This window comes from Syngnathus scovelli, unplaced genomic scaffold (assembly GCF_024217435.2).
Source record: "Syngnathus scovelli strain Florida unplaced genomic scaffold, RoL_Ssco_1.2 HiC_scaffold_23, whole genome shotgun sequence".
Taxonomy (NCBI): domain Eukaryota; kingdom Metazoa; phylum Chordata; class Actinopteri; order Syngnathiformes; family Syngnathidae; genus Syngnathus; species Syngnathus scovelli.
The window spans coordinates 3,642,339-3,713,818 of NW_026061323.1; the positions used below are offsets into that span (position 1 = coordinate 3,642,339).

The 71,480-nt window shown below is 48.9% G+C and overlaps 4 protein-coding genes and 4 long non-coding RNA genes across 13 annotated transcripts in view; all 8 read left to right on the top strand.

Moving 5' to 3' along the window:
• Positions 1-8,531: 8,531 nt before the first annotated feature.
• On the top strand, positions 8,532-10,215 carry LOC125992637 (janus kinase and microtubule-interacting protein 3-like). The gene is made up of 8 exons (XM_049761750.2): positions 8,532-8,605; positions 8,687-8,740; positions 8,861-8,926; positions 8,988-9,056; positions 9,134-9,211; positions 9,268-9,501; positions 9,581-9,706; positions 10,076-10,215. The coding sequence occupies exons 2-7, from the start codon at positions 8,708-8,710 to the stop codon at positions 9,695-9,697; spliced, it is 597 nt and encodes a 198-aa protein (XP_049617707.1). The 5' UTR covers positions 8,532-8,605; positions 8,687-8,707; the 3' UTR covers positions 9,698-9,706; positions 10,076-10,215.
• A 10,624-nt stretch (positions 10,216-20,839) lies between these two features.
• Positions 20,840-22,085, top strand: LOC137839871 (uncharacterized). Its single transcript, XR_011086281.1, has 3 exons — positions 20,840-20,971; positions 21,432-21,608; positions 21,784-22,085. It is a non-coding gene; the product is annotated as an uncharacterized lncRNA (long non-coding RNA).
• Positions 22,086-27,638: 5,553 nt separating this feature from the next.
• Positions 27,639-32,230, top strand: LOC125992633 (janus kinase and microtubule-interacting protein 3-like). Of its 2 annotated transcripts, none has more exons than XM_049761743.2 (13): positions 27,639-27,743; positions 27,887-28,000; positions 29,886-29,950; positions 30,160-30,222; positions 30,309-30,407; positions 30,509-30,607; positions 30,689-30,742; positions 30,863-30,928; positions 30,990-31,058; positions 31,136-31,213; positions 31,270-31,503; positions 31,583-31,708; positions 32,078-32,220. In XM_049761743.2, the coding sequence occupies exons 3-12, from the start codon at positions 29,891-29,893 to the stop codon at positions 31,697-31,699; spliced, it is 939 nt and encodes a 312-aa protein (XP_049617700.1). In that variant the 5' UTR covers positions 27,639-27,743; positions 27,887-28,000; positions 29,886-29,890; the 3' UTR covers positions 31,700-31,708; positions 32,078-32,220. The 2 variants fall into 2 exon arrangements, with proteins under 2 accessions (XP_049617700.1, XP_049617698.1); XM_049761741.2 differs by having other exon boundaries at positions 27,700-27,743; positions 27,890-28,000; positions 30,689-30,748; positions 32,078-32,230.
• A 1,316-nt stretch (positions 32,231-33,546) lies between these two features.
• LOC137839859 (uncharacterized) lies at positions 33,547-35,500 on the top strand. Its single transcript, XR_011086253.1, has 3 exons — positions 33,547-33,659; positions 33,805-33,882; positions 35,410-35,500. It is a non-coding gene; the product is annotated as an uncharacterized lncRNA (long non-coding RNA).
• Positions 35,501-40,681: 5,181 nt separating this feature from the next.
• On the top strand, positions 40,682-41,899 carry LOC137839854 (uncharacterized). Its single transcript, XR_011086249.1, has 3 exons — positions 40,682-40,813; positions 41,274-41,450; positions 41,630-41,899. It is a non-coding gene; the product is annotated as an uncharacterized lncRNA (long non-coding RNA).
• A 4,598-nt stretch (positions 41,900-46,497) lies between these two features.
• Positions 46,498-51,086, top strand: LOC125992638 (janus kinase and microtubule-interacting protein 3-like). 4 transcript variants are annotated; one of them, XM_068649704.1, is made up of 14 exons: positions 46,498-46,625; positions 47,236-47,340; positions 47,484-47,597; positions 48,701-48,765; positions 48,974-49,036; positions 49,123-49,221; positions 49,311-49,409; positions 49,491-49,550; positions 49,665-49,730; positions 49,792-49,860; positions 49,956-50,015; positions 50,072-50,305; positions 50,385-50,510; positions 50,880-51,086. In XM_068649704.1, exons 4-13 carry the CDS (start codon positions 48,706-48,708, stop codon positions 50,499-50,501), a joined length of 927 nt encoding a protein of 308 aa, XP_068505805.1. In that variant the 5' UTR covers positions 46,498-46,625; positions 47,236-47,340; positions 47,484-47,597; positions 48,701-48,705; the 3' UTR covers positions 50,502-50,510; positions 50,880-51,086. The 4 variants fall into 4 exon arrangements, with proteins under 4 accessions (XP_068505805.1, XP_068505806.1, XP_068505804.1 ...); XM_068649705.1 differs by having other exon boundaries at positions 46,581-46,625; positions 49,491-49,544; positions 50,880-51,030; XM_068649703.1 differs by lacking the exon at positions 46,498-46,625 and having other exon boundaries at positions 49,491-49,544; positions 49,938-50,015; positions 50,880-51,015.
• Positions 51,087-59,596: 8,510 nt separating this feature from the next.
• Positions 59,597-60,793, top strand: LOC125992658 (uncharacterized). The gene is made up of 3 exons (XR_011086279.1): positions 59,597-59,728; positions 60,189-60,365; positions 60,545-60,793. It is a non-coding gene; the product is annotated as an uncharacterized lncRNA (long non-coding RNA).
• Positions 60,794-66,398: 5,605 nt separating this feature from the next.
• LOC125992634 (janus kinase and microtubule-interacting protein 3-like) overlaps positions 66,399-71,480 on the top strand; it is a 7,974-nt gene continuing 2,892 nt past the window's right edge. The window contains exons 1-2 of one of the 2 annotated variants that reach the window (XM_049761744.2): positions 66,399-66,503; positions 66,647-66,760. The gene's annotated coding sequence lies outside the window, so the exon portion shown is untranslated. The remainder of the gene's footprint in view (positions 66,504-66,646; positions 66,761-71,480) is intronic. The other variant, XM_068649698.1, reaches the window with a different exon arrangement.

Below are 71,480 nucleotides of genomic sequence, written 5' to 3' on the forward strand. Positions count from 1 at the left end.
CGGCATAATGTTGTTCAGTGCGGCATGGTGTTGTTCAGTGCGGCATAATGTTGTTCAGTGCGGCATAATGTTGTTCAGTGCGGTATAATGTTGTTCAGTGCTGCATGGTGTTGTTCAGTGCTGCATGGTGTTGTTCAGTGCGGGATGGTGTTGTTCAGTGCGGCATGGTGTTGTTCAGTGCGGCATGGTGTTGTTCAGTGCGGCATGGTGTTGTTCAGTGCGGCATGGTGTTGTTCAGTGCGGCATGGTGTTGTTCAGTGCGGCATGGTGTTGTTCAGTGCGGCATGGTGTTGTTCAGTGCGGCATGGTGTAGTTCAGTGCGGCATGGTGTAGTTCAGTGCGGCATGGTGTTGTTCAGTGCGGCATGGTGTAGTTCAGTGCGGGATGGTGTTGTTCAGTGCGGCATGGTGTTGTTCAGTGCGGCATGGTGTTGTTCAGTGCGACATGATGTTGTTCAGTGCGGCATAATGTTGTTCAGTGCGGCATAATGTTGTTCAGTGCGGCATAATGTTGTTCAGTGCGGCATGGTGTTGTTTAGTGCGGCATGGTGTTGTTCAGTGCGGCATGGTGTTGTTCAGTGCGGCATGGTGTTGTTCAGTGCGGCATGGTGTTGTTCAGTGCGGCATGGTGTTGTTCAGTGCGGCATGGTGTTGTTCAGTGCGGCATGGTGTTGTTCAGTGCGGGATGGTGTTGTTCAGTGCGGCATGGTGTTCAGTGCGGCATAATGTTGTTCAGTGCGGCATAATGTTGTTCAGTGCGGCATGGTGTTGTTCAGTGCGGCATAATGTTGTTCAGTGCGGCATAATGTTGTTCAGTGCGGTATATTGTTGTTCAGTGGGGCATAATGTTGTTCAGTGCGGCATGGTGTTGTTCAGTGCGGGATGGTGTTGTTCAGTGCGACATGGTGTTGTTCAGTGCGGCATGGTGTTGTTCAGTGCGGCATTGTGTTGTTCAGTGCGGCATGGTGTTGTTCAGTGCGGCATTGTGTTGTTCAGTGCGGCATGGTGTTGTTCAGTGCGGCATGGTGTAGTTCAGTGCGGCATGGTGTAGTTCAGTGCGGCATGGTGTTGTTCAGTGCGGCATGGTGTTGTTCAGTGCGGCATGGTGTTGTTCAGTGCGGGATGGTGTTGTTCAGTGCGGGATGGTGTTGTTCAGTGCGGGATGGTGTTGTTCAGTTTGGCATGGTGTTGTTCAGTGCGGCATGGTGTTGTTCAGTGCGGCATGGTGTTGTTCAGTGCGGCATGGTGTTGTTCAGTGCGGCATGGTGTTGTTCAGTGCGGCGTCGTGTTGTTCAGTGCAGCATGGTGTTGTTCAGTGCGGAATGGTGTTGTTCAGTGCGGCATGGTGTTGTTCAGTGCGGCATGGTGTTGTTAAGTGCGGCATGGTGTTGTTCAGTGCGGCATAATGTTGTTCAGTGGGGCATGGTGTTGTTCAGTGCGGCATGGTGTTGTTCAGTGCGGCATGGTGTTGTTCAGTGCGGCATGGTGTTGTTCAGTGCGGCATGGTGCTGTTCAGTGCGGCATGGTGTTGTTCAGTGCGGCATGGTGTTGTTCAGTGCGGCATGGTGTTGTTCAGTGCGGCATGGTGTTGTTCAGTGCGGCATGGTGTTTTTCAGTGCGGCATAATGTTGTTCAGTGCGGCATAATGTTGTTCAGTGCGGCATAATGTTGTTCAGTGCGGCATAATGTTGTTCAGTGCGGCATAATGTTGTTCAGTGCGGGATGGTGTTGTTCAGTGCGGGATGGTGTTGTTCAGTGCGGCATGGTGTTGTTCAGTGCGGCATGGTGTTGTTCAGTGCGGCATGGTGTTGTTCAGTGCGGCATGGTGTTGTTCAGTGCGGCATGGTGTTGTTCAGTGCAGCATGGTGTTGTTCAGTGCGGCATGGTGTTGTTCAGTGCGGGATGGTGTTGTTCAGTGCGGCATGGTGTTCAGTGCGGCATAATGTTGTTCAGTGCGGCATAATGTTGTTCAGTGCGGCATGGTGTTGTTCAGTGCGGCATAATGTTGTTCAGTGCGGCATAATGTTGTTCAGTGCGGTATAATGTTGTTCAGTGCGGTATAATGTTGTTCAGTGCTGCATGGTGTTGTTCAGTGCGGGATGGTGTTGTTCAGTGCGGCATGGTGTTGTTCAGTGCGGCATGGTGTTGTTCAGTGCGGCATGGTGTTGTTCAGTGCGGCATGGTGTTGTTCAGTGCGGCATGGTGTTGTTCAGTGCGGCATGGTGTTGTTCAGTGCGGCATGGTGTTGTTCGGTGCGGCATGGTGTTGTTCAGTGCGGCATGGTGTTGTTCAGTGCGGCATGGTGTTGTTCAGTGCGGTATCGTGTTGTTCAGTGCGGTATCGTGTTGTTCAGTGCGGCATCGTGTTGTTCAGTCCGGTATCGTGTTGTTCAGTGCGGTATCGTGTTGTTCAGTGCGGTATCGTGTTGTTCAGTGCGGTATCGTGTTGTTCAGTGCGGTATCGTTGTGTTGTTCGTATTGTGTTGTGTTGTTCGTAATGTGTTGTGTTGTTTGTATTGTGTTGTTGGTATTGTGTTGTGTTGTTCGTATTTTGTTGTGTTGTTCATATTGTGTTGAGTTGTTCATATTGTGTTGAGTTGTTCGTATTGTGTTGTGTTGTTCGTATTGTGTTGCCTCTAACACTTAGCTTCTAACACTTAGCCTCTAGCACATAGAAGGTAAATAAATAGGAAGGAAGGACTCACCGGTGACGTCGTCGCCCACGTCCAAGCGTTGTACTTTGTATTTTCATCCTTCTGACAGTGGAAAACATATAGCCAACAAACACTGTGGAACCTAAACGAATGAAAGAAAACTATCATTTGGCCACAACCAACATTCACAGATACAACACAATGTGACGTGCGGTGTTGAGGTTAAAGGTTGAGTGAAGGGCCCTCGTTTTAAACTACTTTTTTGAAAAGGAGTGGGAACAAGTAAGACGTATTTAATTTATTTATTGGGAAGTAGTAAGACTTATTAAATTTATTTAATCTACTTTTCTTCCCAGGCAAAATTTGATGTGCTGCAATTCCAAATTTCCAAAGTGAATGAAGGAATGAAATCCTTTAAATTATGATTTTGTATAAATACTAGGCATAAACACAAAATCTACGGCACAAAATGGGCAGACTTTACTTGTTTGAAAAGGACTGGTTACAAGACAGACTTTTTTAATTTATTTAATGGGAAGAAGACTTATTTAGTTTAATTGATCTATTTTTGTTCCCTGGCAAAATTCGATTTGCTGCAATTCCAAATTTCCAAAGTGAATGAAGGAATGAAGTCGTTTAAATTATGATTTTGTATAAATACTAGGCATAGACACAAAATCTACGGCACAAAACGGGCAGACTTTACTTGTTTGAAGAGGACTGGTTGCAAGACAGACTTTTCTGATTTATTTAATGGGAAGAAGACTTATTTAGTTTATTTAATCTCTTTTTGTTGCCTGGCAAAATTGGATTTGCTGAAATTGTATTTTGCCAAATCTTGACTTGAGACCTGATAGGAAGTATTAAACGCTCAGTTAAATCGATACAAGTTGGTAATAAGAGCGAGTAATGTTGGTTGAAGCGATGAATGAAGGTTAAAAGCAATTTAAATTATGACTTTGTATAAATACTAGATATTAACAGAACATCTACTGCGCAAAATGGGCAGAGTTTACTTGTTTGAGAAGGAGTGGCTTATTTAAGTCTAAGATTTATTTAATCTGTTTGTTCCCAGGCAAAATTGGATGTGATGCAATTCCAAATTTCACCACATGATGGTGCCAAATTTTGACTTCATAGGACATATTCAACACTTAACTATTATGTTCAAGGTAATCAGATTTGTTTATTATTCTAATGGCCTTTTCAAAACTATTCTGGATTACTACTTTGGATCTATTCTACATTACTTGGCAACAACATACTCTGTAACAGATTAGGCAGTATAATCACATATGTTAACTTGAGAGTGCCCACACTCAATCTACTTATCGTGATGTGTTAAATCAATTACTGTTAGACATTATTATTCTGATAATCTACCAAATCTTTGAATTGAAGAATTTGTGATTTAATTAATAGCTTGTTGTTATGTTCAGGGTAATCAGACTTGTATATAATTCTAATGGCCTTCTTTTGAAAACTATTCTGAATTACAACTTTGGATCTTATATTACTTTGCAACAATATACTCGGTGACAGATTAGGCAGTATAATCACATTTGTTAACTTCAGTGCCCACACTGTATTTATTTATGGTTATTTGTTAAATCAAGTACTGTTAGACATGAAATAGGAAGTGTTTAACATAAATGTTATGGCTACTCACCGTTGTAGCTCGCTCCTGGTCAATGATACGAGCCTCTTCTTGCAGTGGAAAACTTGCAGCCAACAAACACCGTGGAACCTAAAGGAATGAAATTAAACATTAACATTTCGCCTGGACCAATATTCACACGTACAACGCAACGCGGCTACACTTCTGCTAGCGCCTCAGCTACACGTTGCTATTACAAACGTAAATCTCTTTAAACACAATGAGTGTTACTTACCGTGTACGCTGTAGACGGTCCAGTTGCAAGCAGAAAATAAAGATATTTCTGTTGATATTCGTCGTTGCTCAGTGGCTCACGGCCATCGCGCCAACAGATTTGAATTTTGGTGGAAGTTCAGCCAATTACGTCATATCCGCGGCACATGACTGCGACGTAATACCCGCTCATCTGAAACGGCAGTTAAAAGTAGAGTTACATCAAGTTTTCTTTTTTAATCAACGCAATCATTTACAACCGTTGACCAGAAAGAATCGTCGAAATTCGACGTTCCCCCCAAACGCCACACTCACTCGCTTTTCAGGGCAACAAAAGTACTTCTTTTTAAAAACGATGAGTTGTACTTACCGTGTACGCTCTGGACGGTCCAGTTGCAAGCAGAAAATAAAAATATTTCTCTCGTTAGTCGTATGTTACCATCCGCTGTGTCTTTGTCAACATCGCCATTTTCCTACTTCCTGTTGCGAGCCACGCCCACGGATTTAAATTCTGGCGGAAGAGCCCGCCCATTGGCGTCGTTTTCGCGTAGAGCAAATCCGATTGGTTGGGAAGGGGGCGCGGTTATGCAGCCGAGGGGTCCTGTGATCGGTGGGATGTAAAGTAGGCGTCGACGTCACGTCCGCGTCACGTGACCACGACGTGGCAGACGTCATATAGCAACCGCTGTTTTGTTTAGTAGACTTACAGTTGTTATGCATTGACATAATGGCGCACACTCCAAATAGATTTAAATAAATTAAATAATTCTTCTGCCCACTCCCTTTTAAACAAGTTAACTCTCCCCGCGGATTTGAATTCCTGGACTATGAACACTACGGCACTGGTCAAGAGGGCACAGAAGCGCTTGTACTTCCTGCGGAGGATGAGGAGAGCCCACCTGCCCCCACCCATCATGAGGACGTTCTACAGGAGCACCATAGAGAGCATTCTGACAAGCTGACTCTCTGTGTGGTGTGGAGGCTGCACCGCCTCCGATTGGAAGAACGTGAGGAGAGTGGTGAGGACAGCAGAGAGGTTCATAGGGGCTCCTCTTCCCTCCATTCAGGACATTTCATCTCAGCGCTGCATGTCCCGTCCCCGTAACATCATCAATGACCCATCACACCCCCACCATGGACTGTTCTCCCTGCTGCCCTCTGGGAAGAGGTTTCGCACAATCCGCTGCAGGTCCACCAGGTTCTGCAACAGCTTTTTCCCTGCTGTCATCATACTGTTGAACACTAGAACTGTTGAGCTCTAAACTGAACTCTGCATCACACATTCACAGAACTGTACTTTATGACACTACGGACCTCTATCTTGCACTATCTCGCACTACCAACTTTACTGAACTTGTGTAAACCCTTTAAATAGAAGTTTAATACATGGTTTAGCATTCCTCTGCACACTCTTGAATACTGTTTTGCCTACTTGCACTATTGCATAATTAGCACTGCAAGTTTGTCTAAGTCATGTCAGGTCAGCTGTCTGGAGAGAGAGAGAAGTCAGGACCTGCGGGCGGAGCACCACCGTGCCACCGCCGCCATGACGGAACTCAAAAGCAAACTCCATGAGGAGAAGCAGAAAGAGTTAGCCGTTACCAGGGAGACATTACTGCGGCAGCATGAAATGGAGCTGATGAGAGTGATCAAAATCAAAGATGGAGAGATCCAGCGACTGAATGCCTTGGTCCTCAGCCTGAGGGACGGCTCCATGGACAAGGTGATCCGCTCAATCCGTGTCTGACTATCCGCACGCCACGTCGGGCTCCGATGCGGCCGCTACCGTATTGTGTAGCTTGTCCCCAGTAAGCGTCGCGGCGCTCCGTTGCGGTCTCAACGGCCCGATGTGGCGCAATGTCTGCTCAGGTGAGGAGCGGGGGCGCTTTGCTGGCGGAAGTGGAGGAGACGCGGCGGTGTCGGGAGACCGAGCGGTGTCGCCTCCACCAGGAGCGCGGAAGAAGCCCTGGCAGCGGCCCAGCAGGCCTGGCAGTCCCGAGCGGCCCAGCTCCGATCGGCTCATCACCAGCATCGGGAGGAGCTGAGCCGAACCAAGAGGGACTGCGAGAGGGAGATCCGCCGACTGGTAGGACTGATCAGATGCGCGGTGCGTGGCTATGTTCCCAATTTCGTTGTATACCTGCAGTGCAATGACACCTAAGGCATTCTATTCTATTCTATTTCACAAGAAGAAAACGTCCGGTTGCTCGCTTCGCTTTTGTCACAGCAATGGTGTTCTAGTCGATTCAAGATAAAAATTGGCCGGTTGCTCTCTTTGTTTTTGTCACAATTCTGGCAAATGAGTTTGCCCGCCTGCCTGAGCGCTCCCCGTTTGTACATCCAGATGGATGAGATCAAGCTGAAAGACAGAGCGGTTAGTGTTTTGGATAAAGCCCTGGGGCCGGCCACGTCCACCGCCTTCAGCTGCAGACTCAGGCTGCCGAGCAGCAGATCGCTGCCCTGAGGGATTCCCAAAGGGCGGGCCTAAACTACCCTGGAAGTGGGGTCAACGGCGCTACTAGCAATCCTCTTCATAGCGTAAGCCACCTCATCACACACTTGCAGTACGCATGACTTAGTTCGTTGCTGGAGGAAGGTAGCACAAAAACAGTTTTGAACTTTGAACGAGTGGTTGTGTGTGTGTGTTGCGGGGCGTTTTCAGTCTCAGGAGGATCGGGACACGCGAAGGTTTCATCTGAAAATCGCTGAGCTCAGCGCAGTCATCAGGAAACTGGAGGATCGAAACGCCCTGCTTTCTGAAGAGCGCAATGAACTGGTAATTTATTGACGGCACGCTTGAAGGTTTGCGCTACGTTTGATGCGCGCCATCCAGCGAGGCACCCATTGCGCTTGCTTATTAGTTGAGCGGCGCGGCGAGTCGGTTGCCTGGTAGATGTCTTTTATTGGGAGCCAAAGCCACGATTCCGTTCAAACCGATGCAAAAGGAATGGATACGTTCTGGCCCGCGTGTTGTGCGTCTTTCGCATCCCGCACTTCATGCTTGCAGCTTAAGCGACTGAGAGAAACAGAAAGCCAGTTTCTGCCACTCCTGTACAAAAACAAACGCCTGAGCAGGAAGAATGAAGAACTCTCACTGGTGCTGTGTCGCCTTGAAAACAAAGTGCGCTTTGTCACCCAGGAGAACGAGGAGATGGCAAGCTTGGTAAGTCGACGCGGACAACGGCGGCGTGCCAACAGAGTCCACTGCATTTGTGTTCCACAGAGAAGGCCTAGTTCGCTCAATGACCTGGAGCGCGGTTGCGGCCAGCAGGACGGTGAAATGGAGTTCCTTCAAGTTGTGGAGCAGCGGCACATCATCGACGACTTGTCCAAGGTCTTCAGGCAGGTGACTCGGTGCACGTACGGCAGCGCCGCGCTCGCTCGCTGTCGCCAGGAAACCTTTTCCGTCCAAAGCTTGGCCGGCGGCCGCCATCCAAAAAATTGGCCCCTTAAATTCCGACCTTTCAAGCAGGAGCATTGTGCGCACGCGTTTGAACACGCTTTAGACTTGTTTTGCCGTTTTCAGCAGCTCAAAGCTCCCGTTTTGTCAGCGCCTTTGCCACTCGCTGTGCGCTGAAAACGACGGACTCGCCCGGCTGCTCAGCCCGTCAACCATGAGCCGCGAGCGCGACGTCATTGTCCGTAGGCAGCTAGTGGCAAAATGCACCCTGTTAGAGTTGCGCTCGCTCCAACTTATTTTGCAAGAACCACACGGGAGACAAGTAAGTTCTTTTGGACACCTGCAGGTGGAGAGTCCATCCGTTGTACGAATGAAGTCTGACTCTCGGCTCCCGCACGAGCATTTTTATTAAGAGAAACAGGGTGGGTGTAAGAGTGGATTGAATAGAGAAAGCCCTTGACCTCTAGTCAAAACATAGCAAGGGATGTTTTACGACTTTGTGTAGGAAGGGATAAGCGATAGGGATAAATAAGGGATAAATAATATTATTTATTACAGGTTGCAGTCAAAGTCAAAGCAACATAATCATACGATAAAGATAATCCGTCTTGAAGTTTCTGCAAGTCCGTTTCCCAGACGGCCTCAGCCCTTTGCAGATCTACTGCGAGGCCGACGGCGTGAGCGTACGTAAGGCGTCCCTCGCAACCCTAACCTTAACCTGAGGTCCCAGAACACCTTACATTGCTCCTTGCGCCTTTCCCCAGGACATCGTCATCAGTGATCTGATGAAGAAGCTGGACATCCTGGGCGATAACGCCGTAAGTGTATGTCGAACTCCTTATGTTCGCACTCCACGAGACTCGGCGGCTCAAATGTGACTTTTGGAAGGCTTTGCGCTGAAAGAACCTTGTTGACGCTGTGCCTTTGGGCTCTTGCAGAATCTCACCAACGAGGAGCAGGTGGTCGTGATTCACGCCAGGACCCTTCCCACCCTAGCCGAGAAGGTAACGCGCACGTCCACGCACGCTCTCGCATTCTGCTTATGTGACAGCAGCCTTTCCTCAGTGGTTAGAATACATCAAAGTGACCAAGTCAGCACTTCAACAGAAGATGTTGGACATTGAAAGTGAGAAGGTAGACAGACACGCGACATCAGCCAAGGGGAACTCGGGGCAATGTGCCCCAACAATTCTGACCTTGAGCTGTGCTAGGATATGTTCTGCAACCAGAAGGGCTACCTGGATGAAGAGTTGGACTTCAGGAAGCGTTCCATGGACCAGGCTCATAAGGTAAGCCGCCCTCAAATCTCCCGCCGGACTACTGATGGACGAGGATTGCGGCCCAGAGGATCATGGAGCTGGAGGCCATGTTGTACGAGGCGCTACCGCAGCGGGACTGCCCCGCCACGGACGGCGAAAAAGCCAGCCACGCTGGCGTGAATGACGTGCTGACGGCGGATCAGAGACAAGAGCTTAGGAGCGCCGTGGACCAATGGAAGCGAGCCCTGATGTGGGAGTTGAGGGAGCGCGACGCTTGCATCCTCCAAGAGAGAATGGATCTGCTGCACAGCGCGCAACAGGTAAGGGCCCAAAGCCAGCCCGGCACTTACTTGCACGCTTACTGGCTTTTGAAGGCTACTTTCCATTTGTCCGTCCTAGAGGAACAAAGAGCTGAAAGAATTCATCGAAGCTCAGAAGAGACAAATCAAACAATTGGAGGAGAAGTTTCTGTTTCTCTTTCTAGTCTTCTCCTTGGCCTTCATTCTGTGGCCCTAACACCAGCTGGTGAGTGAGCTCCAGCGGCACCGCACTCGACACCTCCGATACACTGCCAGCCGGTCTCAGACGTTGGCAGACGCTCCGATGCCGACGTATACCCCCCGCCACGGTGACAGAGGCACCGCGTCACACCGGCGCTCATCCAATCAGAAGGCAGGAAAGGCAAATTCACATGCAGGGCACTCTTGAACCAGAAGAGAGCGCCACAAAAAACGGTTGTTGCCCCAAACGCGCACTAAAAAGGGTCAGAATAACAAGAGTCCCACCGGCCAGCCGGGGCCACCCGTCCATCCATTTCTTCAGGGGGGGAAAAAATTGGAGTCACCGGTGAGTACATTTTGCATTTAGCTCTGCTTTTCTGCTTCTGTCTTCAAGTGTGTGGCATCCTGCGACCAAAGATTCAGCCAACCCCAAAGCGGTTGACCTCAACGTCCCACCACCATTCCTACCAGAGCAGGTGACGTGATGCTTTGGACATCCTTCCGTCTCAGATGCCCAAAAGTACTCTTTGCCACATCTGCGGCAATACGGTGTCTTTTCAAAGGTGCAAATAAATCCAGCGTGGGCGGAACACGCACGTCTTCGGTTTTTCCCGCTTTGTTTGTGTGACAGCTGTTGTGAAAATTTTACACAAATAAAGTTGTATAGTACAGGTTTGGCCAAGCCGCAACTCCCGAACCGCATGCGGCTCTTTTATGTTCATATCAACATTTGTGTGTGTGTGTGTAGGTGTGTGTGTGTGTGTGTGTGGGGGGGGGGGGGTTGTGCGTGTTGGCTTCACTTGAGTTCAATTTAGTATTTTCGTCAAAAGCGCATGTGGTGAAATTCCACAAAGTAGGATGGGCAAACACATTCCAGTAAACTATTAGTGTCAATTGGGCTCTCGAAATGGCAGGGAAAAGATGCACGGCAAAACGAAAATATGTAGATGAACACAGGACGTTTTTATCAGAGTGGGAAAGTTTCTATTTTTTGTTGAACGTGATGGCAAACCATTCTGCCTGATACGTCAGACCTCAGCGCATTTCAAAGATTCAAATCTTCAGCGCCATGCACTTCAGCTCACTCCATGCTAACATTGATCAGGCGTCGAACCCGCAACATCATGCTTAAGAGGTGGACATGCTAACCAGTGCGCCATTATGTCAACGCATAACAACTGTAAGAACTTCCGCCGGAATTCAAATCCGCGGGGAGAGTTAACTTGTTTAAAAGGGAGTGGGCAGAAGAATTATTTAATTTATTTAAATCTATTTGGAGTGTGCGCCATTATGTCAATGCATAACAACTGTAAGTCTACTAAACAAAACAGCGGTTGCTATATGACGTCTGCCACGTCGTGGTCACGTGACGCGGACGTGACGTCGACGCCTACTTTACATCCCACCGATCACAGGACCCCTCGGCTGCATAACCGCGCCCCCTTCCCAACCAATCGGATTTGCTATACGCGAAAACGACGCCAATGGGCGGGCTCTTCCGCCAGAATTTAAATCCGTGGGCGTGGCTCGCAACAGGAAGTAGGAAAATGGCGATGTTGACAAAGACACAGCGGATGGTAACATACGACTAACGAGAGAAATATTTTTATTTTCTGCTTGCAACTGGACCGTCCAGAGCGTACACGGTAAGTACAACTCATCGTTTTTAAAAAGAAGTACTTTTGTTGCCCTGAAAAGCGAGTGAGTGTGGCGTTTGGGGGGAACGTCGAATTTCGACGATTCTTTCTGGTCAACGGTTGTAAATGATTGCGTTGATTAAAAAAGAAAACTTGATGTAACTCTACTTTTAACTGCCGTTTCAGATAAGCGGGTATTACGTCGCAGTCATGTGCCGCGGATATGACGTAATTGGCTGAACTTCCACCAAAATTCAAATCTGTTGGCGCGATGGCCGTGAGCCACTGAGCAACGACGAATATCAACAGAAATATCTTTATTTTCTGCTTGCAACTGGACCGTCTACAGCGTACACGGTAAGTAACACTCATTGTGTTTAAAGAGATTTACGTTTGTAATAGCAACGTGTAGCTGAGGCGCTAGCAGAAGTGTAGCCGCGTTGCGTTGTACGTGTGAATATTGGTCCAGGCGAAATGTTAATGTTTAATTTCATTCCTTTAGGTTCCACGGTGTTTGTTGGCTGCAAGTTTTCCACTGCAAGAAGAGGCTCGTATCATTGACCAGGAGCGAGCTACAACGGTGAGTAGCCATAACATTTATGTTAAACACTTCCTATTTCATGTCTAACAGTACTTGATTTAACAAATAACCATAAATAAATACAGTGTGGGCACTGAAGTTAACATATGTGATTATACTGCCTAATCTGTCACCGAGTATATTGTTGCAAAGTAATATAAGATCCAAAGTTGTAATTCAGAATAGTTTTCAAAAGAAGGCCATTAGAATTATATACAAGTCTGATTACCCTGAACATAACAACAAGCTATTAATTAAATCACAAATTCTTCAATTCAAAGATTTGGTAGATTATCAGAATAATAATGTCTAACAGTAATTGATTTAACACATCACGATAAGTAGATTGAGTGTGGGCACTCTCAAGTTAACATATGTGATTATACTGCCTAATCTGTTACAGAGTATGTTGTTGCCAAGTAATGTAGAATAGATCCAAAGTAGTAATCCAGAATAGTTTTGAAAAGGCCATTAGAATAATAAACAAATCTGATTACCTTGAACATAATAGTTAAGTGTTGAATATGTCCTATGAAGTCAAAATTTGGCACCATCATGTGGTGAAATTTGGAATTGCATCACATCCAATTTTGCCTGGGAACAAACAGATTAAATAAATCTTAGACTTAAATAAGCCACTCCTTCTCAAACAAGTAAACTCTGCCCATTTTGCGCAGTAGATGTTCTGTTAATATCTAGTATTTATACAAAGTCATAATTTAAATTGCTTTTAACCTTCATTCATCGCTTCAACCAACATTACTCGCTCTTATTACCAACTTGTATCGATTTAACTGAGCGTTTAATACTTCCTATCAGGTCTCAAGTCAAGATTTGGCAAAATACAATTTCAGCAAATCCAATTTTGCCAGGCAACAAAAAGAGATTAAATAAACTAAATAAGTCTTCTTCCCATTAAATAAATCAGAAAAGTCTGTCTTGCAACCAGTCCTCTTCAAACAAGTAAAGTCTGCCCGTTTTGTGCCGTAGATTTTGTGTCTATGCCTAGTATTTATACAAAATCATAATTTAAACGACTTCATTCCTTCATTCACTTTGGAAATTTGGAATTGCAGCAAATCGAATTTTGCCAGGGAACAAAAATAGATCAATTAAACTAAATAAGTCTTCTTCCCATTAAATAAATTAAAAAAGTCTGTCTTGTAACCAGTCCTTTTCAAACAAGTAAAGTCTGCCCATTTTGTGCCGTAGATTTTGTGTTTATGCCTAGTATTTATACAAAATCATAATTTAAAGGATTTCATTCCTTCATTCACTTTGGAAATTTGGAATTGCAGCACGTCAAATTTTGCCTGGGAAGAAAAGTAGATTAAATAAATTTAATAAGTCTTACTACTTCCCAATAAATAAATTAAATACGTCTTACTTGTTCCCACTCCTTTTCAAAAAAGTAGTTTAAAACGAGGGCCCTTCACTCAACCTTTAACCTCAACACCGCACGTCACATTGTGTTGTATCTGTGAATGTTGGTTGTGGCCAAATGATAGTTTTCTTTCATTCGTTTAGGTTCCACGGTGTTTGTTGGCTATATGTTTTCCACTGTCAGAAGGATGAAAATACAAAGTACAACGCTTGGACGTGGGCGACGACGTCACCGGTGAGTCCTTCCTTCCTATTTATTTACCTTCTAGGTGCTAGGTGCCGCACTGAACAACATTATGCCGCACTGAACAACATTATGCCGCACTGAACAACACCATGCCGCACTGAACAACACCATGCCGCACTGAACAACATTATGCCGCACTGAACACCATGCCGCACTGAACAACACCATCCCGCACTGAACAACACCATCCCGCACTGAACAACACCATCCCGCACTGAACAACACCATGCCGCACTGAACAACACCATGCCGCACTGAACAACACCATGCCGCACTGAACAACACCATGCCGCACTGAACAACACCATGCCGCACTGAACAACACCATGCCGCACTGAACAACACCATGCCGCACTGAACAACACCATCCCGCACTGAACAACATTATGCCGCACTGAACAACATTATGCCGCACTGAACAACATTATGCCGCACTGAACAACATTATGCCGCACTGAACAACATTATGCCGCACTGAACAACATTATGCCGCACTGAAAAACACCATGCCGCACTGAACAACACCATGCCGCACTGAACAACACCATGCCGCACTGAACAACACCATGCCCCACTGAACAACATTACGCCGCACTGAACAACATTACGCCGCACTGAACAACACCATGCCGCACTTAACACCATGCCGCATTGAACAACACCATGCCGCACTGAACAACACCATGCCGCACTGAAAGACACCATTCCGCACTGAACAACACCATGCCGCACTGAACAACACGACGCCGCACTGAACAACACCATGCCGCACTGAACAACACCATGCCGCACTGAACAACACCATGCCGCACTGAACAACACCATGCCGCACTGAACAACACCATGCCGCACTGAACAACACCATGCCGCACTGAACAACACCATGCCGCACTGAACAACACCATGCCGCACTGAACAACACTATGCCGCACTAAACAACATTATGCCGCACTGAACAACACCATGCCGCACTGAACAACACCATGCCGCACTGAACAACACCATCCCGCACTGAACAACACCATCCCGCACTGAACACCATCCCGCACTGAACAACACCATGCCGCACTGAACAACACCATGCCGCACTGAACAACACCATGCCGCACTGAACAACACCATGCCGAACTGAACAACACCATGCCGCACTGAACAACACCATGCCGCACTGAACAACACCATCCCGCACTGAACAACACCATCCCGCACTGAACAACACCATCCCGCACTGAACAACACCATCCCGCACTGAACAACACCATGCCGCACTGAACAACACCATGCCGCACTGAACAACACCATGCCAAACTGAACAACACCATCCCGCACTGAACAACACCATCCCGCACTGAACGACACCATCCCGCACTGAACAACACCATCCCGCACTGAACAACACCATTCCGCACTGAACAACACCATGCCGCACTGAACTACACCATGCCGCACTGAACTACACCATGCCGCACTGAACAACATTATGCCCCACTGAACAACAATATACCGCACTGAACAACATTATGCCGCACTGAACAACATTATGCCGCACTGAACAACACCATGCCGCACTGAACAACATTATGCCGCACTGAACAACATTATGCCGCACTGAACACCATGCCGCACTGAACAACACCATCCCGCACTGAACAACACCATGCCGCACTGAACAACACCATGCCGCACTGAACAACACCATGCCGCACTGAACAACACCATGCCGCACTGAACAACACCATGCCGCACTGAACAACACCATGCCGCACTGAACAACACCATCCCGCACTAAACAACACCATGCCGCACTGAACAACATTATGCCGCACTGAACAACATTATGCCGCACTGAACAACATCATGTCGCACTGAACAACACCATGCCGCACTGAACAACACCATGCCGCACTGAACAACACCATCCCGCACTGAACAACACCATGCCGCACTGAACTACACCATGCCGCACTGAACAACACCATGCCGCACTGAACTACACCATGCCGCACTGAACAACACCATGCCGCACTGAACAACACCATGCCGCACTGAACAACACCATGCCGCACTGAACAACACCATGCCGCACTGAACAACACCATGCCGCACTGAACAACACCATGCCGCACTGAACAACACCATGCCGCACTGAACAACACCATCCCGCACTGAACAACACCATGCAGCACTGAACAACACCATGCAGCACTGAACAACATTATACCGCACTGAACAACATTATGCCGCACTGAACAACATTATGCCGCACTGAACAACACCATGCCGCACTGAACAACATTATGCCGCACTGAACAACATTATGCCGCACTGAACACCATGCCGCACTGAACAACACCATCCCGCACTGAACAACACCATCCCGCACTGAACAACACCATGCCGCACTGAACAACACCATGCCGCACTGAACAACACCATGCCGCACTGAACAACACCATGCCGCACTGAACAACACCATGCCGCACTGAACAACACCATGCCGCACTGAACAACACCATGCCGCACTGAACAACACCATCCCGCACTGAACAACATTATGCCGCACTGAACAACATTATGCCGCACTGAACAACATTATGCCGCACTGAACAACATTATGCCGCACTGAACAACATTATGCCGCACTGAAAAACACCATGCCGCACTGAACAACACCATGCCGCACTGAACAACACCATGCCGCACTGAACAACACCATGCCGCACTGAACAACACCATGCCGCACTGAACAACACCATGCCGCACTGAACAACACCATGCCGCACTGAACAGCACCATGCCGCACTGAACAACACCATGCCGCACTGAACAACACCATGCCGCACTGAACAACACCATGCCGCACTGAACAACACCATGCCCCACTGAACAACATTACGCCGCACTGAACAACACCATGCCGCACTTAACAACACCATGCCGCACTGAACAACACCATGCCGCACTGAACAACACCATTCCGCACTGAACAACACCATGCTGCACTGAACAACACGACGCCGCACTGAACAACACGACGCCGCACTGAACAACACCATGCCGCACTGAACAACACCATGCCGCACTGAACAACACCATGCCGCACTGAACAACACCATGCCGCACTGAACAACACCATGCCGCACTGAACAACACCATGCCGCACTGAACAACACCATCCCGCACTGAACAACACCATGCCGCACTGAACAACACCATGCCGCACTGAACAACATTATGCCACACTGAACAACATTATGCCGCACTGAACAACATAATGTCGCACTGAACAACACCATGTCGCACTGAACAACACCATGCCGCACTGAACAACACCATCCCGCACTGAACAACACCATGCCGCACTGAACTACACCATGCCGCACTGAACTACACCATGCCGCACTGAACTACACCATGCCGCACTGAACTACACCATGCCGCACTGAACAACACCATGCCGCACTGAACAACACCATGCCGCACTGAACAACACCATGCCGCACTGAACAACACCATGCCGCACTGAACAACACCATCCCGCACTGAACAACACCATGCCGCACTGAACAACATTATGCCCCACTGAACAACAATATACCGCACTGAACAACAATATACCGCACTGAACAACAATATACCGCACTGAACAACACCATGCCGCACTGAACAACACCATGCCGCACTGAACAACATTATGCCGCACTGAACAACATTATGCCGCACTGAACACCATGCCGAACTGAACAACACCATGCCGCACTGAACAACACCATGCCGCACTGAACAACACCATGCCGCACTGAACAACACCATGCCGCACTGAACAACACCATCCCGCACTGAACAACACCATGCCGCACTGAACAACACCATGCCGCACTGAACAACACCATGCCGCACTGAACAACACCATGCCGCACTGAACAACACCATGCCGCACTGAACAACACCATGCCGCACTGAACAACACCATGCCGCACTGAACAACACCATGCCGCACTGAACAACACCATGCTGCACTGAACAACACCATGCCGCACTGAACAACACCATGCCGCACTGAACAACACCATCCCGCACTGAACAACATTATGCCGCACTGAACAACATTATGCCGCACTGAACAACATTATGCCGCACTGAACAACATTATGCCGCACTGAACAACATCATGTCGCACTGAACAACACCATGCCGCACTGAACAACACCATGCCCCACTGAACAACATTACGCCGCACTGAACAATATTATGCCGCACTGAACAACACCATGCCGCACTGAACAACACCATGCCGCACTGAACAACACCATGCCGCACTGAACAACACCATCCCGCACTGAACAACACCATGCCGCACTGAACAACACCATGCCGCACTGAACAACACCATGCCGCACTGAACAACACCATGCCGCACTGAACAACACCATGCCGCACTGAACAACACCATGCCGCACTGAACAACACCATGCCGCACTGAACAACAACATGCCGCACTGAACAACAACATGCCGCACTGAACAACACCATCCCGCACTGAACAACACCATGCCGCACTGAACAACATTATGCCGCACTGAACAACATTATGCCGCACTGAATAACACCATGCCGCACAAACAGTTTTAGATAATATTACGTCGCAGTCATGCGACGCGGACATGACGTCAATAGGCGGAACTCATGGCAAAATTATAATCCGTGGGCGTGGCTTGCAACAGGAAGTAGGAAAGCGGCAATGCTGGCAAACAAGACACAGCGGTTAGTAACACGACGACTAACAAGACAAATATTTTTGTTTTCAGCTTGCAACTTGACCGTCTAGAGCGTACAAGGTAATTACAACTCATTGTTTTGAAAAATATGTTTTTTTGTTGGCCTGAAAAGCGAGGCAGTGTGGCATTTGGGAGGAACGTCGAACTCGGCGTCTGCTTCCAGCCACAGACGCCAAATTTCGACGATTACCGTATTTTCCGGACTATAAGTCGCTCCGGAGTATAAGTCGCACCAGCCATAAAATGCCCCAAAAAGTGAAAAAAAAGATATATAAGTCGCTCCGGAGTATAAGTCGCATTTTGGGGGCAATTTATTCGACAAAATCCCACACCAAAAACAGTCATGAACGAGCAACAACAGGCTAAACGATAGCAACAACAGGCTAAACGATAGGTATGCTAACGTGACAAACACAAACAAAGAGCTGAGAACGGGCCTGACGTAACATATAGAGTGATTAAGGACAACTATTACATGAATAACATGTTTATAAAACCATCAGTGTCACTCCAATTCATTAAATAGCAACAACAGGCTAAACGATAGGTATGCTAACGTGACAAACTCAAACAAAGAGCTGAGAACGGGCCTGACGTAACATATAGAGTGATTAAGGACAACTATTACATGAATAACATGTTTATAAAACCATCGGTGTCACTCCAATTCATTAAATAGCAACAACAGGCTAAACGATAGGTATGCTAACGTGACAAACTCAAACAAAGAGCTGAGAACGGGCCTGACGTAACATATAGAGTGATTAAGGACAACTATTACATGAATAACATGTTTATAAAACCATCGGTGTCACTCCAATTCATTAAATCCATCGATCGTTCTTTGTCAACAATGGGTGCGCACGGCTGAGGGCGCTTGCGCTTCAAAATATTCCACAGGCTCATATAACGATAGATAAACTATATTTTAAATAACTATAATACAAGCCAATAATATTATCAAACCATCCGTGCACTTTAATTCCATTAAATCCATCGATCAAATTCCTCGTCCTTTGTCAACATCGCCGCGCGTGCGCCCTGACGTCAGCCTCGTCTTTATTCCACAGATCTACTATATAACTATATTGTAGCGTTAACAAAGTACAAGGATAGACGTAGGTTTGGTAAACGGCTCTTTATTAAACAAAACAAACTTCCAAGCGTGTGGCGGCGTGGACTTCCAGACAGACCGGGCGTGCGTAATGGCCATGTCCGAGCCCCGCGCACCGTTCGCGGACAGCCACTCGGCCGAGCGTCGGCCCCCGACTCAGTAGAGACCGGGCGTGCGTAAAAGCCATAATAGTTTTTCAAACCTTCTATGTCATTCCAAATCCTTAATTCCTTCAAACTCGTTGTCCTCCGTGTCACTTAGAAATGGTCACCGCTAATGATGGTAGTCCTTGTGTGGGCACGTTTGTATGTAAACAACCGGCGCGCCGCGCTACTGACGTCACTTGAAATAGTAATCCATTGGTACATCACGGTTCTCCAAACTTTCTTTCTGCTGCTCGATTACTGTTTTCAGCTGCATATTTTACAACTTGAAGTTTGTAACCTGCAAAATATGAGTTTCTTTTTGGTGCCATTTTTCTTAAGCCCACCCAGTTGATGAGTCACGGCCAACGGTAAAATTTAGAGCGCCCTCATCCAGTTTCGTCTGAAAATATAATTTTTTTTGGTTGTTTTATCAAAGTCAAAGTCTGCTTTATCGTCGATATATTTTTTTTATATACTAAGACACACAAAGAGATTGAAATTACATTTCCACTATCCCTCGGTGAGATAGTACACATATGCATACAAGCATCACAAAAAAAAACCAAGAAGGCACTAACAATGAATAAATAAGAGTATTGAATAAATGATAAATAAACAAATAATAATAAATAATAATAATAAATATAAGAGGAGCAAAAATGGAGCAAGTGTACATACAGCAGACAGTGGACTTGGATATGGTGCTTTAAAGTGTTAATTGCTTTATTTGACGTTTTCTCTATTTTTTATGTTTTGAATATGTTCAAGATAAAGAAATAAAAGCATGTGAAGTGATCAACTATACTAAAAATAACATGGGAAGTGGTCAACTATACTTGTAAGTGATGTCTTAATGATCAAGTAAAAATTTGTGAAAAAAAAAACATATATAAGTCGCTCCTGAGTATAAGTCGCCCCCCCACCCAAACTATGAAAAAAACCGCGACTTATAGTCCGGAAATTACGGTATTTCGACTGGTCAACGTTTGTAAATTATTGCGTTGATTAAAAACTTTATTTAACTCTACTCTTAACTTTGCCGTTTCAGATATGCGGGTATTACACCGCGGAAATGACGTCAATAGGCTGAACTCTGGCCAAAATTCAAATCTGTGGGCGCAATGGCCTTGAGCGAGACAACGGATACAAACACGACGATTATCAACAGAAATATCTTTATTTTCTGCTTGCAAGTGGACCGTCTAGAGCGTACACGGTAAGTACAACTCATTGTGTTTAAAAAGATTTATGTTTGTGTAGTTTGCGTTGCGTTGTATCTGTGAATGTTGGTTGAGGCTAAATGTTAATGTTTAATTTCCTTCCTTTAGGTTCCACGGTGTTTGTTGGCTGTATGTTTTCCACTGCAAGAAGAGGCTCGTATCATTGACCAGCAGGAGCTACAATGGTGAGTACCCCTTTCGTCGTCCATTTATGTTAAACACTTCCTGTTTCATGTCTAACAGTACTCGATTTAACAAATAACCATAAATAAATACAGTGTGGGCAGTCAAGTTAACATATGTGATTATCCTGCCTAATATGTTTATCACAAATATGTCACTAATATGTTTATTTGTTTATCACAACACCTTTGGACCTTCAGCAATCGATTATTTCCCTTCATCTACATAGAGACAGAACGATGGTGTCTTAAACATCTCATTCATTTCACCAAATAACTTCACGCAGGTGGATAACGGCCGTCTCGGTCACGCTATGTTGCGCGATGCAGTTTTGAAGAACCAAATGCATTTATTCAATGAATAAGTCAAGCTAGATCTATGTTTATGATGTTGTACGTTACGGTACCGATTGAAGTTGAGTCCGAAGCCAGTGGAAAACAGCGCTGCGTTTGTGCTCTCCAGGTACAAATGTTGTGATCTCTGACTGACGACCGGGCGAGACTCGAGTAAGAGATGTCCAAACGAGCTCCGGCAGGGCGGGTCAAGGCGGAGCGAACGGACGCCTTTCAGGCCGCCAATGACGAGCTGAGAGCCAAACTGATGGACGTCCAGTTAGAACTTCAGCAGGAGAAGAACAAGGTGAAAACCTCAACAGACAGACACTGCCTTCCTCCCTGCCTGCTTCCCTGCCTGCCTCCCTGCCTGCCTCCCTGCCTGCCTGCCTCCCTGCTTGCCTCCCTCCCGCCCTCCCTCCCTCCCTCCCTCCCAGTTTCCCCGATGTAGATTTGACATGCGTGTGCCATGACTGTGTCAGCCTACGTCAACAAATGCACCGAGGACGTCAGCACCACTAAGAATATCATCACCCGGGGCAACCAACGACCCTGGATGACTGAGGAGGTACGTCAAACGCTACGAGAGCGGAACTCTGCCTTCAAGTCTGGCGACAAGGAGACACTGAGGACAGCGAGAGCCAACTTGAACCGTGCCATCAGGGTAGCGAAGCGAGACCACAGTCGAAAAATTCAGGATCGTTTCCACGACGCCAACAACACCAGGAGTATGTGGCAAGGCATACGGGCGATTACAGACTACAACTCACCCTCCCCCCCCCGGTGGGTGAAGTTGATTCTGACTTTCTAAATGGTCTAAATAACTTCTTTGGGAGGTTCGAGGCACTAAACGGCACTCCAGCAGTTAAAACTGTCCCCCATCAGGAAGAGGAGGTACTCTGCCTTGACTCCGCCGATGTGTTGAAGACCCTGAGGAGAGTCAACCCCCGTAAGGCCCCTGGCCCCGACAACATTCCTGGGCGTGTGTTCAGGGAATGTGCAAGGTCAGCTGGCTGGGGTCATCACAGACATTTTTAACACCTCGCTGGGCCAAGCCACAGTGCCAGCGTGCTTTAAGACTGCCTCCATCATTCCGGTGCCGAAGAAACCTCAAATCACCTCATTTAATGATTACCGGCCTGTTGCACTGACTCCGGTCATGATGAAGTGCTTCGAAAGGCTGCTTAAAGATCACATCGTTTCCAGACTCCCCCCATTATTTGACCCGTTCCAGTTTGCCGACCGGCAAAACCGCTCCACTCAGGACGCCATCTCCTCCGTTCTTCACCTGAGCCTGGCTCACCTGGAGGAGAAGAACACCCATGTTCGGATGCTGTTCCTGGACTTCAGCTCAGCGTTTAACACCATCATCCCACAGCATCTAGTAGGAAAATTGGAACACCTGGGCTTCAACACCCCCCTTCGCAACTGGCTGCTAGACTTCCTCACCAACAGACCTCAGTCAGTCCGGGTCGGACAGAACACCTCTGATGTCATCACCCTCAGCACAGGCTCCCCTCAGGGCTGCGTCCTGAGCCCCCTGCTGTTCACCCTGATGACACACGACTGCGTCCCCAGGTTCACCACCAATCACATCGTGAAGTTCGCAGACGACACAACGGTGGTGGGGCTCATCAGAGACAACAACGACCTGGACTACAGAGAGGAGGTGGAGCAGCTGGTGGGCTGGTGCAGAGACAACAGCCTGATCCTGAATGTGGAGAAGATGAAGGAGATCATCGTCGACTTCAGGAAAAACCAGCCTCACCACGCTCCACTGATCATCAACAGCTCAGCTGTGGAGGTGGTCAGCAGCACCAAATTCCTGGGGGTCCACATCACAGAAGACCTCACCTGGACTATGAACACTACGGCACTGATCAAGAGGGCACAGAAGCGCTTGTACTTCCTGCGGAGGATGAGGAGAGCCCACCTGCCCCCACCCATCATGAGGACGTTCTACAGGAGCACCATAGAGAGCATTCTGACAAGCTGACTCTCTGTGTGGTGTGGAGGCTGCACCGCCTCCGATTGGAAGAACGTGAGGAGAGTGGTGAGGACAGCAGAGAGGATCATAGGGGCTCCTCTTCCCTCCATTCAGGACATTTCATCTCAGCGCTGCATGTCCCGTGCCCGTAACATCATCAATGACCCATCACACCCCCACCATGGACTGTTCTCCCTGCTGCCCTCTGGGAAGAGGTTTCGCACAATCCGCTGCAGGTCCACCAGGTTCTGCAACAGCTTTTTCCCTGCTGTCATCAGACTGTTGAACATTAGAACTGTTGAGCTCTAAACTGAACTCTGCATCACACATTCACAGAACTGTACTTTATGACACTACGGACCTCTATCTTGCACTATCTCGCACTACCAACTTTACTGAACTTGTGTAAACCCTTTAAATAGAAGTTTAATACATGGTTTAGCATTCCTCTGCACACTCTTGAATACTGTTTTGCCTACTTGCACTATTGCATAATTAGCACTGCTGCACTTTATACTTATTTGTAATATATATATATATATACAGTATATGTATATATATATTTTCATAGGATATGTTACTTCTATTCAACTGCAATATCACTACTTTGTTGTAAGCCGTGTGCAACGAAATTTCGTTTTGTATGCACCATGTGCAGACAAGATGACAATAAAGTTTGTCTAAGTCATGTCAGGTCAGCTGTCTGGAGAGAGAGAGAAGTCAGGACCTGCGGGCGGAGCACCACCGTGCCACCGCCGCCATGACGGAACTCAAAAGCACACTCCATGAGGAGAAGCAGAAAGAGTTAGCCGTTACCAGGGAGACATTACTGCGGCAGCATGAAATGGAGCTGATGAGAGTGATCAAAATCAAAGATGGAGAGATCCAGCGACTGAATGCCTTGGTCCTCAGCCTGAGGGACGGCTCCATGGACAAGGTGATCCGCTCAATCCGTGTCTGACTATCCGCACGCCACGTCGGGCTCCGATGCGGCCGCTACCGTATTGTGTAGCTTGTCCCCAGTAAGCGTCGCGGCGCTCCGTTGCGGTCTCAACGGCCCGATGTGGCGCAATGTCTGCTCAGGTGAGGAGCGGGGGCGCTTTGCTGGCGGAAGTGGAGGAGACGCGGCGGTGTCGGGAGACCGAGCGGTGTCGCCTCCACCAGGAGCGCGGAAGAAGCCCTGGCAGCGGCCCAGCAGGCCTGGCAGTCCCGAGCGGCCCAGCTCCGATCGGCTCATCACCAGCATCGGGAGGAGCTGAGCCGAACCAAGAGAGACTGCGAGAGGGAGATCCGCCGACTGGTAGGACTGATCAGATGCGCGGTGCGTGGCTATGTTCCCAATTTCGTTGTATACCTGCAGTGCAATGACACCTAAGGCATTCTATTCTATTTCACAAGAAGAAAACGTCCGGTTGCTCGCTTCGCTTTTGTCACAGCAATGGTGTTCTAGTCGATTCAAGATAAAAATTGGCCGGTTGCTCTCTTTGTTTTTGTCACAATTCTGGCAAATGAGTTTGCCCGCCTGCCTGAGCGCTCCCCGTTTGTACATCCAGATGGATGAGATCAAGCTGAAAGACAGAGCGGTTAGTGTTTTGGATAAATCCCTGGGGCCGGCCACGTCCACCGCCTTCAGCTGCAGACTCAGGCTGCCGAGCAGCAGATCGCTGCCCTGAGGGATTCCCAAAGGGCGGGCCTAAACTACCCTGGAAGTGGGGTCAACGGCGCTACTAGCAATCCTCTTCATAGCGTAAGCCACCTCATCACACACTTGCAGTACGCATGACTTAGTTCGTTGCTGGAGGAAGGTAGCACAAAAACAGTTTTGAACTTTGAACGAGTGGTTGTGTGTGTGTGTTGCGGGGCGTTTTCAGTCTCAGGAGGATCGGGACACGCGAAGGTTTCATCTGAAAATCGCTGAGCTCAGCGCAGTCATCAGGAAACTGGAGGATCGAAACGCCCTGCTTTCTGAAGAGCGCAATGAACTGGTAATTTATTGACGGCACGCTTGAAGGTTTGCGCTACGTTTGATGCGCGCCATCCAGCGAGGCACCCATTGCGCTTGCTTATTAGTTGAGCGGCGCGGCGAGTCGGTTGCCTGGTAGATGTCTTTTATTGGGAGCCAAAGCCACGATTCCGTTCAAACCGATGCAAAAGGAATGGATACGTTCTGGCCCGCGTGTTGTGCGTCTTTCGCATCCCGCACTTCATGCTTGCAGCTTAAGCGACTGAGAGAAACAGAAAGCCAGTTTCTGCCACTCCTGGACAAAAACAAACGCCTGAGCAGGAAGAATGAAGAACTCTCACTGGTGCTGTGTCGCCTTGAAAACAAAGTGCGCTTTGTCACCCAGGAGAACGAGGAGATGGCAAGCTTGGTAAGTCGACGCGGACAACGGCGGCGTGCCAACAGAGTCCACTGCATTTGTGTTCCACAGAGAAGGCCTAGTTCGCTCAATGACCTGGAGCGCGGTTGCGGCCAGCAGGACGGTGAAATGGAGTTCCTTCAAGTTGTGGAGCAGCGGCACATCATCGACGACTTGTCCAAGGTCTTCAGGCAGGTGACTCGGTGCACGTACGGCAGCGCCGCGCTCGCTCGCTGTCGCCAGGAAACCTTTTCCGTCCAAAGCTTGGCCGGCGGCCGCCATCCAAAAAATTGGCCCCTTAAATTCCGACCTTTCAAGCAGGAGCATTGTGCGCACGCGTTTGAACACGCTTTAGACTTGTTTTGCCGTTTTCAGCAGCTCAAAGCTCCCGTTTTGTCAGCGCCTTTGCCACTCGCTGTGCGCTGAAAACGACGGACTCGCCCGGCTGCTCAGCCCGTCAACCATGAGCCGCGAGCGCGACGTCATTGTCCGTAGGCAGCTAGTGGCAAAATGCACCCTGTTAGAGTTGCGCTCGCTCCAACTTATTTTGCAAGAACCACACGGGAGACAAGTAAGTTCTTTTGGACACCTGCAGGTGGAGAGTCCATCCGTTGTACGAATGAAGTCTGACTCTCGGCTCCCGCACGAGCATTTTTATTAAGAGAAACAGGGTGGGTGTAAGAGTGGATTGAATAGAGAAAGCCCTTGACCTCTAGTCAAAACATAGCAAGGGATGTTTTACGACTTTGTGTAGGAAGGGATAAGCGATAGGGATAAATAAGGGATAAATAATATTATTTATTACAGGTTGCAGTCAAAGTCAAAGCAACATAATCATACGATAAAGATAATCTGGAAAACTTAGACTTAGACTCAACTTTATTAATCCCTTGGGATTACTCCTTCAGGGAAATTCTGTGTCCAGTAGCAGTAAAATACAAGATACACAAGAAAAACACAAGAGATCAAGATATACAGAAGATGCAGAAATACACACAGTGCAAGAGATAGCAATGAAATGTAAAAGAGGCCAAAAGATAAACTAGGCAAGAAAATCGAGGGAGGTAAAAACACTACACAGTAGTTGCCATAATATTGCGCATTGTATATTGACGTGAAGAATGTGTACAGTTATTACAAGCATCTCCATGTCCCTGTTCATGTCCATGTCACCTCCTCCCCAGTGAGGAGTTGAATAGCTTGATGGCTTGGGGGACAAAGGAGTTCTTCAGTCTGCTTGTCCTACAATTGGGGAGGAGCAGTCTCCCACTGATCCGGCTCCTCTGATTAGTGATGACAGAGTGCAGAGGGTGACTGACATTGCCTATAATGTCCAACAGTTTTTTCAGTGTCCTTGCCTCTGCCACCGTCTCCAATGAGTCCAGCTTCTTGCCGATCAGAGAGCCGGCTCGCCTGACCAGTTTGTCCAGTCTGGAGGTGTCCTTCTTGGATGTGCTGCTGCCCCAGCACACCACGGTGTGAAACAGGACACTGGCAACCACGGACTGGTAGAACATCTCCAAGAGTTTGTTGCAGATGTTAAAAGAACGTAGTCTCCTCAGGAAGTACATCCTGCTCTGTGTCTTCCCTGACACACCCTGTAGTTGTCACTTTTGGAAAAGACGAGCGTCCCTCCAATCATCGCCGGTGACGGGTTTTTCAGGCTCTGGAGACAGGAGCTCATGTCAGAAATGTCATCGTGAGTCGCGTTTGTTTCTGCGCCGGAGCCGTTCGTTCCCTTTGCATCCAAAGAATCTCAAAGGCGGATTATTTGTGTCGACAGGAGAGAGATTTGCTGCTACGATACCGACGTCGAGAATCTCTGAGGAGGAACAAAGCGTGAGGTCCTGCAAGGTGAGTCTGTTTGTTTGCGGCTGCTTGGTGTTGCGCAAGATGAAATGGCCTTTTTCTCGCTATCGTTCCTCTCGTCGATTCATCGTGAGGTGTCGCTTCAGTTTGTTCAGAGAGATGTTTGCTTCCGCGCCCGCAGGTCATCGAAACATTTTACGGCTACGACGAAGACGTGTTGGTGGACTCGGACGGATCGTCCTTGTCTTTTCACACCGACAGAACCCCCGACACGGAACCCGAAGAGGTAGCCCGCCATTTCTGCCAGCGTATTGGCGCCAAACATTCCTCTTCAGCCTGGAATCGGACTCGTCTTTGCGTCGCGGGTGCTTTGTCGCCGGTCTGACTGATTCTGGTACTAGTGCTGTGTTGCATTGGTGTGTGCATGAGGAGGCGGAGCTTCGCTACCGCCAGCTGACGCAAGAATATCAAGCGCTGCAACGAGCCTACGCTCTGCTAGCCCAGACCAGCGGAGGGGACTACGACGCCGAGAAGGAGATCAAGGTGGCGCCCCTTCCCGCAACCCCCGGCCGGGTCGCAGCCTCCCCGTTCTCACCCAGCCTCGGGTGTTCTCTGGTCTGAAAGGAGGAGGAGGAGCCTCCCTCCTCCTCCTTTCAGACCAGAGAAAAGCTGATGGTAGTGTCAAACGCACCTCTTTCAATAAGGTGCCCCCGGCTTCCCGGTAACGGGTTTGTCTTAGCCGGGTTCGGAGATTCGTCCGTAATCTAACCACCCGAGTTAAATTAACTCCACCGGAATCAATCTAATTTCTGTACGACGCCAATCCCTCTCAAGTCACCCTAAGCTCGAGCCGAGTAACTCAATTCGAGGCAAGACTTCGAAGTGACCGCATCGTATTGATGGCTCCCCGCTAATGTTTGAAGTTCTTATTATGTTACGGATATTTTTAGATGTCTTTGTTAAGACCTCAGGGATTCGTTTGTATAGCGCACCCTAGCACTAGTTTTGACGAAGTAAATGTCTATATGGGTCCGTTCTACTTGGTCGCTTAAGCAGCGAGCCGACCAACTTGTTTATTCGAAAGAGAATCGAATTAATAAAAGTGTGACAATAATAGCATTTAAGGAGAAAATTAATGCACTTTACGTTATTAATTCTAACTTCTTATATGTAGATCTAGCACTTAACTGTCGGCGTGCTTCACCCCACTTGATTGCTTTAAAAAGAATAACAACTTTCTTAAAACGAATAAAAATGTCTTACTCTATTTAGATTTGCCCAGTAATTAATTTGGAAGGCAAGTCTATTTTTCGATCGTGTCCTGTTTAACTTTTGACGCGGCCCGACAAAATTAAGAACTGGGCCGCGCCCGACGGACAATCGAAATACTTTTATCCTTCACCAACTCAAATGATCTATTTTAACCATCGTCGTTATTTTATTTAGAGGAAGTAAATTTTCAAACGAATTCACTTTTGACGAAATTCACTCTTCCCTTAAATATCTACGAAAGTTATTTAATTCTCTAACATGTTCGGAGTTACTTTTTACGCGGCCCGTCAAAAGGGGAAACGGGCCTGCGCCCTTCAAATAATTAAATTACTTTCAGTTCTACACCAAACCGATAATCCGATTCAAACACTTCCGTTAATTTATTCAGACGAAGCAAACTTTCAAACGGATTGAAATTCACTCGTGTCTCAAATAACTACGAAAGTTATTCAATTCTCTAAAATTGTCTGATGTTACTTTTATTTATTACGGTCCTATGTTATACCATAATAACCCCCCGCACATTAATCAAATTGTCAAATCAACCCCGAACCATCGATTGTACATTCAGTACAAATCAGCGCACAACAAAGTAGATGAATATACACAACACATTTATTGAAGAAACATGAAATAGAATTACAAATCTTAATCACTCCAGAAACCGAACAATTTCACCCACTGATACCCGTGTTAATAAAATCATTCAATCCCAGAACAATTCGATTGCAAAACACAGTTCATGAAAGAGGGAATCAATTTTTAGCCAAGCAAAGAAATCAAGAAGTAAAAATCACATTTGTGCTTCTCCAAACAATTTATGTCACGCCACTATTCTCATAGTGACGGGTCCCTTGATCGAATTGACTAACAATATTGCTTTAAGCTGTTACAGAATACATTTTTAGCCAAGCAAAGAAATCAAAAAGTAAAAATCACATTTGTGCGTCCATGCGTGACTCACAATCCGACACCGTGTTCCTGTTTTATTTCTATTTTAACTTGCTTAGCTTATTTTGGCCCCTTTTTTGGTCTCATGTTTTGGTCTGGCGCCATCTTTTGGAAAAATTTGGAATTTCAGCTCTGCCAATTTATTCCTGTGAACAATCCATATTTTACCATTTGCACCATCTCTTCCCCCCATGTTACATGACAGTAGAAATGGGTCACTATCAAAGCAGAGTAGCAGATCTGGAGTCAGCGCTGAAGCAACAAGGACAGGTAAGCTTATCAATGAGCACACCTTTTTCTCAGACAAAATAGCTACATTCTTCAGTCACTCATTCGTCTGTGACCCCCCCCCCCCCCCCCCCCTGAACGTGGCTGGGAAAATGCGGAGAAAAGCAAATGTCATTTTCCAGTCAACCAAAGAATTTGTGGATGAAAATGACACAACATTCCAAAGCTGTCCACGCGTTTGTCTCTTCTAGAATGTCAAGTGGGTGGAGGAGAAGCAGCTGCTGCGTCAGAGCAATCAGCAGTTGGCCGAAAAGGTGACGGAAAGAAAGGCGCTGGGCGGAGTCGCTTGGCGTCACACCCGTCCGGAAGCCCCGCAGATGAGGTCTGACTGTCTTTTCAGGTCAGGCGGATGGAGGCGGAAGAAGCGCGTCTGAAAGAGCACATCCAGGATATCCGAGACCAAAACGAACTGCTTGAGTTCCGCATCCTGGAGCTGGAGGTGGGAAGACTCGCACAAGCGTGTTGAGGCCAGAGATGTGACGGACGGACGGACGGACGGACGGACGGACGGACGGACGGATGCATGCCTCTGCCTTTCAGGAGAGGGAGTGGCGCTCCCCCGTCTTGAAGTTTCTGCAAGTCCGTTTCCCAGACGGCCTCAGCCCTTTGCAGATCTACTGCGAGGCCGACGGCGTGAGCGTACGTAAGGCGTCCCTCGCAACCCTAACCTTAACCTGAGGTCCCAGAACACCTTACATTGCTCCTTGCGCCTTTCCCCAGGACATCGTCATCAGTGATCTGATGAAGAAGCTGGACATCCTGGGCGATAACGCCGTAAGTGTATGTCGAACTCCTTATGTTCGCACTCCACGAGACTCGGCGGCTCAAATGTGACTTTTGGAAGGCTTTGCGCTGAAAGAACCTTGTTGACGCTGTGCCTTTGGGCTCTTGCAGAATCTCACCAACGAGGAGCAGGTGGTCGTGATTCACGCCAGGACCCTTCCCACCCTAGCCGAGAAGGTAACGCGCACGTCCACGCACGCTCTCGCATTCTGCTTATGTGACAGCAGCCTTTCCTCAGTGGTTAGAATACATCAAAGTGACCAAGTCAGCACTTCAACAGAAGATGTTGGACATTGAAAGTGAGAAGGTAGACAGACACGCGACATCAGCCAAGGGGAACTCGGGGCAATGTTCCCCAACAATTCTGACCTTGAGCTGTGCTAGGATATGTTCTGCAACCAGAAGGGCTACCTGGATGAAGAGTTGGACTTCAGGAAGCGTTCCATGGACCAGGCTCATAAGGTAAGCCGCCCTCAAATCTCCCGCCGGACTACTGATGGACGAGGATTGCGGCCCAGAGGATCATGGAGCTGGAGGCCATGTTGTACGAGGCGCTACCGCAGCGGGACTGCCCCGCCACGGACGGCGAAAAAGCCAGCCACGCTGGCGTGAATGACGTGCTGACGGCGGATCAGAGACAAGAGCTTAGGAGCGCCGTGGACCAATGGAAGCGAGCCCTGATGTGGGAGTTGAGGGAGCGCGACGCTTGCATCCTCCAAGAGAGAATGGATCTGCTGCACAGCGCGCAACAGGTAAGGGCCCAAAGCCAGCCCGGCACTTACTTGCACGCTTACTGGCTTTTGAAGGCTACATTCCATTTGTCCGTCCTAGAGGAACAAAGAGCTGAAAGAATTCATCGAAGCTCAGAAGAGACAAATCAAACAATTGGAGGAGAAGTTTCTGTTTCTCTTTCTAGTCTTCTCCTTGGCCTTCATTCTGTGGCCCTAACACCAGCTGGTGAGTGAGCTCCAGCGGCACCGCACTCGACACCTCCGATACACTGCCAGCCGGTCTCAGACGTTGGCAGACGCTCCGATGCCGACGTATACCCCCCGCCACGGTGACAGAGGCACCGCGTCACACCGGCGCTCATCCAATCAGAAGGCAGGAAAGGCAAATTCACATGCAGGGCACTCTTGAACCAGAAGAGAGCGCCACAAAAAACGGTTGTTGCCCCAAACGCGCACTAAAAAGGGTCAGAATAACAAGAGTCCCACCGGCCAGCCGGGGCCACCCGTCCATCCATTTCTTCAGGGGGGGAAAAAATTGGAGTCACCGGTGAGTACATTTTGCATTTAGCTCTGCTTTTCTGCTTCTGTCTTCAAGTGTGTGGCATCCTGCGACCAAAGATTCAGCCAACCCCAAAGCGGTTGACCTCAACGTCCCACCACCATTCCTACCAGAGCAGGTGACGTGATGCTTTGGACATCCTTCCGTCTCAGATGCCCAAAAGTACTCTTTGCCACATCTGCGGCAATACGGTGTCTTTTCAAAGGTGCAAATAAATCCAGCGTGGGCGGAACACGCACGTCTTCGGTTTTTCCCGCTTTGTTTGTGTGACAGCTGTTGTGAAAATTTTACACAAATAAAGTTGTATAGTACAGGTTTGGCCAAGCCGCAACTCCCGAACCGCATGCGGCTCTTTTATGTTCATATCAACATTTGTGTGTGTGTGTGTGTGGGGGGGGGGGGGGTTGTGCGTGTTGGCTTCACTTGAGTTCAATTTAGTATTTTCGTCAAAAGCGCATGTGGTGAAATTCCACAAAGTAGGATGGGCAAACACATTCCAGTAAACTATTAGTGTCAATTGGGCTCTCGAAATGGCAGGGAAAAGATGCACGGCAAAACGAAAATATGTAGATGAACACAGGACGTTTTTATCAGAGTGGGAAAGTTTCTATTTTTTGTTGAACGTGATGGCAAACCATTCTGCCTGATACGTCAGACCTCAGCGCATTTCAAAGATTCAAATCTTCAGCGCCATGCACTTCAGCTCACTCCATGCTAACATTGATCAGGCGTCGAACCCGCAACATCATGCTTAAGAGGTGGACATGCTAACCAGTGCGCCATTATGTCAACGCATAACAACTGTAAGAACTTCCGCCGGAATTCAAATCCGCGGGGAGAGTTAACTTGTTTAAAAGGGAGTGGGCAGAAGAATTATTTAATTTATTTAAATCTATTTGGAGTGTGCGCCATTATGTCAATGCATAACAACTGTAAGTCTACTAAACAAAACAGCGGTTGCTATATGACGTCTGCCACGTCGTGGTCACGTGACGCGGACGTGACGTCGACGCCTACTTTACATCCCACCGATCACAGGACCCCCTCGGCTGCATAACCGCGCCCCCTTCCCAACCAATCGGATTTGCTATACGCGAAAACGACACCAATGGGCGGGCTCTTCCGCCAGAATTTAAATCCGTGGGCGTGGCTCGCAACAGGAAGTAGGAAAATGGCGATGTTGACAAAGACACAGCGGATGGTAACATACGACTAACGAGAGAAATATTTTTATTTTCTGCTTGCAACTGGACCGTCCAGAGCGTACACGGTAAGTACAACTCATCGTTTTTAAAAAGAAGTACTTTTGTTGCCCTGAAAAGCGAGTGAGTGTGGCGTTTGGGGGGAACGTCGAATTTCGACGATTCTTTCTGGTCAACGGTTGTAAATGATTGCGTTGATTAAAAAAGAAAACTTGATGTAACTCTACTTTTAACTGCCGTTTCAGATAAGCGGGTATTACGTCGCAGTCATGTGCCGCGGATATGACGTAATTGGCTGAACTTCCACCAAAATTCAAATCTGTTGGCGCGATGGCCGTGAGCCACTGAGCAACGACGAATATCAACAGAAATATCTTTATTTTCTGCTTGCAACTGGACCGTCTACAGCGTACACGGTAAGTAACACTCATTGTGTTTAAAGAGATTTACGTTTGTAATAGCAACGTGTAGCTGAGGCGCTAGCAGAAGTGTAGCCGCGTTGCGTTGTACGTGTGAATATTGGTCCAGGCGAAATGTTAATGTTTAATTTCATTCCTTTAGGTTCCACGGTGTTTGTTGGCTGCAAGTTTTCCACTGCAAGAAGAGGCTCGTATCATTGACCAGGAGCGAGCTACAACGGTGAGTAGCCATAACATTTATGTTAAACACTTCCTATTTCATGTCTAACAGTACTTGATTTAACAAATAACCATAAATAAATACAGTGTGGGCACTGAAGTTAACATATGTGATTATACTGCCTAATCTGTCACCGAGTATATTGTTGCAAAGTAATATAAGATCCAAAGTTGTAATTCAGAATAGTTTTCAAAAGAAGGCCATTAGAATTATATACAAGTCTGATTACCCTGAACATAACAACAAGCTATTAATTAAATCACAAATTCTTCAATTCAAAGATTTGGTAGATTATCAGAATAATAATGTCTAACAGTAATTGATTTAACACATCACGATAAGTAGATTGAGTGTGGGCACTCTCAAGTTAACATATGTGATTATACTGCCTAATCTGTTACAGAGTATGTTGTTGCCAAGTAATGTAGAATAGATCCAAAGTAGTAATCCAGAATAGTTTTGAAAAGGCCATTAGAATAATAAACAAATCTGATTACCTTGAACATAATAGTTAAGTGTTGAATATGTCCTATGAAGTCAAAATTTGGCACCATCATGTGGTGAAATTTGGAATTGCATCACATCCAATTTTGCCTGGGAACAAACAGATTAAATAAATCTTAGACTTAAATAAGCCACTCCTTCTCAAACAAGTAAACTCTGCCCATTTTGCGCAGTAGATGTTCTGTTAATATCTAGTATTTATACAAAGTCATAATTTAAATTGCTTTTAACCTTCATTCATCGCTTCAACCAACATTACTCGCTCTTATTACCAACTTGTATCGATTTAACTGAGCGTTTAATACTTCCTATCAGGTCTCAAGTCAAGATTTGGCAAAATACAATTTCAGCAAATCCAATTTTGCCAGGCAACAAAAAGAGATTAAATAAACTAAATAAGTCTTCTTCCCATTAAATAAATCAGAAAAGTCTGTCTTGCAACCAGTCCTCTTCAAACAAGTAAAGTCTGCCCGTTTTGTGCCGTAGATTTTGTGTCTATGCCTAGTATTTATACAAAATCATAATTTAAACGACTTCATTCCTTCATTCACTTTGGAAATTTGGAATTGCAGCAAATCGAATTTTGCCAGGGAACAAAAATAGATCAATTAAACTAAATAAGTCTTCTTCCCATTAAATAAATTAAAAAAGTCTGTCTTGTAACCAGTCCTTTTCAAACAAGTAAAGTCTGCCCATTTTGTGCCGTAGATTTTGTGTTTATGCCTAGTATTTATACAAAATCATAATTTAAAGGATTTCATTCCTTCATTCACTTTGGAAATTTGGAATTGCAGCACATCAAATTTTGCCTGGGAAGAAAAGTAGATTAAATAAATTTAATAAGTCTTACTACTTCCCAATAAATAAATTAAATACGTCTTACTTGTTCCCACTCCTTTTCAAAAAAGTAGTTTAAAACGAGGGCCCTTCACTCAACCTTTAACCTCAACACCGCACGTCACATTGTGTTGTATCTGTGAATGTTGGTTGTGGCCAAATGATAGTTTTCTTTCATTCGTTTAGGTTCCACGGTGTTTGTTGGCTATATGTTTTCCACTGTCAGAAGGATGAAAATACAAAGTACAACGCTTGGACGTGGGCGACGACGTCACCGGTGAGTCCTTCCTTCCTATTTATTTACCTTCTAGGTGCTAGGTGCCGCACTGAACAACATTATGCCGCACTGAACAACATTATGCCGCACTGAACAACACCATGCCGCACTGAACAACACCATGCCGCACTGAACAACATTATGCCGCACTGAACACCATGCCGCACTGAACAACACCATCCCGCACTGAACAACACCATCCCGCACTGAACAACACCATCCCGCACTGAACAACACCATCCCGCACTGAACAACACCATGCCGCACTGAACAACACCATGCCGCACTGAACAACACCATGCCGCACTGAACAACACCATGCCGCACTGAACAACACCATGCCGCACTGAACAACACCATGCCGCACTGAACAACACCATCCCGCACTGAACAACATTATGCCGCACTGAACAACATTATGCCGCACTGAACAACATTATGCCGCACTGAACAACATTATGCCGCACTGAACAACATTATGCCGCACTGAACAACACCATGCCGCACTGAACAACACCATGCCGCACTGAACAACACCATGCCGCACTGAACAACACCATGCCCCACTGAACAACATTACGCCGCACTGAACAACATTACGCCGCACTGAACAACACCATGCCGCACTGAACAACACCATGCCGCACTGAACAACACCATGCCGCACTGAACAACACCATGCCGCACTGAACAACACCATTCCGCACTGAACAACACCATGCTGCACTGAACAACACGACGCCGCACTGAACAACACCATGCCGCACTGAACAACACCATGCCGCACTGAACAACACCATGCCGCACTGAACAACACCATGCTGCACTGAACAACACCATGCCGCACTGAACAACACCATGCCGCACTGAACAACACCATGCCGCACTGAACAACACCATGCCGCACTGAACAACACTATGCCGCACTAAACAACATTATGCCGCACTGAACAACACCATGCCGCACTGAACAACACCATGCCGCACTGAACAACACCATCCCGCACTGAACAACACCATCCCGCACTGAACAACACCATGCCGCACTGAACAACACCATGCCGAACAACACCATGCCGCACTGAACAACACCATGCCGCACTGAACAACACCATGCCGCACTGAACAACACCATCCCGCACTGAACAACACCATCCCGCACTGAACAACACCATCCCGCACTGAACAACACCATCCCGCACTGAACAACACCATGCCGCACTGAACAACACCATGCCGCACTGAACAACACCATGCCAAACTGAACAACACCATCCCGCACTGAACAACACCATCCCGCACTGAACGACACCATCCCGCACTGAACGACACCATCCCGCACTGAACAACACCATTCCGCACTGAACAACACCATGCCGCACTGAACTACACCATGCCGCACTGAACTACACCATGCCGCACTGAACAACATTATGCCCCACTGAACAACAATATACCGCACTGAACAACATTATGCCGCACTGAACAACATTATGCCGCACTGAACAACACCATGCCGCACTGAACAACATTATGCCGCACTGAACAACATTATGCCGCACTGAACACCATGCCGCACTGAACAACACCATCCCGCACTGAACAACACCATGCCGCACTGAACAACACCATGCCGCACTGAACAACACCATGCCGCACTGAACAACACCATGCCGCACTGAACAACACCATCCCGCACTGAACAACACCATCCCGCACTAAACAACACCATGCCGCACTGAACAACATTATGCCGCACTGAACAACATTATGCCGCACTGAACAACATCATGTCGCACTGAACAACACCATGCCGCACTGAACAACACCATGCCGCACTGAACAACACCATCCCGCACTGAACAACACCATGCCGCACTGAACTACACCATGCCGCACTGAACAACACCATGCCGCACTGAACTACACCATGCCGCACTGAACAACACCATGCCGCACTGAACAACACCATGCCGCACTGAACAACACCATGCCGCACTGAACAACACCATGCCGCACTGAACAACACCATGCCGCACTGAACAACACCATGCCGCACTGAACAACACCATCCCGCACTGAACAACACCATGCAGCACTGAACAACACCATGCAGCACTGAACAACACCATGCAGCACTGAACAACACCATGCAGCACTGAACAACATTATACCGCACTGAACAACATTATGCCGCACTGAACAACATTATGCCGCACTGAACAACACCATGCCGCACTGAACAACATTATGCCGCACTGAACAACATTATGCCGCACTGAACACCATGCCGCACTGAACAACACCATCCCGCACTGAACAACACCATCCCGCACTGAACAACACCATCCCGCACTGAACAACACCATGCCGCACTGAACAACACCATGCCGCACCGAACAACACCATGCCGCACCGAACAACACCATGCCGCACTGAACAACACCATGCCGCACTGAACAACACCATGCCGCACTGAACAACACCATGCCGCACTGAACAACACCATCCCGCACTGAACAACATTATGCCGCACTGAACAACATTATGCCGCACTGAACAACATTATGCCGCACTGAACAACATTATGCCGCACTGAACAACATTATGCCGCACTGAAAAACACCATGCCGCACTGAACAACACCATGCCGCACTGAACAACACCATGCCGCACTGAACAACACCATGCCGCACTGAACAACACCATGCCGCACTGAACAACACCATGCCGCACTGAACAACACCATGCCGCACTGAACAGCACCATGCCGCACTAAACAACACCATGCCGCACTGAACAACACCATGCCGCACTGAACAACACCATGCCGCACTGAACAACACCATGCCCCACTGAACAACATTACGCCGCACTGAACAACACCATGCCGCACTTAACAACACCATGCCGCACTGAACAACACCATGCCGCACTGAACAACACCATGCCGCACTGAACAACACCATGCTGCACTGAACAACACGACGCCGCACTGAACAACACGACGCCGCACTGAACAACACCATGCCGCACTGAACAACACCATGCCGCACTGAACAACACCATGCCGCACTGAACAACACCATGCCGCACTGAACAACACCATGCCGCACTGAACAACACCATGCCGCACTGAACAACACCATCCCGCACTGAACAACACCATGCCGCACTGAACAACACCATGCCGCACTGAACAACATTATGCCGCACTGAACAACATTATGCCGCACTGAACAACATCATGTCGCACTGAACAACACCATGTCGCACTGAACAACACCATGCCGCACTGAACAACACCATCCCGCACTGAACAACACCATGCCGCACTGAACTACACCATGCCGCACTGAACTACACCATGCCGCACTGAACTACACCATGCCGCACTGAACAACACCATGCCGCACTGAACAACACCATGCCGCACTGAACAACACCATGCCGCACTGAACAACACCATGCCGCACTGAACAACACCATGCCGCACTGAACAACACCATCCCGCACTGAACAACACCATGCCGCACTGAACAACATTATGCCCCACTGAACAACAATATACCGCACTGAACAACAATATACCGCACTGAACAACAATATACCGCACTGAACAACACCATGCCGCACTGAACAACACCATGCCGCACTGAACAACATTATGCCGCACTGAACAACATTATGCCGCACTGAACAACATTATGCCGCACTGAACACCATGCCGAACTGAACAACACCATGCCGCACTGAACAACACCATGCCGCACTGAACAACACCATGCCGCACTGAACAACACCATGCCGCACTGAACAACACCATGCCGCACTGAACAACACCATGCCGCACTGAACAACACCATGCCGCACTGAACAACACCATGCCGCACTGAACAACACCATGCCGCACTGAACAACACCATGCCGCACTGAACAACACCATGCCGCACTGAACAACACCATGCCGCACTGAACAACACCATGCCGCACTGAACAACACCATGCCGCACTGAACAACACCATGCCGCACTGAACAACACCATCCCGCACTGAACAACATTATGCCGCACTGAACAACATTATGCCGCACTGAACAACATTATGCCGCACTGAACAACATCATGTCGCACTGAACAACACCATGCCGCACTGAACAACACCATGCCCCACTGAACAACATTACGCCGCACTGAACAATATTATGCCGCACTGAACAACACCATGCCGCACTGAACAACACCATGCCGCACTGAACAACACCATGCCGCACTGAACAACACCATGCCGCACTGAACAACACCATGCCGCACTGAACAACACCATGCCGCACTGAACAACACCATGCCGCACTGAACAACACCATGCCGCACTGAACAACAACATGCCGCACTGAACAACATGCCGCACTGAACAACAACATGCCGCACTGAACAACACGACGCCGCACTGAACAACACTACGCCGCACAGAACAACACGACGCCGCACAGAATAACACAATACCGCACAGAACAACACCATGCCGCACAAACAGTTTTAGATAATATTACGTCGCAGTCATGCGACGCGGACATGACGTCAATAGGCGGAACTCATGGCAAAATTATAATCCGTGGGCGTGGCTTGCAACAGGAAGTAGGAAAGCGGCAATGCTGGCAAACAAGACACAGCGGTTAGTAACACGACGACTAACAAGACAAATATTTTTGTTTTCAGCTTGCAACTTGACCGTCTAGAGCGTACAAGGTAATTACAACTCATTGTTTTGAAAAATATGTTTTTTTGTTGGCCTGAAAAGCGAGGCAGTGTGGCATTTGGGAGGAACGTCGAACTCGGCGTCTGCTTCCAGCCACAGACGCCAAATTTCGACGATTATTTCGACTGGTCAACGTTTGTAAATTATTGCGTTGATTAAAAACTTTATTTAACTCTACTCTTAACTTTGCCGTTTCAGATATGCGGGTATTACACCGCGGAAATGACGTCAATAGGCTGAACTCTGGCCAAAATTCAAATCTGTGGGCGCAATGGCCTTGAGCGAGACAACGGATACAAACACGACGATTATCAACAGAAATATCTTTATTTTCTGCTTGCAAGTGGACCGTCTAGAGCGTACACGGTAAGTACAACTCATTGTGTTTAAAAAGATTTATGTTTGTGTAGTTTGCGTTGCGTTGTATCTGTGAATGTTGGTTGAGGCTAAATGTTAATGTTTAATTTCCTTCCTTTAGGTTCCACGGTGTTTGTTGGCTGTATGTTTTCCACTGCAAGAAGAGGCTCGTATCATTGACCAGCAGGAGCTACAATGGTGAGTACCCCTTTCGTCGTCCATTTATGTTAAACACTTCCTGTTTCATGTCTAACAGTACTCGATTTAACAAATAACCATAAATAAATACAGTGTGGGCAGTCAAGTTAACATATGTGATTATCCTGCCTAATATGTTTATCACAAATATGTCACTAATATGTTTATTTGTTTATCACAACACCTTTGGACCTTCAGCAATCGATTATTTCCCTTCATCTACATAGAGACAGAACGATGGTGTCTTAAACATCTCATTCATTTCACCAAATAACTTCACGCAGGTGGATAACGGCCGTCTCGGTCACGCTATGTTGCGCGATGCAGTTTTGAAGAACCAAATGCATTTATTCAATGAATAAGTCAAGCTAGATCTATGTTTATGATGTTGTACGTTACGGTACCGATTGAAGTTGAGTCCGAAGCCAGTGGAAAACAGCGCTGCGTTTGTGCTCTCCAGGTACAAATGTTGTGATCTCTGACTGACGACCGGGCGAGACTCGAGTAAGAGATGTCCAAACGAGCTCCGGCAGGGCGGGTCAAGGCGGAGCGAACGGACGCCTTTCAGGCCGCCAATGACGAGCTGAGAGCCAAACTGATGGACGTCCAGTTAGAACTTCAGCAGGAGAAGAACAAGGTGAAAACCTCAACAGACAGACACTGCCTTCCTCCCTGCCTGCTTCCCTGCCTGCCTCCCTGCCTGCCTCCCTGCCTGCCTGCCTCCCTGCTTGCCTCCCTCCCGCCCTCCCTCCCTCCCTCCCTCCCTCCCAGTTTCCCCGATGTAGATTTGACATGCGTGTGCCATGACTGTGTCAGCCTACGTCAACAAATGCACCGAGGACGTCAGCACCACTAAGAATATCATCACCCGGGGCAACCAACGACCCTGGATGACTGAGGAGGTACGTCAAACGCTACGAGCGCGGAACTCTGCCTTCAAGTCTGGCGACAAGGAGACACTGAGGACAGCGAGAGCCAACTTGAACCGTGCCATCAGGGTAGCGAAGCGAGACCACAGTCGAAAAATTCAGGATCGTTTCCACGACGCCAACAACACCAGGAGTATGTGGCAAGGCATACGGGCGATTACAGACTACAACTCACCCTCCCCCCCCGGTGGGTGCAGTTGATTCTGACTTTCTAAATGGTCTAAATAACTTCTTTGGGAGGTTCGAGGCACTAAACGGCACTCCAGCAGTTAAAACTGTCCCCCATCAGGAAGAGGAGGTACTCTGCCTTGACTCCGCCGATGTGTTGAAGACCCTGAGGAGAGTCAACCCCCGTAAGGCCCCTGGCCCCGACAACATTCCTGGGCGTGTGTTCAGGGAATGTGCAAGTCAGCTGGCTGGGGTCATCACAGACATTTTTAACACCTCGCTGGGCCAAGCCACAGTGCCAGCGTGCTTTAAGACTGCCTCCATCATTCCGGTGCCGAAGAAACCTCAAATCACCTCATTTAATGATTACCGGCCTGTTGCACTGACTCCGGTCATGATGAAGTGCTTCGAAAGGCTGCTTAAAGATCACATCGTTTCCAGACTCCCCCCATTATTTGACCCGTTCCAGTTTGCCGACCGGCAAAACCGCTCCACTCAGGACGCCATCTCCTCCGTTCTTCACCTGAGCCTGGCTCACCTGGAGGAGAAGAACACCCATGTTCGGATGCTGTTCCTGGACTTCAGCTCAGCGTTTAACACCATCATCCCACAGCATCTAGTAGGAAAATTGGAACACCTGGGCTTCAACACCCCCCTTCGCAACTGGCTGCTAGACTTCCTCACCAACAGACCTCAGTCAGTCCGGGTCGGACAGAACACCTCTGATGTCATCACCCTCAGCACAGGCTCCCCTCAGGGCTGCGTCCTGAGCCCCCTGCTGTTCACCCTGATGACACACGACTGCGTCCCCAGGTTCACCACCAATCACATCGTGAAGTTCGCAGACGACACAACGGTGGTGGGGCTCATCAGAGACAACAACGACCTGGACTACAGAGAGGAGGTGGAGCAGCTGGTGGGCTGGTGCAGAGACAACAGCCTGATCCTGAATGTGGAGAAGATGAAGGAGATCATCGTCGACTTCAGGAAAAACCAGCCTCACCACGCTCCACTGATCATCAACAGCTCAGCTGTGGAGGTGGTCAGCAGCACCAAATTCCTGGGGGTCCACATCACAGAAGACCTCACCTGGACTATGAACACTACGGCACTGATCAAGAGGGCACAGAAGCGCTTGTACTTCCTGCGGAGGATGAGGAGAGCCCACCTGCCCCCACCCATCATGAGGACGTTCTACAGGAGCACCATAGAGAGCATTCTGACAAGCTGACTCTCTGTGTGGTGTGGAGGCTGCACCGCCTCCGATTGGAAGAACGTGAGGAGAGTGGTGAGGACAGCAGAGAGGATCATAGGGGCTCCTCTTCCCTCCATTCAGGACATTTCATCTCAGCGCTGCATGTCCCGTGCCCGTAACATCATCAATGACCCATCACACCCCCACCATGGACTGTTCTCCCTGCTGCCCTCTGGGAAGAGGTTTCGCACAATCCGCTGCAGGTCCACCAGGTTCTGCAACAGCTTTTTCCCTGCTGTCATCAGACTGTTGAACATTAGAACTGTTGAGCTCTAAACTGAACTCTGCATCACACATTCACAGAACTGTACTTTATGACACTACGGACCTCTATCTTGCACTATCTCGCACTACCAACTTTACTGAACTTGTGTAAACCCTTTAAATAGAAGTTTAATACATGGTTTAGCATTCCTCTGCACACTCTTGAGTACTGTTTTGCCTACTTGCACTATTGCATAATTAGCACTGCTGCACTTTATACTTATTTGTAATATATATATATATATATATACAGTATATGTATATATATATTTTCATAGGATATGTTACTTCTATTCAACTGCAATATCACTACTTTGTTGTAAGCCGTGTGCAACGAAATTTCGTTTTGTATGCACCATGTGCAGACAAGATGACAATAAAGTTTGTCTAAGTCATGTCAGGTCAGCTGTCTGGAGAGAGAGAGAAGTCAGGACCTGCGGGCGGAGCACCACCGTGCCACCGCCGCCATGACGGAACTCAAAAGCACACTCCATGAGGAGAAGCAGAAAGAGTTAGCCGTTACCAGGGAGACATTACTGCGGCAGCATGAAATGGAGCTGATGAGAGTGATCAAAATCAAAGATGGAGAGATCCAGCGACTGAATGCCTTGGTCCTCAGCCTGAGGGACGGCTCCATGAACAAGGTGATCCGCTCAATCCGTGTCTGACTATCCGCACGCCACGTCGGGCTCCGATGCGGCCGCTACCGTATTGTGTAGCTTGTCCCCAGTAAGCGTCGCGGCGCTCCGTTGCGGTCTCAACGGCCCGATGTGGCGCAATGTCTGCTCAGTTGAGGAGCGGGGGCGCTTTGCTGGCGGAAGTGGAGGAGACGCGGCGGTGTCGGGAGACCGAGCGGTGTCGCCTCCACCAGGAGCGCGGAAGAAGCCCTGGCAGCGGCCCAGCAGGCCTGGCAGTCCCGAGCGGCCCAGCTCCGATCGGCTCATCACCAGCATCGGGAGGAGCTGAGCCGAACTAAGAGAGACTGCGAGAGGGAGATCCGCCGACTGGTAGGACTGATCAGATGCGCGGTGCGTGGCTATGTTCCCAATTTCGTTGTATACCTGCAGTGCAATGACACCTAAGGCATTCTATTCTATTCTATTTCACAAGAAGAAAACGTCCGGTTGCTCGCTTCGCTTTTGTCACAGCAATGGTGTTCTAGTCGATTCAAGATAAAAATTGGCCGGTTGCTCTCTTTGTTTTTGTCACAATTCTGGCAAATGAGTTTGCCCGCCTGCCTGAGCGCTCCCCGTTTGTACATCCAGATGGATGAGATCAAGCTGAAAGACAGAGCGGTTAGTGTTTTGGATAAATCCCTGGGGCCGGCCACGTCCACCGCCTTCAGCTGCAGACTCAGGCTGCCGAGCAGCAGATCGCTGCCCTGAGGGATTCCCAAAGGGCGGGCCTAAACTACCCTGGAAGTGGGGTCAACGGCGCTACTAGCAATCCTCTTCATAGCGTAAGCCACCTCATCACACACTTGCAGTACGCATGACTTCGTTGCTGGAGGAAGGTAGCACAAAAACAGTTTTGAACTTTGAACGAGTGGTTGTGTGTGTGTGTTGCGGGGCGTTTTCAGTCTCAGGAGGATCGGGACACGCGAAGGTTTCATCTGAAAATCGCTGAGCTCAGCGCAGTCATCAGGAAACTGGAGGATCGAAACGCCCTGCTTTCTGAAGAGCGCAATGAACTGGTAATTTATTGACGGCACGCTTGAAGGTTTGCGCTACGTTTGATGCGCGCCATCCAGCGAGGCACCCATTGCGCTTGCTTATTAGTTGAGCGGCGCGGCGAGTCGGTTGCCTGGTAGATGTCTTTTATTGGGAGCCAAAGCCACGATTCCGTTCAAACCGATGCAAAAGGAATGGATACGTTCTGGCCCGCGTGTTGTGCGTCTTTCGCATCCCGCACTTCATGCTTGCAGCTTAAGCGACTGAGAGAAACAGAAAGCCAGTTTCTGCCACTCCTGGACAAAAACAAACGCCTGAGCAGGAAGAATGAAGAACTCTCACTGGTGCTGTGTCGCCTTGAAAACAAAGTGCGCTTTGTCACCCAGGAGAACGAGGAGATGGCAAGCTTGGTAAGTCGACGCGGACAACGGCGGCGTGCCAACAGAGTCCACTGCATTTGTGTTCCACAGAGAAGGCCTAGTTCGCTCAATGACCTGGAGCGCGGTTGCGGCCAGCAGGACGGTGAAATGGAGTTCCTTCAAGTTGTGGAGCAGCGGCACATCATCGACGACTTGTCCAAGGTCTTCAGGCAGGTGACTCGGTGCACGTACGGCAGCGCCGCGCTCGCTCGCTGTCGCCAGGAAACCTTTTCCGTCCAAAGCTTGGCCGGCGGCCGCCATCCAAAAAATTGGCCCCTTAAATTCCGACCTTTCAAGCAGGAGCATTGTGCGCACGCGTTTGAACACGCTTTAGACTTGTTTTGCCGTTTTCAGCAGCTCAAAGCTCCCGTTTTGTCAGCGCCTTTGCCACTCGCTGTGCGCTGAAAACGACGGACTCGCCCGGCTGCTCAGCCCGTCAACCATGAGCCGCGAGCGCGACGTCATTGTCCGTAGGTAGCTAGTGGCAAAATGCACCCTGTTAGAGTTGCGCTCGCTCCAACTTATTTTGCAAGAACCACACGGGAGACAAGTAAGTTCTTTTGGACACCTGCAGGTGGAGAGTCCATCCGTTGTACGAATGAAGTCTGACTCTCGGCTCCCGCACGAGCATTTTTATTAAGAGAAACAGGGTGGGTGTAAGAGTGGATTGAATAGAGAAAGCCCTTGACCTCTAGTCAAAACATAGCAAGGGATGTTTTACGACTTTGTGTAGGAAGGGATAAGCGATAGGGATAAATAAGGGATAAATAATATTATTTATTACAGGTTGCAGTCAAAGTCAAAGCAACATAATCATACGATAAAGATAATCTGGAAAACCCTGACACACCCTGTAGTTGTCACTTTTGGAAAAGACGAGCGTCCCTCCAATCATCGCCGGTGACGGGTTTTTCAGGCTCTGGAGACAGGAGCTCATGTCAGAAATGTCATCGTGAGTCGCGTTTGTTTCTGCGCCGGAGCCGTTCGTTCCCTTTGCATCCAAAGAATCTCAAAGGCGGATTATTTGTGTCGACAGGAGAGAGATTTGCTGCTACGATACCGACGTCGAGAATCTCTGAGGAGGAACAAAGCGTGAGGTCCTGCAAGGTGAGTCTGTTTGTTTGCGGCTGCTTGGTGTTGCGCAAGATGAAATGGCCTTTTTCTCGCTATCGTTCCTCTCGTCGATTCATCGTGAGGTGTCGCTTCAGTTTGTTCAGAGAGATGCTCAGTGGCCTAAGAGGAGAGTGTCCGCCCTGAGATTGGGAGGTGGTGGGTTCAAACCCCTGCCGAGTCATACCAGTGACTATAACAATGGTACCCATTTCTTCCCTGCTTGGCACTCAGTGTAAGGGGTTGAAATGGGGCCCCCCTGCTGCTCACGATCAACCAGCTCAGTGGCCTAGTAGTAGAGTGTCCGCCCTGAGACTGGAAGGTTGTGGGTTCAAACCCCGGCCGGGTCATACCAAAGACTATAAAAATGGGACCCATTGCCTCCCTGCTTGGCACTCAGCATTAAGGGTTGGAATTGGGGGGTTAGATCACCAAATGATTCCCGAGCGCGGCACCGCTGCTGCTCACTGCTCCCCTCTCCCCCAGGGGATGGATTAAAATCACATGGGGATGGGTTAAATGCAGAGGACAAATTTCAGCACACCCAGATGTGTGTGTGACGATGATCATTGGGACTTTAACTTTATGTTTGCTTCCGCGCCCGCAGGTCATCGAAACATTTTACGGCTACGACGAAGACGTGTTGGTGGACTCGGACGGATCGTCCTTGTCTTTTCACACCGACAGAACCCCCGACACGGAACCCGAAGAGGTAGCCCGCCATTTCTGCCAGCGTATTGGCGCCAAACATTCCTCTTCAGCCTGGAATCGGACTCGTCTTTGCGTCGCGGGTGCTTTGTCGCCGGTCTGACTGATTCTGGTACTAGTGCTGTGTTGCATTGGTGTGTGCATGAGGAGGCGGAGCTTCGCTACCGCCAGCTGACGCAAGAATATCAAGCGCTGCAACGAGCCTACGCTCTGCTAGCCCAGACCAGCGGAGGGGACTACGACGCCGAGAAGGAGATCAAGGTGGCGCCCCTTCCCGCAACCCCCGGCCGGGTCGCAGCCTCCCCGTTCTCACCCAGCCTCGGGTGTTCTCTGGTCTGAAAGGAGGAGGAGGAGCCTCCCTCCTCCTCCTTTCAGACCAGAGAAAAGCTGATGGTAGTGTCAAACGCACCTCTTTCAATAATCACTCTTCCCTTAAATATCTACGAAAGTTATTTAATTCTCTAACATGTTCGGAGTTACTTTTTACGCGGCCCGTCAAAAGGGGAAACGGGCCTGCGCCCTTCAAATAATTAAATTACTTTCAGTTCTACACCAAACCGATAATCCGATTCAAACACTTCCGTTAATTTATTCAGACGAAGCAAACTTTCAAACGGATTGAAATTCACTCGTGTCTCAAATAACTACGAAAGTTATTCAATTCTCTAAAATTGTCTGATGTTACTTTTATTTATTACGGTCCTATGTTATACCATAATAACCCCCCGCACATTAATCAAATTGTCAAATCAACCCCGAACCATCGATTGTACATTCAGTACAAATCAGCGCACAACAAAGTAGATGAATATACACAACACATTTATTGAAGAAACATGAAATAGAATTACAAATCTTAATCACTCCAGAAACCGAACAATTTCACCCACTGATACCCGTGTTAATAAAATCATTCAATCCCAGAACAATTCGATTGCAAAACACAGTTCATGAAAGAGGGAATCAATTTTTAGCCAAGCAAAGAAATCAAGAAGTAAAAATCACATTTGTGCTTCTCCAAACAATTTATGTCACGCCACTATTCTCATAGTGACGGGTCCCTTGATCGAATTGACTAACAATATTGCTTTAAGCTGTTACAGAATACATTTTTAGCCAAGCAAAGAAATCAAAAAGTAAAAATCACATTTGTGCGTCCATGCGTGACTCACAATCCGACACCGTGTTCCTGTTTTATTTCTATTTTAACTTGCTTAGCTTATTTTGGCCCCTTTTTTGGTCTCATGTTTTGGTCTGGCGCCATCTTTTGGACAAATTTGGAATTTCAGCTCTGCCAATTTATTCCTGTGAACAATCCATATTTTACCATTTGCACCATCTCTTCCCCCCATGTTACATGACAGTAGAAATGGGTCACTATCAAAGCAGAGTAGCAGATCTGGAGTCAGCGCTGAAGCAACAAGGACAGGTAAGCTTATCAATGAGCACACCTTTTTCTCAGACAAAATAGCTACATTCTTCAGTCACTCATTCGTCTGGCATTACTGGACCAACCCCCCCTGAACGTGGCTGGGAAAATGTGGAGAAAAGCAAATGTCATTTTCCAGTCAACCAAAGAATTTGTGGATGAAAATGACACAACATTCCAAAGCTGTCCACGCGTTTGTCTCTTCTAGAATGTCAAGTGGGTGGAGGAGAAGCAGCTGCTGCGTCAGAGCAATCAGCAGTTGGCCGAAAAGGTGACGGAAAGAAAGGCGCTGGGCGGAGTCGCTTGGCGTCACACCCGTCCGGAAGCCCCGCAGATGAGGTCTGACTGTCTTTTCAGGTCAGGCGGATGGAGGCGGAAGAAGCGCGTCTGAAAGAGCACATCCAGGATATCCGAGACCAAAACGAACTGCTTGAGTTCCGCATCCTGGAGCTGGAGGTGGGAAGACTCGCACAAGCGTGTTGAGGCCAGAGATGTGACGGACGGACGGACGGACGGACGGACGGATGCATGCCTCTGCCTTTCAGGAGAGGGAGTGGCGCTCCCCCGTCTTGAAGTTTCTGCAAGTCCGTTTCCCAGACGGCCTCAGCCCTTTGCAGATCTACTGCGAGGCCGACGGCGTGAGCGTACGTAAGGCGTCCCTCGCAACCCTAACCTTAACCTGAGGTCCCAGAACACCTTACATTGCTCCTTGCGCCTTTCCCCAGGACATCGTCATCAGTGATCTGATGAAGAAGCTGGACATCCTGGGCGATAACGCCGTAAGTGTATGTCGAACTCCTTATGTTCGCACTCCACGAGACTCGGCGGCTCAAATGTGACTTTTGGAAGGCTTTGCGCTGAAAGAACCTTGTTGACGCTGTGCCTTTGGGCTCTTGCAGAATCTCACCAACGAGGAGCAGGTGGTCGTGATTCACGCCAGGACCCTTCCCACCCTAGCCGAGAAGGTAACGCGCACGTCCACGCACGCTCTCGCATTCTGCTTATGTGACAGCAGCCTTTCCTAAGTGGTTAGAATACATCAAAGTGACCAAGTCAGCACTTCAACAGAAGATGTTGGACATTGAAAGTGAGAAGGTAGACAGACACGCGACATCAGCCAAGGGGAACTCGGGGCAATGTTCCCCAACAATTCTGACCTTGAGCTGTGCTAGGATATGTTCTGCAACCAGAAGGGCTACCTGGATGAAGAGTTGGACTTCAGGAAGCGTTCCATGGACCAGGCTCATAAGGTAAGCCGCCCTCAAATCTCCCGCCGGACTACTGATGGACGAGGATTGCGGCCCAGAGGATCATGGAGCTGGAGGCCATGTTGTACGAGGCGCTACCGCAGCGGGACTGCCCCGCCACGGACGGCGAAAAAGCCAGCCACGCTGGCGTGAATGACGTGCTGACGGCGGATCAGAGACAAGAGCTTAGGAGCGCCGTGGACCAATGGAAGCGAGCCCTGATGTGGGAGTTGAGGGAGCGCGACGCTTGCATCCTCCAAGAGAGAATGGATCTGCTGCACAGCGCGCAACAGGTAAGGGCCCAAAGCCAGCCCGGCACTTACTTGCACGCTTACTGGCTTTTGAAGGCTACTTTCCATTTGTCCGTCCTAGAGGAACAAAGAGCTGAAAGAATTCATCGAAGCTCAGAAGAGACAAATCAAACAATTGGAGGAGAAGTTTCTGTTTCTCTTTCTAGTCTTCTCCTTGGCCTTCATTCTGTGGCCCTAACACCAGCTGGTGAGTGAGCTCCAGCGGCACCGCACTCGACACCTCCGATACACTGCCAGCCGGTCTCAGACGTTGGCAGACGCTCCGATGCCGACGTATACCCCCCGCCACGGTGACAGAGGCACCGCGTCACACCGGCGCTCATCCAATCAGAAGGCAGGAAAGGCAAATTCACATGCAGGGCACTCTTGAACCAGAAGAGAGCGCCACAAAAAACGGTTGTTGCCCCAAACGCGCACTAAAAAGGGTCAGAATAACAAGAGTCCCACCGGCCAGCCGGGGCCACCCGTCCATCCATTTCTTCAGGGGGGGAAAAAATTGGAGTCACCGGTGAGTACATTTTGCATTTAGCTCTGCTTTTCTGCTTCTGTCTTCAAGTGTGTGGCATCCTGCGACCAAAGATTCAGCCAACCCCAAAGCGGTTGACCTCAACGTCCCACCACCATTCCTACCAGAGCAGGTGACGTGATGCTTTGGACATCCTTCCGTCTCAGATGCCCAAAAGTACTCTTTGCCACATCTGCGGCAATACGGTGTCTTTTCAAAGGTGCAAATAAATCCAGCGTGGGCGGAACACGCACGTCTTCGGTTTTTCCCGCTTTGTTTGTGTGACAGCTGTTGTGAAAATTTTACACAAATAAAGTTGTATAGTACAGGTTTGGCCAAGCCGCAACTCCCGAACCGCATGCGGCTCTTTTATGTTCATATCAACATTTGTGTGTGTGTGTGTAGGTGTGTGTGTGTGTGTGTGGGGGGGGGGGGGTTGTGCGTGTTGGCTTCACTTGAGTTCAATTTAGTATTTTCGTCAAAAGCGCATGTGGTGAAATTCCACAAAGTAGGATGGGCAAACACATTCCAGTAAACTATTAGTGTCAATTGGGCTCTCGAAATGGCAGGGAAAAGATGCACGGCAAAACGAAAATATGTAGATGAACACAGGACGTTTTTATCAGAGTGGGAAAGTTTCTATTTTTTGTTGAACGTGATGGCAAACCATTCTGCCTGATACGTCAGACCTCAGCGCATTTCAAAGATTCAAATCTTCAGCGCCATGCACTTCAGCTCACTCCATGCTAACATTGATCAGGCGTCGAACCCGCAACATCATGCTTAAGAGGTGGACATGCTAACCAGTGCGCCATTATGTCAACGCATAACAACTGTAAGAACTTCCGCCGGAATTCAAATCCGCGGGGAGAGTTAACTTGTTTAAAAGGGAGTGGGCAGAAGAATTATTTAATTTATTTAAATCTATTTGGAGTGTGCGCCATTATGTCAATGCATAACAACTGTAAGTCTACTAAACAAAACAGCGGTTGCTATATGACGTCTGCCACGTCGTGGTCACGTGACGCGGACGTGACGTCGACGCCTACTTTACATCCCACCGATCACAGGACCCCTCGGCTGCATAACCGCGCCCCCTTCCCAACCAATCGGATTTGCTATACGCGAAAACGACGCCAATGGGCGGGCTCTTCCGCCAGAATTTAAATCCGTGGGCGTGGCTCGCAACAGGAAGTAGGAAAATGGCGATGTTGACAAAGACACAGCGGATGGTAACATACGACTAACGAGAGAAATATTTTTATTTTCTGCTTGCAACTGGACCGTCCAGAGCGTACACGGTAAGTACAACTCATCGTTTTTAAAAAGAAGTACTTTTGTTGCCCTGAAAAGCGAGTGAGTGTGGCGTTTGGGGGGAACGTCGAATTTCGACGATTCTTTCTGGTCAACGGTTGTAAATGATTGCGTTGATTAAAAAAGAAAACTTGATGTAACTCTACTTTTAACTGCCGTTTCAGATAAGCGGGTATTACGTCGCAGTCATGTGCCGCGGATATGACGTAATTGGCTGAACTTCCACCAAAATTCAAATCTGTTGGCGCGATGGCCGTGAGCCACTGAGCAACGACGAATATCAACAGAAATATCTTTATTTTCTGCTTGCAACTGGACCGTCTACAGCGTACACGGTAAGTAACACTCATTGTGTTTAAAGAGATTTACGTTTGTAATAGCAACGTGTAGCTGAGGCGCTAGCAGAAGTGTAGCCGCGTTGCGTTGTACGTGTGAATATTGGTCCAGGCGAAATGTTAATGTTTAATTTCATTCCTTTAGGTTCCACGGTGTTTGTTGGCTGCAAGTTTTCCACTGCAAGAAGAGGCTCGTATCATTGACCAGGAGCGAGCTACAACGGTGAGTAGCCATAACATTTATGTTAAACACTTCCTATTTCATGTCTAACAGTACTTGATTTAACAAATAACCATAAATAAATACAGTGTGGGCACTGAAGTTAACATATGTGATTATACTGCCTAATCTGTCACCGAGTATATTGTTGCAAAGTAATATAAGATCCAAAGTTGTAATTCAGAATAGTTTTCAAAAGAAGGCCATTAGAATTATATACAAGTCTGATTACCCTGAACATAACAACAAGCTATTAATTAAATCACAAATTCTTCAATTCAAAGATTTGGTAGATTATCAGAATAATAATGTCTAACAGTAATTGATTTAACACATCACGATAAGTAGATTGAGTGTGGGCACTCTCAAGTTAACATATGTGATTATACTGCCTAATCTGTTACAGAGTATGTTGTTGCCAAGTAATGTAGAATAGATCCAAAGTAGTAATCCAGAATAGTTTTGAAAAGGCCATTAGAATAATAAACAAATCTGATTACCTTGAACATAATAGTTAAGTGTTGAATATGTCCTATGAAGTCAAAATTTGGCACCATCATGTGGTGAAATTTGGAATTGCATCACATCCAATTTTGCCTGGGAACAAACAGATTAAATAAATCTTAGACTTAAATAAGCCACTCCTTCTCAAACAAGTAAACTCTGCCCATTTTGCGCAGTAGATGTTCTGTTAATATCTAGTATTTATACAAAGTCATAATTTAAATTGCTTTTAACCTTCATTCATCGCTTCAACCAACATTACTCGCTCTTATTACCAACTTGTATCGATTTAACTGAGCGTTTAATACTTCCTATCAGGTCTCAAGTCAAGATTTGGCAAAATACAATTTCAGCAAATCCAATTTTGCCAGGCAACAAAAAGAGATTAAATAAACTAAATAAGTCTTCTTCCCATTAAATAAATCAGAAAAGTCTGTCTTGCAACCAGTCCTCTTCAAACAAGTAAAGTCTGCCCGTTTTGTGCCGTAGATTTTGTGTCTATGCCTAGTATTTATACAAAATCATAATTTAAACGACTTCATTCCTTCATTCACTTTGGAAATTTGGAATTGCAGCAAATCGAATTTTGCCAGGGAACAAAAATAGATCAATTAAACTAAATAAGTCTTCTTCCCATTAAATAAATTAAAAAAGTCTGTCTTGTAACCAGTCCTTTTCAAACAAGTAAAGTCTGCCCATTTTGTGCCGTAGATTTTGTGTTTATGCCTAGTATTTATACAAAATCATAATTTAAAGGATTTCATTCCTTCATTCACTTTGGAAATTTGGAATTGCAGCACGTCAAATTTTGCCTGGGAAGAAAAGTAGATTAAATAAATTTAATAAGTCTTACTACTTCCCAATAAATAAATTAAATACGTCTTACTTGTTCCCACTCCTTTTCAAAAAAGTAGTTTAAAACGAGGGCCCTTCACTCAACCTTTAACCTCAACACCGCACGTCACATTGTGTTGTATCTGTGAATGTTGGTTGTGGCCAAATGATAGTTTTCTTTCATTCGTTTAGGTTCCACGGTGTTTGTTGGCTATATGTTTTCCACTGTCAGAAGGATGAAAATACAAAGTACAACGCTTGGACGTGGGCGACGACGTCACCGGTGAGTCCTTCCTTCCTATTTATTTACCTTCTAGGTGCTAGGTGCCGCACTGAACAACATTATGCCGCACTGAACAACATTATGCCGCACTGAACAACACCATGCCGCACTGAACAACACCATGCCGCACTGAACAACATTATGCCGCACTGAACACCATGCCGCACTGAACAACACCATCCCGCACTGAACAACACCATCCCGCACTGAACAACACCATCCCGCACTGAACAACACCATGCCGCACTGAACAACACCATGCCGCACTGAACAACACCATGCCGCACTGAACAACACCATGCCGCACTGAACAACACCATGCCGCACTGAACAACACCATGCCGCACTGAACAACACCATGCCGCACTGAACAACACCATCCCGCACTGAACAACATTATGCCGCACTGAACAACATTATGCCGCACTGAACAACATTATGCCGCACTGAACAACATTATGCCGCACTGAACAACATTATGCCGCACTGAACAACATTATGACGCACTGAAAAACACCATGCCGCACTGAACAACACCATGCCGCACTGAACAACACCATGCCGCACTGAACAACACCATGCCCCACTGAACAACATTACGCCGCACTGAACAACATTACGCCGCACTGAACAACACCATGCCGCACTTAACACCATGCCGCATTGAACAACACCATGCCGCACTGAACAACACCATGCCGCACTGAAAGACACCATTCCGCACTGAACAACACCATGCCGCACTGAACAACACGACGCCGCACTGAACAACACCATGCCGCACTGAACAACACCATGCCGCACTGAACAACACCATGCCGCACTGAACAACACCATGCCGCACTGAACAACACCATGCCGCACTGAACAACACCATGCCGCACTGAACAACACCATGCCGCACTGAACAACACCATGCCGCACTGAACAACACTATGCCGCACTAAACAACATTATGCCGCACTGAACAACACCATGCCGCACTGAACAACACCATGCCGCACTGAACAACACCATCCCGCACTGAACAACACCATCCCGCACTGAACACCATCCCGCACTGAACAACACCATGCCGCACTGAACAACACCATGCCGCACTGAACAACACCATGCCGAACAACACCATGCCGCACTGAACAACACCATGCCGCACTGAACAACACCATGCCGCACTGAACAACACCATCCCGCACTGAACAACACCATCCCGCACTGAACAACACCATCCCGCACTGAACAACACCATCCCGCACTGAACAACACCATGCCGCACTGAACAACACCATGCCGCACTGAACAACACCATGCCAAACTGAACAACACCATCCCGCACTGAACAACACCATCCCGCACTGAACGACACCATCCCGCACTGAACAACACCATCCCGCACTGAACAACACCATTCCGCACTGAACAACACCATGCCGCACTGAACTACACCATGCCGCACTGAACTACACCATGCCGCACTGAACAACATTATGCCCCACTGAACAACAATATACCGCACTGAACAACATTATGCCGCACTGAACAACATTATGCCGCACTGAACAACACCATGCCGCACTGAACAACATTATGCCGCACTGAACAACATTATGCCGCACTGAACACCATGCCGCACTGAACAACACCATCCCGCACTGAACAACACCATGCCGCACTGAACAACACCATGCCGCACTGAACAACACCATGCCGCACTGAACAACACCATGCCGCACTGAACAACACCATGCCGCACTGAACAACACCATGCCGCACTGAACAACACCATCCCGCACTAAACAACACCATGCCGCACTGAACAACATTATGCCGCACTGAACAACATTATGCCGCACTGAACAACATCATGTCGCACTGAACAACACCATGCCGCACTGAACAACACCATGCCGCACTGAACAACACCATCCCGCACTGAACAACACCATGCCGCACTGAACTACACCATGCCGCACTGAACAACACCATGCCGCACTGAACTACACCATGCCGCACTGAACAACACCATGCCGCACTGAACAACACCATGCCGCACTGAACAACACCATGCCGCACTGAACAACACCATGCCGCACTGAACAACACCATGCCGCACTGAACAACACCATGCCGCACTGAACAACACCATGCCGCACTGAACAACACCATCCCGCACTGAACAACACCATGCAGCACTGAACAACACCATGCAGCACTGAACAACATTATACCGCACTGAACAACATTATGCCGCACTGAACAACATTATGCCGCACTGAACAACACCATGCCGCACTGAACAACATTATGCCGCACTGAACAACATTATGCCGCACTGAACACCATGCCGCACTGAACAACACCATCCCGCACTGAACAACACCATCCCGCACTGAACAACACCATGCCGCACTGAACAACACCATGCCGCACTGAACAACACCATGCCGCACTGAACAACACCATGCCGCACTGAACAACACCATGCCGCACTGAACAACACCATGCCGCACTGAACAACACCATGCCGCACTGAACAACACCATCCCGCACTGAACAACATTATGCCGCACTGAACAACATTATGCCGCACTGAACAACATTATGCCGCACTGAACAACATTATGCCGCACTGAACAACATTATGCCGCACTGAAAAACACCATGCCGCACTGAACAACACCATGCCGCACTGAACAACACCATGCCGCACTGAACAACACCATGCCGCACTGAACAACACCATGCCGCACTGAACAACACCATGCCGCACTGAACAACACCATGCCGCACTGAACAGCACCATGCCGCACTGAACAACACCATGCCGCACTGAACAACACCATGCCGCACTGAACAACACCATGCCGCACTGAACAACACCATGCCCCACTGAACAACATTACGCCGCACTGAACAACACCATGCCGCACTTAACAACACCATGCCGCACTGAACAACACCATGCCGCACTGAACAACACCATTCCGCACTGAACAACACCATGCTGCACTGAACAACACGACGCCGCACTGAACAACACGACGCCGCACTGAACAACACCATGCCGCACTGAACAACACCATGCCGCACTGAACAACACCATGCCGCACTGAACAACACCATGCCGCACTGAACAACACCATGCCGCACTGAACAACACCATGCCGCACTGAACAACACCATCCCGCACTGAACAACACCATGCCGCACTGAACAACACCATGCCGCACTGAACAACATTATGCCACACTGAACAACATTATGCCGCACTGAACAACATAATGTCGCACTGAACAACACCATGTCGCACTGAACAACACCATGCCGCACTGAACAACACCATCCCGCACTGAACAACACCATGCCGCACTGAACTACACCATGCCGCACTGAACTACACCATGCCGCACTGAACTACACCATGCCGCACTGAACTACACCATGCCGCACTGAACAACACCATGCCGCACTGAACAACACCATGCCGCACTGAACAACACCATGCCGCACTGAACAACACCATGCCGCACTGAACAACACCATCCCGCACTGAACAACACCATGCCGCACTGAACAACATTATGCCCCACTGAACAACAATATACCGCACTGAACAACAATATACCGCACTGAACAACAATATACCGCACTGAACAACACCATGCCGCACTGAACAACACCATGCCGCACTGAACAACATTATGCCGCACTGAACAACATTATGCCGCACTGAACACCATGCCGAACTGAACAACACCATGCCGCACTGAACAACACCATGCCGCACTGAACAACACCATGCCGCACTGAACAACACCATGCCGCACTGAACAACACCATCCCGCACTGAACAACACCATGCCGCACTGAACAACACCATGCCGCACTGAACAACACCATGCCGCACTGAACAACACCATGCCGCACTGAACAACACCATGCCGCACTGAACAACACCATGCCGCACTGAACAACACCATGCTGCACTGAACAACACCATGCCGCACTGAACAACACCATGCTGCACTGAACAACACCATGCCGCACTGAACAACACCATGCCGCACTGAACAACACCATCCCGCACTGAACAACATTATGCCGCACTGAACAACATTATGCCGCACTGAACAACATTATGCCGCACTGAACAACATTATGCCGCACTGAACAACATCATGTCGCACTGAACAACACCATGCCGCACTGAACAACACCATGCCCCACTGAACAACATTACGCCGCACTGAACAATATTATGCCGCACTGAACAACACCATGCCGCACTGAACAACACCATGCCGCACTGAACAACACCATGCCGCACTGAACAACACCATCCCGCACTGAACAACACCATGCCGCACTGAACAACACCATGCCGCACTGAACAACACCATGCCGCACTGAACAACACCATGCCGCACTGAACAACACCATGCCGCACTGAACAACACCATGCCGCACTGAACAACACCATGCCGCACTGAACAACAACATGCCGCACTGAACAACAACATGCCGCACTGAACAACACCATCCCGCACTGAACAACACCATGCCGCACTGAACAACATTATGCCGCACTGAACAACATTATGCCGCACTGAATAACACCATGCCGCACAAACAGTTTTAGATAATATTACGTCGCAGTCATGCGACGCGGACATGACGTCAATAGGCGGAACTCATGGCAAAATTATAATCCGTGGGCGTGGCTTGCAACAGGAAGTAGGAAAGCGGCAATGCTGGCAAACAAGACACAGCGGTTAGTAACACGACGACTAACAAGACAAATATTTTTGTTTTCAGCTTGCAACTTGACCGTCTAGAGCGTACAAGGTAATTACAACTCATTGTTTTGAAAAATATGTTTTTTTGTTGGCCTGAAAAGCGAGGCAGTGTGGCATTTGGGAGGAACGTCGAACTCGGCGTCTGCTTCCAGCCACAGACGCCAAATTTCGACGATTATTTCGACTGGTCAACGTTTGTAAATTATTGCGTTGATTAAAAACTTTATTTAACTCTACTCTTAACTTTGCCGTTTCAGATATGCGGGTATTACACCGCGGAAATGACGTCAATAGGCTGAACTCTGGCCAAAATTCAAATCTGTGGGCGCAATGGCCTTGAGCGAGACAACGGATACAAACACGACGATTATCAACAGAAATATCTTTATTTTCTGCTTGCAAGTGGACCGTCTAGAGCGTACACGGTAAGTACAACTCATTGTGTTTAAAAAGATTTATGTTTGTGTAGTTTGCGTTGCGTTGTATCTGTGAATGTTGGTTGAGGCTAAATGTTAATGTTTAATTTCCTTCCTTTAGGTTCCACGGTGTTTGTTGGCTGTATGTTTTCCACTGCAAGAAGAGGCTCGTATCATTGACCAGCAGGAGCTACAATGGTGAGTACCCCTTTCGTCGTCCATTTATGTTAAACACTTCCTGTTTCATGTCTAACAGTACTCGATTTAACAAATAACCATAAATAAATACAGTGTGGGCAGTCAAGTTAACATATGTGATTATCCTGCCTAATATGTTTATCACAAATATGTCACTAATATGTTTATTTGTTTATCACAACACCTTTGGACCTTCAGCAATCGATTATTTCCCTTCATCTACATAGAGACAGAACGATGGTGTCTTAAACATCTCATTCATTTCACCAAATAACTTCACGCAGGTGGATAACGGCCGTCTCGGTCACGCTATGTTGCGCGATGCAGTTTTGAAGAACCAAATGCATTTATTCAATGAATAAGTCAAGCTAGATCTATGTTTATGATGTTGTACGTTACGGTACCGATTGAAGTTGAGTCCGAAGCCAGTGGAAAACAGCGCTGCGTTTGTGCTCTCCAGGTACAAATGTTGTGATCTCTGACTGACGACCGGGCGAGACTCGAGTAAGAGATGTCCAAACGAGCTCCGGCAGGGCGGGTCAAGGCGGAGCGAACGGACGCCTTTCAGGCCGCCAATGACGAGCTGAGAGCCAAACTGATGGACGTCCAGTTAGAACTTCAGCAGGAGAAGAACAAGGTGAAAACCTCAACAGACAGACACTGCCTTCCTCCCTGCCTGCTTCCCTGCCTGCCTCCCTGCCTGCCTCCCTGCCTGCCTGCCTCCCTGCTTGCCTCCCTCCCGCCCTCCCTCCCTCCCTCCCTCCCTCCCAGTTTCCCCGATGTAGATTTGACATGCGTGTGCCATGACTGTGTCAGCCTACGTCAACAAATGCACCGAGGACGTCAGCACCACTAAGAATATCATCACCCGGGGCAACCAACGACCCTGGATGACTGAGGAGGTACGTCAAACGCTACGAGCGCGGAACTCTGCCTTCAAGTCTGGCGACAAGGAGACACTGAGGACAGCGAGAGCCAACTTGAACCGTGCCATCAGGGTAGCGAAGCGAGACCACAGTCGAAAAATTCAGGATCGTTTCCACGACGCCAACAACACCAGGAGTATGTGGCAAGGCATACGGGCGATTACAGACTACAACTCACCCTCCCCCCCCGGTGGGTGCAGTTGATTCTGACTTTCTAAATGGTCTAAATAACTTCTTTGGGAGGTTCGAGGCACTAAACGGCACTCCAGCAGTTAAAACTGTCCCCCATCAGGAAGAGGAGGTACTCTGCCTTGACTCCGCCGATGTGTTGAAGACCCTGAGGAGAGTCAACCCCCGTAAGGCCCCTGGCCCCGACAACATTCCTGGGCGTGTGTTCAGGGAATGTGCAAGGTCAGCTGGCTGGGGTCATCACAGACATTTTTAACACCTCGCTGGGCCAAGCCACAGTGCCAGCGTGCTTTAAGACTGCCTCCATCATTCCGGTGCCGAAGAAACCTCAAATCACCTCATTTAATGATTACCGGCCTGTTGCACTGACTCCGGTCATGATGAAGTGCTTCGAAAGGCTGCTTAAAGATCACATCGTTTCCAGACTCCCCCCATTATTTGACCCGTTCCAGTTTGCCGACCGGCAAAACCGCTCCACTCAGGACGCCATCTCCTCCGTTCTTCACCTGAGCCTGGCTCACCTGGAGGAGAAGAACACCCATGTTCGGATGCTGTTCCTGGACTTCAGCTCAGCGTTTAACACCATCATCCCACAGCATCTAGTAGGAAAATTGGAACACCTGGGCTTCAACACCCCCCTTCGCAACTGGCTGCTAGACTTCCTCACCAACAGACCTCAGTCAGTCCGGGTCGGACAGAACACCTCTGATGTCATCACCCTCAGCACAGGCTCCCCTCAGGGCTGCGTCCTGAGCCCCCTGCTGTTCACCCTGATGACACACGACTGCGTCCCCAGGTTCACCACCAATCACATCGTGAAGTTCGCAGACGACACAACGGTGGTGGGGCTCATCAGAGACAACAACGACCTGGACTACAGAGAGGAGGTGGAGCAGCTGGTGGGCTGGTGCAGAGACAACAGCCTGATCCTGAATGTGGAGAAGATGAAGGAGATCATCGTCGACTTCAGGAAAAACCAGCCTCACCACGCTCCACTGATCATCAACAGCTCAGCTGTGGAGGTGGTCAGCAGCACCAAATTCCTGGGGGTCCACATCACAGAAGACCTCACCTGGACTATGAACACTACGGCACTGATCAAGAGGGCACAGAAGCGCTTGTACTTCCTGCGGAGGATGAGGAGAGCCCACCTGCCCCCACCCATCATGAGGACGTTCTACAGGAGCACCATAGAGAGCATTCTGACAAGCTGACTCTCTGTGTGGTGTGGAGGCTGCACCGCCTCCGATTGGAAGAACGTGAGGAGAGTGGTGAGGACAGCAGAGAGGATCATAGGGGCTCCTCTTCCCTCCATTCAGGACATTTCATCTCAGCGCTGCATGTCCCGTGCCCGTAACATCATCAATGACCCATCACACCCCCACCATGGACTGTTCTCCCTGCTGCCCTCTGGGAAGAGGTTTCGCACAATCCGCTGCAGGTCCACCAGGTTCTGCAACAGCTTTTTCCCTGCTGTCATCAGACTGTTGAACATTAGAACTGTTGAGCTCTAAACTGAACTCTGCATCACACATTCACAGAACTGTACTTTATGACACTACGGACCTCTATCTTGCACTATCTCGCACTACCAACTTTACTGAACTTGTGTAAACCCTTTAAATAGAAGTTTAATACATGGTTTAGCATTCCTCTGCACACTCTTGAATACTGTTTTGCCTACTTGCACTATTGCATAATTAGCACTGCTGCACTTTATACTTATTTGTAATATATATATATATATACAGTATATGTATATATATATTTTCATAGGATATGTTACTTCTATTCAACTGCAATATCACTACTTTGTTGTAAGCCGTGTGCAACGAAATTTCGTTTTGTATGCACCATGTGCAGACAAGATGACAATAAAGTTTGTCTAAGTCATGTCAGGTCAGCTGTCTGGAGAGAGAGAGAAGTCAGGACCTGCGGGCGGAGCACCACCGTGCCACCGCCGCCATGACGGAACTCAAAAGCACACTCCATGAGGAGAAGCAGAAAGAGTTAGCCGTTACCAGGGAGACATTACTGCGGCAGCATGAAATGGAGCTGATGAGAGTGATCAAAATCAAAGATGGAGAGATCCAGCGACTGAATGCCTTGGTCCTCAGCCTGAGGGACGGCTCCATGGACAAGGTGATCCGCTCAATCCGTGTCTGACTATCCGCACGCCACGTCGGGCTCCGATGCGGCCGCTACCGTATTGTGTAGCTTGTCCCCAGTAAGCGTCGCGGCGCTCCGTTGCGGTCTCAACGGCCCGATGTGGCGCAATGTCTGCTCAGGTGAGGAGCGGGGGCGCTTTGCTGGCGGAAGTGGAGGAGACGCGGCGGTGTCGGGAGACCGAGCGGTGTCGCCTCCACCAGGAGCGCGGAAGAAGCCCTGGCAGCGGCCCAGCAGGCCTGGCAGTCCCGAGCGGCCCAGCTCCGATCGGCTCATCACCAGCATCGGGAGGAGCTGAGCCGAACTAAGAGAGACTGCGAGAGGGAGATCCGCCGACTGGTAGGACTGATCAGATGCGCGGTGCGTGGCTATGTTCCCAATTTCGTTGTATACCTGCAGTGCAATGACACCTAAGGCATTCTATTCTATTCTATTTCACAAGAAGAAAACGTCCGGTTGCTCGCTTCGCTTTTGTCACAGCAATGGTGTTCTAGTCGATTCAAGATAAAAATTGGCCGGTTGCTCTCTTTGTTTTTGTCACAATTCTGGCAAATGAGTTTGCCCGCCTGCCTGAGCGCTCCCCGTTTGTACATCCAGATGGATGAGATCAAGCTGAAAGACAGAGCGGTTAGTGTTTTGGATAAATCCCTGGGGCCGGCCACGTCCACCGCCTTCAGCTGCAGACTCAGGCTGCCGAGCAGCAGATCGCTGCCCTGAGGGATTCCCAAAGGGCGGGCCTAAACTACCCTGGAAGTGGGGTCAACGGCGCTACTAGCAATCCTCTTCATAGCGTAAGCCACCTCATCACACACTTGCAGTACGCATGACTTAGTTCGTTGCTGGAGGAAGGTAGCACAAAAACAGTTTTGAACTTTGAACGAGTGGTTGTGTGTGTGTGTTGCGGGGCGTTTTCAGTCTCAGGAGGATCGGGACACGCGAAGGTTTCATCTGAAAATCGCTGAGCTCAGCGCAGTCATCAGGAAACTGGAGGATCGAAACGCCCTGCTTTCTGAAGAGCGCAATGAACTGGTAATTTATTGACGGCACGCTTGAAGGTTTGCGCTACGTTTGATGCGCGCCATCCAGCGAGGCACCCATTGCGCTTGCTTATTAGTTGAGCGGCGCGGCGAGTCGGTTGCCTGGTAGATGTCTTTTATTGGGAGCCAAAGCCACGATTCCGTTCAAACCGATGCAAAAGGAATGGATACGTTCTGGCCCGCGTGTTGTGCGTCTTTCGCATCCCGCACTTCATGCTTGCAGCTTAAGCGACTGAGAGAAACAGAAAGCCAGTTTCTGCCACTCCTGGACAAAAACAAACGCCTGAGCAGGAAGAATGAAGAACTCTCACTGGTGCTGTGTCGCCTTGAAAACAAAGTGCGCTTTGTCACCCAGGAGAACGAAGAGATGGCAAGGTTGGTAAGTCGACGCGGACAACGGCGGCGTGCCAACAGAGTCCACTGCATTTGTGTTCCACAGAGAAGGCCTAGTTCGCTCAATGACCTGGAGCGCGGTTGCGGCCAGCAGGACGGTGAAATGGAGTTCCTTCAAGTTGTGGAGCAGCGGCACATCATCGACGACTTGTCCAAGGTCTTCAGGCAGGTGACTCGGTGCACGTACGGCAGCGCCGCGCTCGCTCGCTGTCGCCAGGAAACCTTTTCCGTCCAAAGCTTGGCCGGCGGCCGCCATCCAAAAAATTGGCCCCTTAAATTCCGACCTTTCAAGCAGGAGCATTGTGCGCACGCGTTTGAACACGCTTTAGACTTGTTTTGCCGTTTTCAGCAGCTCAAAGCTCCCGTTTTGTCAGCGCCTTTGCCACTCGCTGTGCGCTGAAAACGACGGACTCGCCCGGCTGCTCAGCCCGTCAACCATGAGCCGCGAGCGCGACGTCATTGTCCGTAGGCAGCTAGTGGCAAAATGCACCCTGTTAGAGTTGCGCTCGCTCCAACTTATTTTGCAAGAACCACACGGGAGACAAGTAAGTTCTTTTGGACACCTGCAGGTGGAGAGTCCATCCGTTGTACGAATGAAGTCTGACTCTCGGCTCCCGCACGAGCATTTTTATTAAGAGAAACAGGGTGGGTGTAAGAGTGGATTGAATAGAGAAAGCCCTTGACCTCTAGTCAAAACATAGCAAGGGATGTTTTACGACTTTGTGTAGGAAGGGATAAGCGATAGGGATAAATAAGGGATAAATAATATTATTTATTACAGGTTGCAGTCAAAGTCAAAGCAACATAATCATACGATAAAGATAATCTGGAAAACTTAGACTTAGACTTAGACTCAACTTTATTAATCCCTTGGGATTACTCCTTCAGGGAAATTCTGTGTCCAGTAGCAGTAAAATACAAGATACACAAGAGATCAAGATATACAGAAGATGCAGAAATACACACAGTGCAAGAGATAGCAATGAAATGTAAAAGAGGCCAAAAGATAAACTAGGCAAGAAAATCGAGGGAGGTAAAAACACTACACAGTAGTTGCCATAATATTGCGCATTGTATATTGACGTGAAGAATGTGTACAGTTATTACAAGCATCTCCATGTCCCAGTTCATGTCCATGTCACCTCCTCCCCAGTGAGGAGTTGAATAGCTTGATGGCTTGGGGGACAAAGGAGTTCTTCAGTCTGCTTGTCCTACAATTGGGGAGGAGCAGTCTCCCACTGATCCGGCTCCTCTGATTAGTGATGACAGAGTGCAGAGGGTGACTGACATTGCCTATAATGTCCAACAGTTTTTTCAGTGTCCTTGCCTCTGCCACCGTCTCCAATGAGTCCAGCTTCTTGCCGATCAGAGAGCCGGCTCGCCTGACCAGTTTGTCCAGTCTGGAGGTGTCCTTCTTGGATGTGCTGCTGCCCCAGCACACCACGGTGTAAAACAGGACACTGGCAACCACGGACTGGTAGAACATCTCCAAGAGTTTGTTGCAGATGTTAAAAGAACGTAGTCTCCTCAGGAAGTACATCCTGCTCTGTGTCTTCCCTGACACACCCTGTAGTTGTCACTTTTGGAAAAGACGAGCGTCCCTCCAATCATCGCCGGTGACGGGTTTTTCAGGCTCTGGAGACAGGAGCTCATGTCAGAAATGTCATCGTGAGTCGCGTTTGTTTCTGCGCCGGAGCCGTTCGTTCCCTTTGCATCCAAAGAATCTCAAAGGCGGATTATTTGTGTCGACAGGAGAGAGATTTGCTGCTACGATACCGACGTCGAGAATCTCTGAGGAGGAACAAAGCGTGAGGTCCTGCAAGGTGAGTCTGTTTGTTTGCGGCTGCTTGGTGTTGCGCAAGATGAAATGGCCTTTTTCTCGCTATCGTTCCTCTCGTCGATTCATCGTGAGGTGTCGCTTCAGTTTGTTCAGAGAGATGTTTGCTTCCGCGCCCGCAGGTCATCGAAACATTTTACGGCTACGACGAAGACGTGTTGGTGGACTCGGACGGATCGTCCTTGTCTTTTCACACCGACAGAACCCCCGACACGGAACCCGAAGAGGTAGCCCGCCATTTCTGCCAGCGTATTGGCGCCAAACATTCCTCTTCAGCCTGGAATCGGACTCGTCTTTGCGTCGCGGGTGCTTTGTCGCCGGTCTGACTGATTCTGGTACTAGTGCTGTGTTGCATTGGTGTGTGCATGAGGAGGCGGAGCTTCGCTACCGCCAGCTGACGCAAGAATATCAAGCGCTGCAACGAGCCTACGCTCTGCTAGCCCAGACCAGCGGAGGGGACTACGACGCCGAGAAGGAGATCAAGGTGGCGCCCCTTCCCGCAACCCCCGGCCGGGTCGCAGCCTCCCCGTTCTCACCCAGCCTCGGGTGTTCTCTGTTCTGAAAGGAGGAGGAGGAGCCTCCCTCCTCCTCCTTTCAGACCAGAGAAAAGCTGATGGTAGTGTCAAACGCACCTCTTTCAATAAGGTGCCCCCGGCTTCCCGGTAACGGGTTTGTCTTAGCCGGGTTCGGAGATTCGTCCGTAATCTAACCACCCGAGTTAAATTAACTCCACCGGAATCAATCTAATTTCTGTACGACGCCAATCCCTCTCAAGTCACCCTAAGCTCGAGCCGAGTAACTCAATTCGAGGCAAGACTTCGAAGTGACCGCATCGTATTGATGGCTCCCCGCTAATGTTTGAAGTTCTTATTATGTTACGGATATTTTTAGATGTCTTTGTTAAGACCTCAGGGATTCGTTTGTATAGCGCACCCTAGCACTAGTTTTGACGAAGTAAATGTCTATATGGGTCCGTTCTACTTGGTCGCTCAAGCAGCGAGCCGACCAACTTGTTTATTCGAAAGAGAATCGAATTAATAAAAGTGTGACAATAATAGCATTTAAGGAGAAAATTAATGCACTTTACGTTATTAATTCTAACTTCTTATATGTAGATCTAGCACTTAACTGTCGGCGTGCTTCACCCCACTTGATTGCTTTAAAAAGAATAACAACTTTCTTAAAACGAATAAAAATGTCTTACTCTATTTAGATTTGCCCAGTAATTAATTTGGAAGGCAAGTCTATTTTTCGATCGTGTCCTGTTTAACTTTTGACGCGGCCCGACAAAATTAAGAACTGGGCCGCGCCCGACGGACAATCGAAATACTTTTATCCTTCACCAACTCAAATGATCTATTTTAACCATCGTCGTTATTTTATTTAGAGGAAGTAAATTTTCAAACGAATTCACTTTTGACGAAATTCACTCTTCCCTTAAATATCTACGAAAGTTATTTAATTCTCTAACATGTTCGGAGTTACTTTTTACGCGGCCCGTCAAAAGGGGAAACGGGCCTGCGCCCTTCAAATAATTAAATTACTTTCAGTTCTACACCAAACCGATAATCCGATTCAAACACTTCCGTTAATTTATTCAGACGAAGCAAACTTTCAAACGGATTGAAATTCACTCGTGTCTCAAATAACTACGAAAGTTATTCAATTCTCTAAAATTGTCTGATGTTACTTTTATTTATTACGGTCCTATGTTATACCATAATAACCCCCCGCACATTAATCAAATTGTCAAATCAACCCCATCCATCCATCCATCCATCCATCTTCTTCCGCTTATCCGGGGTCGGGTCGCGGGGGCAGCAGCTTTAGGAGGGACTCCCAGACTTCCCTCTCCCCAGCCACTTCATCCAGCTCATCCCGGGGGATCCCAAGGCGTTCCCAGGCCAGCTGAGAGACATAGTCTCTCCAGCGCGTCCTGGGTCGTCCCCGGGGTCTCCTACCGGTGGGACATGCCCGGAACACCTCCCCAGGGAGGCGTCCAGGAGGCATCCTGATAAGATGCCCGAGCCACCTCATCTGGCTCCTCTCAACGTGGAGGAGTAGCGACTCTACTCCGAGTCTCTCCCGGATGACCGAGCTTCTCACCCTATCTCTAAGGGAGAGCCCGGACATCCTGCGGAGAAAACTCATTTCGGCCGCTTGTATCCGAGATCTCGTTCTTTCGGTCACGACCCATAGCTCGTGACCATAGGTGAGGGTAGGAGCGTAAATCGACCGGTAAATTGAGAGCTTTGCCTTTTGGCTCAGCTCTCTCTTCACCACAACGGACCGGTACAGGGTCCGCATTACTGCCGACGCTGCACCGATCCGCCTGTCGATCTCACGCTCCATCCTCCCCTCACTCGTGAACAAGACTCCAAGATACTTGAACTCCTCCACTTGGGGCAGGATCTCATCCCCAATCCGGAGAGGGCATTCCACCCTTTTCCGATCGAGGACCATGGACTCGGATTTGGAGGTGCTGACCCTCATCCCGACCGCTTCACACTCGGCTGCGAACCGTTCCAGCGAGAGCTGGAGATCACGGCCTGAAGAAGCCAACAGCACCACGTCATCTGCAAAAAGCAGAGACGCGATGCTGAGGTCCCCAAACCGGACCCCCTCAACGCCTCGGCTGCGCCTAGAAATTCTGTCCATAAAAATTATGAACAGAATCGGTGACAAAGGGCAGCCTTGGTGGAGTCCAACCCTCACTGGGAACGAATCCGACTTACTGCCGGAAATGCGGACCAGACTCTGGCATCGGTGATACAGGGACCGAACCGCCCTTATCAGTTGGCTCGGCACCCCGTACTCCCGAAGCACCCTCCACAGAACCTCCCGAGGGACACGGTCGAACGCCTTCTCCAAGTCCACAAAACACATGTGGACTGGTTGGGCGAACTCCCATGCACCCTCGAGGATCCTGCCGAGGGTGTAGAGCTGGTCCACTGTTCCACGGCCAGGACGAAAGCCACACTGCTCCTCCTGAATCTGAGGTTCGACCTCCCGACGGACCCTCCTCTCCAGCACCCCTGAATAGACCTTACCAGGGAGGCTGAGGAGTGTGATTCCCCTGTAATTGGAACACACCCTCCGGTCCCCCTTCTTAAAGAGGGGAACCACCACCCCAGTCTGCCAATCCAGAGGCACTGTCCCCGATGTCCACGCAACGTTGTAGAGGCGTGTCAGCCATGACAGCCCCACAACATCCAGAGCCTTTAGGAACTCTGAGCGGATCTCATCCACCCCCGGGGCCTTGCCACCGAGGAGTTTTTTAACTACCTCAGTGACTTCGACCCCAGAGATTGGAGAATCCGCCTCCGAGTCTCCAGGCCCTGCTTCCTCAATGGAAGGCGTGTAGGTGGAATTGAGGAGGTCTTCGAAGTATTCTCCCCACCGACTCACGACGTCCCGAGTCGAGGTCAGCAGCATGCCATCCCCACTGTAAACAGTGTTGACGTTGCACTGCTTCCCCCTCCTGAGACGCCGGATGGTGGACCAGAATTTCCTCGAAGCCGTCCGAAAGTCATTCTCCATGGCCTCACCGAACTCCTCCCACGCCCGGGTTTTTGCCTCAGCAACCGCCGAAGCTGCGTTCCGCTTGGCCATCCGGTACCTGTCAGCTGCCTCCGGAGTCCCGCAGGCCAAAACGGCCCGATAGGACTCCTTCTTCAGCTTGACGGCATCCCTTACCGCCGGTGTCCACCAGCAGGTTCGGGGATTGCCGCCACGACAGGCACCAACGACCTTACGGCCACAGCTCCGGTCGGCCGCCTCAACAATGGAGGCGCGGAACATGGTCCACTCAGACTCAATGTCCCCCGCCTCCCCCGGGACGTGGGAAAAGCTCTGCCGGAGGTGGGAGTTGAAGCTCTTCCTGACAGGAGATTCTGCCAGACGTTCCCACCAGACCCTCACAGAGCGTTTGGGTCTGCCAGGTCGGACCGGCATCTTCCCCCACCATCGGAGCCAACCCACCACCAGGTGGTGATCAGTTGACAGCTCCGCCCCTCTCTTCACCCGAGTGTCCAAAACATGCGGCCGCAAATCCGATGACACGACTACAAAGTCGATCATCGAACTGCGGCCTAGGGTGTCCTGGTGCCAAGTGCACACATGGACACCCTTATGCTTGAACATGGTGTTCATTATTGAAAATCCATGTCGAGCACAGAAGTCCAACAATAGAACACCGCTCGGGTTCAGATCGGGGGGGCCGTTCCTCCCAATCACGCCCTTCCAGGTCTCACTGTCATTGCCCACGTGAGCATTGAAGTCACCCAGTAGAACGATGGAGTCCCCAGAAGGAGCGCTCTCCAGCACTTCCTCCAGGGACCCCAAGAAGGGTGGGTACTCTGAGCTGCTGTTTGGTGCATAGACACAAACAACAGTCAGGACCCGTCCCCCCACCCGAAGGCGGAGGGAGGCTACCCTCTCGTTCACCGGGGTGAACCCCAATGTGCAGGCGCCCAGCCGGGGGGCAATAAGTATACCCACACCTGCTCGACGCCTCTCACCGTGGGCAACTCCAGAGTGGAAGAGAGTCCAGCCCCTCTCGAGAGGGCTTGTACCGGAACCCAAACTGTGCGTGGAGGCTAGTCCGACTATATCTAGTCGGAATTTTTCTGCCTCGCACACCAGCTCGGGCTCCTTTCCAGCCAAAGAGGTGACATTCCATGTCCCAAGAGCCAGCTTCTGCAGCCGGGGATCAGACCGCCAAGGTCCCTGCCTTTGGCTGCCGCCCAGCACACATTGCACCCGACCCCTTTGGCCCCTCCCACAGGTGGTGAGCCCATGGGAAGGGGGACCCACGTTTCCTTTTCGGGCTATGCCCGGCCGGGCCCCATGGGCGAAGGCCCGGCCACCAGACGCTCGCCTTCGAGCCCCGCCTCCAGGCCTGGCTCCAGAGGGAGGCCCCGGTGACCCGCGTCCGGGCGAGGGAAAACGAAGTCCATTTATTTCAATCGTCATAAGGGGCTTCTGTGAGCCGTGCTTTGTCTGGCCCCTCACCTAGGACCCGTTTGCCATGGGTGACCCTACCAGGGGCATGAAGCCCCCGACAACATGGCTCCTAGGATCATAAGGGCACGCAAACCCCTCCACCACGATAAGGTGACGACTCACGGAGGGGTCAAATCAACCCCGAACCATCGATTGTACATTCAGTACAAATCAGCGCACAACAAAGTAGATGAATATAC

Coding starts and splice junctions, on each gene's coding strand:
- LOC125992637 (XM_049761750.2), top strand. CDS start 8,708: ATGAAGAAGCTGGACATCCTGGGCGATAACGCC. Junction 8,927..8,987: donor TTCCCACCCTAGCCGAGAAG/GTAACGCGCACG, acceptor GCCTTTCCTCAG/TGGTTAGAATACATCAAAGT. Junction 9,057..9,133: donor TGGACATTGAAAGTGAGAAG/GTAGACAGACAC, acceptor GAGCTGTGCTAG/GATATGTTCTGCAACCAGAA.
- LOC125992633 (XM_049761741.2), top strand. CDS start 29,891: ATGGGTCACTATCAAAGCAGAGTAGCAGATCTGGAGTCAGCGCTGAAG. Junction 30,408..30,508: donor TCCGCATCCTGGAGCTGGAG/GTGGGAAGACTC, acceptor TCTGCCTTTCAG/GAGAGGGAGTGGCGCTCCCC. Junction 31,214..31,269: donor CCATGGACCAGGCTCATAAG/GTAAGCCGCCCT, acceptor ATTGCGGCCCAG/AGGATCATGGAGCTGGAGGC.
- LOC125992638 (XM_068649706.1), top strand. CDS start 48,706: ATGGGTCACTATCAAAGCAGAGTAGCAGATCTGGAGTCAGCGCTGAAG. Junction 49,037..49,122: donor ATCAGCAGTTGGCCGAAAAG/GTGACGGAAAGA, acceptor CTGTCTTTTCAG/GTCAGGCGGATGGAGGCGGA. Junction 49,861..49,937: donor TGGACATTGAAAGTGAGAAG/GTAGACAGACAC, acceptor GAGCTGTGCTAG/GATATGTTCTGCAACCAGAA.